Raw genomic sequence first — 72,089 nt, 5'->3', positions numbered from 1 at the left:
CAAGAAAATTTAATAACATTATTTCTGTTGGTTCGTTACTAAATTCTATCCCTAAAGTTGAGGCGTGTTTAGAGTTCCAAATGAATTGTTTATGTTTGCAAAACTCGATTGGGTTATTTTTGAATGCCCCTATTTTAAGTATTTTACATTTCTGTCTGTTTAATGTAAGTCCGGATATTTCTGCAAATTCTTCTATGATTTTTATTAATGTTTCGAACGATGTACGAGAACCGTCTAGTATGAAAGAAGCGTCATCAGCAAAAAGTGACTGTTTTAGTTCTACATTATTAATTTTTATTCCTTTTACTTCTGTGTTAAGTTCTATGTCTATCGACATTAATTCAATGCAGATAATAAAAAGGTACGGCGAAAAAAGGACATCCTTGCCTCACCCCTCTTTTGATACAGAAAAACTCCGAAAAATGTCCATTATTTGTAACACGCGATGTTGCATCTTTATAGAATAACTTAACCCACTGTAAAGTGTGTTCGCTAAAACCGAAATGGCGCAGGCATTTAAACATAAATTCATGATCAAGACTGTCGAATGCTTTATTAAAATCAGAAAAAAATATTAGGCCGGTTTCGTTAGATTCATCAATTCGTTCAATAATTTCTTGTAAAAGTCTTACATTTTCGCCAATGTACCTCCCTTTGATAAAGCCGGTTTGGTTTGTACTAATTATGTGATTTAAGAAAGGTTTTATGCGATTGGCAATGGCTTTTGTAGCTATTTTGTAATCCACATTAAGAAGTGAGACAGGCCTCCAGTTATCGATCAAAAGGGTGTCTTTTCCGGTCTTGGGTAGTAAAGTAATTATGCTTTGTTTTTGCAGTTCTGTTAGGTTATTTGTGTCTAAAGAGTAATTAAGAGAATTAACAACATATTCCATAATATCTGTCCAAAATATTTTATAAAATTCTGCAGAGATACCATCAGATCCTGGACTTTTATTGTTCTTCATGTCTAACAATGCTTTAGCGCATTCATGCTGTGATAGATACTTTTGTTCATTTTGCGTTTGTTCTGGACTTATCTCATTGCATATATTCGTAAAGAAACGTTCATAATTGTTTTTTTCTATATTGGTGTCCTTTTTATAAAGATCTTTATAAAAGTTTGCTGTGTGATTTAGTATGTCTTTTTGGTCTTGTATTATGCTATTATTTTTAGTTTTGAGTTGTTGTATACTTTTGGCTTCTGCTCGTTTTTTTTCCAGATTTGCAAAATATTTTGTGTTTTTTTCGGAGCCTTCAATCCGTTGTGCCTTAGCTCGTAGCAGTATTCCTTTTATATAATTTTCAATTAGATTATTTAATTCACTTTTTGAGTCGATCAGTTGTTTGCATTTATCTAAATCATTGCTATTTATTATTAGTTGTTGTTCTAGCTCTGTAATTTTCGATTTAAGTGTTTCTTCCTGTTCCTTTTTCTTCTTATTTATTTTGCTGGCATATTTAATTGTCTCGTCTCGAATGCTTCCTTTAATTATTTCCCACAAAGTATTTGGATTAGCTTCGCGATTGATGTTTGCGATTTCCGATATAGACGCCCGGATACAACTTTGATATTCTTGTTCCAATAAATATGAATTATTTATTTTAAAGTATCCTGGACCTCTGCAATATACATGTAGATTTAATTTAATTGATATTATTGAGTGGTCCGATTTGAACCCTGTGGAAATGTTGCAATCTGCGAGACAATTTACAATGTCCTGAGATATTAAAAAATAATCTAAGCGACAAAATATAGGCGGTCGAGTGTTTGAATGCCATGTGTAAACTTTTTTATGTGGATTTTTTAAACGCCATATATCACATAGGTCATTGTTTTCTATTATTTCTTTTATTTTTTCGTTACATTTTTTATTTGTATCTGATCGACCGTTTAGTTTATCTAACTTATAGTTAATAACAGTGTTAAAATCCCCACCAAGGATTAGTGAATGATCATTATATTTCTGTATATGTATATCCAAAGTGTTAAAAAAATCCGTATTATCCTTGTTTGGACCATAAATATTAAACAAAACAATTAGTTTCCCTTGTATTTCTATTTTCAATAATTGTAGCCTGCCTATTATAATTTCCTCATATTCTAAAATGTTATATTTAAAGTCTAAATCTTTCTTGATAAAAATGCCAATGCCTAGAGAGTTAGAACTATTTCCGCTCAAGAAAAGGTCTCCTCCCCATTGATTACCCCAAGGTGTGTTATCTACATCTGCGTTACAGTGTAGTTCTTGAAGAAAGCATATTTTAAATTTGTTTTCCTTAAGCCATTGAAACATAATGGTACGTTTTGCTGATGATGCTAACCCTTTTGTGTTATAACTACATATTTCGACTGTCATTTAAAAAAAAATGTATTCGTCGTTCTCATCTTTTCAACGACACTGTGTTATAAGTATTTGTAACTCGACCCTTAAAATAAAAGTTTTGGTTACATCCCGAAAAGCAACAGGTACACATGATAAATAAAACTGTTTACAATAACAAAAAGGGAAGGGTTTTGCCATAATAATATATATATACAAAAATTGTATAACAGACACATTCAATAAACATATGAACTAATACACTCGGACTAAACTAAATAAACTAATTAGAGCGAGTTTGTGTGTGCGCGTGCGTTTGTGCGTTTGTTTTTATTATTGATGCACTTGGCAAATACAGGTGACGAGGTGCGTGGAAAAAAAGTAATCCCGGTTCGGCAGTTGATGACGTCATTTCGTGCCATTAATTATAGCCTTGCCGTTGATTATAGATGAAATTTAATAAACGGGGCTTTAATCAACCGATTTCGCTGTAAAAGTGGGATAAAAAAGTAAAAATAATAAAGATTATACTACTAATAATACTACTACTACTACTACTACTACTAATAATAATAATAATACTGATAAAAATACTATTATTGTTATTAGTATAATGGTAGTAGTAATAGTAGAAGTAGCCTACAAATACACATGTACATCACTCTCTTTGGGCTGATCCAATTTGTTGTGATGCTATATTTTGTACACATCGATAACTATAATTAATACTGCCGACTTTCTGTGACATCATATCACACAGATAGTCCTCGTCCATATTGTAAATCATTACTTTCCTGTTAATGCTATAATTATAAAATAATGTTATTTAAATATGGTGCATATTGAAATATTATTTTTGTATTTTTTTCTGCGGGAGATAATGCACTGGCTTAAAATATTATTTGAATAGGATACATATGAGTTTTTTATGAAAGTATGGTTAAAAAAGTAATATTAGTAAACGCTTTATATGTGCGTTGATATATAACCTAATGAGCCGCGCCGTACATACATGAGTCCAATGCCTTATGCGGCCATAGAAGCTAAAGAATAGCCTGCGCTATCCAACAGTCTGGTCAGAAGCTAACATGCTCTCCCAAAACTCACGAAATGGTCTCATTAGCAGATGGGTACCTCCTGACTAGACTAATGATTTTTATTTTTTTAATCATAATGTCATAGACAGCATGTTGACATAAATTCATAAATTTTGGGATCATTTTCTTGGCTTCATAATATTTTGTTTTTTGTTGTTATTCACTTATTTGATATTCATCACGTTTTTTCGACTATCCCAAAACAAACATACAATGAAATATCTATTGCGCTTCTTGTGTTACATTGGAAACAAATTTGCTTGAAACTTTACTGTAGTGTTCATCTTTATCTTTACTTAAGATTGAAATAAGATTTTTTTCATATTACGCATAGCTACAGTTCTGAGAGGTCATAAACTTTATACATTGATTGCAAATCTAGACCTTATCTAAAGCTAAACTATAGCTGTTGGCGTCACTGTTTACAAAAACTAATTTCCCCGAAAAAAATATATATATTAAGATTTACTTTACCCGACATATAGCGTTTTGAACACGTGTAATGTGATATATTATTTGAAGCTCTTCGATACTGCTTAGTTATGTTCTACATATTGAACACAGCCAAAAAACTAACAATAACTATATTTATTCTTTTTTTACGTTGAATATGAATGCTTTAAGTAATCATGGAATTATGTTCGCACATAAAAAAACTATGGACACTAAATCTTAAAATATCGAAGCAAAAGCGAATATTTACTTTAAAGTCCTCACTTTCTCTGATTGCCCTCTATGAGTTGTTTATGAGTAATAATTTGATATGTTTCAAACAATATAGAGTCATGTTCTGTCCACGTAATTTGAACACATTAATCATACAGTATTCACGTTACAACCTAAAAAGAAAGATTGTTGACAATTGCGCTTTGCACGAAGTGTCGTCGTTTTATGTCGTTGCAAAAAAAGAATGCGGATTTAATGTCTTAAATACTACACTTGTCATAAACGATTTAACATAAATGAGAACAACATTTTAATATTTATACTATGCTTTTACTAAAATAAGTTATGGCCCTTGGGCTACGCGCTTGTTTTTGTCCTCATAGAAAAGACATCATTTGTCTGAAGTGTATTTCTTTTACAAATGTTCAATAATCATTATGATTCTTTATACCTCGAGAAACCGTTAATATGACCGCGCTAAGCCACTGGCATTATTATAATGCACATTTTGCAGTCCACTTACTACCGATACGCAACTTTCAAATTTTACCTATTACCCAGCAGCAAATAAAGCTGAAATTCAAATACGTAATCTTTCATATCAAGTTACTTGAACGTTGTTTCATGTATTAAATGTTGCTAAGCAACATATTGCGCAATACAAAGATAACGCCAAGGTAAACGCATAGGCTCAACATGTGTGTTGTTTATAGCAAAGAATAAATTATACATGTATATGAGCTAGGCGTTTCTAGTGTTACGTCGTAGTCATTTACAAATCACGACTGCAGCTAATGAGTCTGATATAAACATAAATAGTTTTGCTGTTTAAAAAACAAAAAATGATTGCACATATTATTTTTAGTTTTTCTATAAATCATTTTGTATCCCAATACTGAACACTCAACGTTACGTAAACGTTCGTTAAATCGGTACGCTTGATATTCATGAAACATCTAATACTGATGCAGACTTGTGAATCTTTCAATCTAAAGTATTGAACATGAAAAGAGTATATCAGCATATTTCATAACTAAAACAAGAGATGCAATTTGTCCTCCACCCTAACTAATTAATTTATTTGTTTCAGTCAATCGTTCTTACCCCGGTAGTTCAATCGGTATGTGTTTAAACATTGCTTGTGTTGTTATTCAAAAGATAAAAGTAGTTGTCTGATACGTATGTCTACACGGTATGATACTCGTTAGAAATTTGGTTTAATTTATCATTGGCCTGTATCCGGAAGCTACCATAAGGCCATAGCTGTCCCTTAATGTTATCTTTTGATTGCCTCGGCACGCACGTGCCTTACTAGAACTCGTTAGTTAATTTTACAAAATTGACATCAAAGCGATATCGTAAACTGTGTTTTAAAGCAGGTCGGATGCACATCATTTTATATTATAGTTACTTGTATTCGATAATTAAATCATTTATAAACTGGCAATCTGTATTTTTGTAATCAGCTATTATAACATGTATATTTTAATATGTTAATATTGATTTGAACCATACTCTGTGACTGAAACAATGCTCTGCATTTGTAACAGTTCCCTCAATTAATGTTACTTTACATGAATTGCAGCTTGAATCGATTGCAGCATAGCGTAAAATTTGCGTTAATGTGAAAGGCAATAAATCTTTTTTACGGACATGACCGACTTTCACAGCAGTCCATACTCATAATATGTATGTTAAGTCTTAACAGAGTCGTTTGAATCTAAAGAAGCCTTTCTATTTTATAATCAGATCTTACGGTTTAAACGGGTACATAAGACTCTGATAGTTTCTTATTTATATTAACTTTAGTCTTTATATCCAGTAGCCGGTAAATATATTATATGTAGCATCGAACGTTGTCTGCTCGCGTATCATAATAATGAAGTGTGATAACCTTGCAGAAAATGTCTCCACACGGAAGCAAGTCGGCCTCAACAATGCTCCGTACGGACAATCAGAATACGGTTCGACGTTTTGTTATAACCATGAAGCACCCGCAGTCTCCGTACGAATGTGCATTCACCTGCCAACATAAGTCATGAATATCATAAGTATACAATGCTTATAAACGCACAAAAAGCATTCCAATACCCGTCAAATAAAAACTGGTAATAAATCATGGATATTAACACATGGGACGCCCACGTTTTTATCCGCTTAAAGGGGCTGTCAACAAGATTGACGAAAAAAGAAAAGTTTTAAAATAACGTTTTTTTTTACAATTATTAGTTTATATTGATTAAAATATCAGGACTGGTATATTACATAACTTGAAAAAAGTTGTTAAGTTTTCATATTTTCAGTATATTCGGTAATACAATTTTACTGAGTATGTCTACCAGGTAACTACCACTTAATTATAAATAACGCAAGTAGATTGATCATCATCGTCACGTGGTAAAACAAGGAATGCAAATTGCGTGTGCGTAGAGAATTGTATATATTTTATATATAAACTGATCAATCTACTTGCGTTATTTACAGTGTGTATATCGTTATGTCACTTATTTTCATGATATACTTTCAATTTTACATCGCGATAATTTATCACCGAATATACAGAAAATATGAAAACTTAACAACTTTTACAAGTTATGTAATATACCAGTCGTGATATTTTAATCAATATAAACTAATACTTGTAACAAATACGCTATTTTAGAACTTTTCTTTTTCGTCAATCTGGTTGACAGCCCCTTTAAGCTGCGAACAAACGATTATGAAACTTGCGATAATTCCACGTTTAAGTTAAACGTGTACACGTGTGAAACAGTCATACACTCTTTTTAGATGAAGTCTTTGCATTAAGAACACGTTACGCAATAATGAAAATTGCATATCATAGTGCTTATTGTCGCGTGACTTTGTTGCATAAATATAGGTAGACTACAAGAACAATTAAAATGCTCAATACATAAAGAACATTACTATCAAAATGGAGTTTAATACATCAATAATTATAGGTTTAGTTAATGCAATTGTTTCTAATAAAGGCACCAGTCCTGTGTGTAACATTTTGCAGAAGTTTTTGTTTTTACTACGATTCATAGTTTAATAAAATGTCCGCACCTGTTAAATGAAACGAGTTTTTGAAACACTCGTTTCTAACGACCAATAATATATAAAAGGTTGAATGAGATCACAGTTTGAATGTTTAAAAAGGTCCTTATCAACGACGACATTTCTCAAAGGTTGTTCACTTTTCGATTACATTTAGATACAATTCATTCTCATAAACAAATGCTAATGACAATGCAAGCTTAAATCAATCCTTTAAATGACTAGACAAACATGTTCTGTTCAATCATAACTCACAAAAAAAGAGTTTAATATATAATACATTACAAAGTAACCAAACACGTTATCACATCAATATTATACAATATGATATTAATAATTCAATACACGAAATATTCTTATTACATCATGTGTTTCGTTATTTTCTAGAAAAGATATGACAAAGAAGTTAAGCCAATGTGAAAACAACACTGTATGGATATTGAGGTAAACCAAATGGCATGGCTGTTTATATAACATTCACTTGTCACATTATATTGATATTACATTTAGACAAATGACATAGTTTTATGTGCACGTATATCATTATCGCGTTGTTTGTGTTCTCATTAACATAGTTCACATTATGTGACTCAATTAGATGTCGACTTTAAGCTATCGTCATTGGGTTGTAAGAAGGGTTAGAACGGCGTAATACAAACAGATTTGTATGATATCAATATGCATGTTGCTATTCTAAACAGGCTCGTTGCATTGCCAACAATACCAATAAAAACGAAACACGACGTTGTCTCTATGAAACACACCGCCACTATCAGATTGATCAGACATGTAGCAATGTTTGTCTAAATTCTTCTCCATACAAATTGTACTGTACTTGGCCAGGCCCCAACCTTCCAGGAAATCCGCTTATTTTACCGAGAAAAAAAAACACACTCAAATATTTGGCCCAGCCCCAACCTTTCATGAGATTCGCTCGATTTTCTGAGAAAACAGTCAAGCAAACAAGCAATAATCATATAGGTATGGTTCCACTGGATATTTTTACACTCTTGTATTTACGCAGCGAAAATGTTAGACACATACCAGAACAATGTGCGCAGTAATAGATGCGGATTTATTCCAGCGGCTCCATCAGCTGCCGCCAGCTAAATGAATCATCATCACCAGTTTCCAAAATGTTACTGTATTACTTTTATACACTTTAGTTTCGTTTATTTGTCTTTACTGCTGCTTGAAAGATAAAGTTAGCAATACCTGCTGGCCTTTTTTATTTTATTTTTAAGATTGATACATTTACATTTCGTAGATTATGCACTATTCCCAATATAAGAATTTGCTACAACAATTTTTTCCACGCACTGCGATGAGTTATCCTGAACTACGTTGTAAGGGATGTAAAAACGAAATATACCTTTAAAAAAGATATACGACGCTTATTTTGGTTCGTGTACGTCAAAGTTGATCAGTAAGATCCATCAGATCAAAGATCGCGGATGTTATTTTTATTAAAATAATAATTATTATTATTGTCTCGGTATTTTTTCGAAAAAACCTGTCAAAGACAAACGACGACTACGAAGACGACGACGATGACGATGTTGATCACGATTAATAGGAAGAAGAAGAACATGATGATGAGGAGGGGGAGGAGGTGGAGGAGGAGGAGGAGTAGAAGGATGGCGATGATGATGATGATGACGAGCGCAATTGAACATACGCTAAAATACAATTCAATACGTTGATATAATTTCATAAATTATTTCCATAAGAAACATAGAAAATAAGTGGCATCCATACGATATTTACGCTTGTGAAGTTTCGATGTATATTTAAACATGGTATAATATTATTAAGAGCATTTCAATTATAAATGACTGAAAAGTCACCAACCGGTGTCTTTGCACTCATATTGTCATTAATCTATTTATGTAAAGCGTTTAAAGTTCACGTATCATTTAAATGAGTTGTGATATATCTATATCCGATTTTAGTAAGGTTTGTGTTGTTGTAAGTTTCTTTATGTTCTCATATTCAGCAGACGTTTTAACCCGGATGGAGAGTATTGTTCACGAACCTCAAATTGATCGTCATATGTTTTGGTCATGACTAATAATTTAATCACTCCTTAAATTTCCACTTAGTTTCTTCGTTACTTGTTATCAACGTGTTGAATGTGCGGGAACAAAAACAGTCACGTGACCACAAATGCAACGACCACGGCGGCTATTTTGCAGACAAAAGGTCATTCGAAAGTATGTTTTTTTATATTTTCTCCGTTTTAGCAGAACACGTGTTACAATGCCTTGGTGTACCGTACGCAGTGCAAATTCTACTTTTCATTGATGTATTGCTCACATTTTTAGGTATAATACTTTCTGAGAACATTCAAAGATACATATCGAACTCGACGATGCAGACGAACACACATTTTTTATTAATACCTGTGTTTGTTGTTAAAGCGATTAAAACTGAAGGTTTTTTTTACTGTCAGTATGCGTATTTTTTCAAATACGACCAAATATAAGTCTCAATATTATTATTTTATTCTTTACAACGACCGACGACATTCGTTTTGAAATTGGCAAACGACCACACTCGAGTTACAGGCGAACGACCACACACTGTATGCTTGACACATGTATGCATGCAATGAAATGTATATTTCAGATGGATCACTCAAACCCACAGATATGCCGCTATTGTGGCAACGTTCTTAAAAGCAAGTAGTCTCTGAGCCAGCATGAGATGAGTCACACAGGTACTGGGAAGGGATATACCCGCTGCGATAAAGTGTACTTCAGCAAGGCGAATCTGAACAGGCACAGGTGCAATAATTTTGTAAATAATGTATTGAATTATGTTTGAACGAAAGTGTAATTAATACAAAAATATGCTGTTTAGTTCTTCTTTTTAATGTCTATTCCCTGATTAAATTTTACAAATTAGAGGTACAAAATCGACACAGCAAAGATGGGTGGTTATCCTAACAAAAATATTGTATTTAATAACTAGTATATCATGCAAAAATACTTACTTGCTTATGTTTGTATTGGGACCAACATCGGCTTAATTCGCAGCTTGTAGTGATGATAGTTTACTCCATATGATTAATACTATTTGACCCATTATAAAATATTTTGACTAAAATAAGAAAATTGAGAATGTTCGTATATAATTAAACGATATTAAATGGTAATGATAATAATAATTTTAGATGTCATGTACATGGCGAAGAGAAGGCATTCATGTGTACCAAGTGCAGTAAGCCATTTCCTTCAAATGCTGACCTGCTGAAGCACATGCGGCGGGAAAATGGGCAGACAATTGCGTGTGATATATGTGGTGCACGTTTTGCTGAGAAAGCCAATTTGAAGGCACACAAAGATATGCACAACGGAGAACATAACTTGAAATGCTTGAAGTGGGATAAAGAGTTCCGGAATCGGAGTAGACTGTCTCGTCACATGAAAGTACCCAGCAGTAATAAAGCGTCGCAAAGAGTACAGTTCGCCAATCATGCATTTGTATTGTGCTGACCGTGCGGCCGTTTCATTAAACATCGTACGACAAATTTAGAATACGATTCATATTTCAAAGAAGCAATAATGCAAAACAGCAATGTAAAAAATACGAATTACTATTATACTTATTTATTTCATCATTTTTCCACCATTGTTTATATTTTGAGTGGATATTGATGAACAGCTTGTACAATTTCAGTTTTCATATTTGAGTCGCAAATCAAAATTAATTTACGATCTTTGATGAAACTGCCCCTGAATGATTATGTGTAGTTACACACATTTTCTAAATGGTCCTTTTACCCTTCCAAACGCAGTTTGTGTGGTATATTGGAATCCCCCTTTCAGTCGGCTGTCTGTTACGCTACACAGGTGTACTTTTGACGCAAATATGTCTCTTAGTTGTTTTGTTGTATTGGCATAAAACTTATTACAATATGATGTTAATTGAATTTATACTATGGAGAAATGCAAGACGTTAAATTGTGTCAGAGTTATTTGCTGCGTCAAAAGTACATGCGAACTTAACAACAAACAATTCTGTGCATCAAACTGAAACTTCATAGCTCTGTTGTTCATACTTTGCAGAAGTGCAAGACGTTAGTTTTGTGGATGCCCCTCTATTTTATAGGGATAAATTGGCGGCTTATACAGTTTTAAAAATATTAAAATTATTGCTCAAAATGTAGATCTCTTGTTGATAGTCACATAGTAGCATATATATTTTAATCATTATACAAAGTTGTCCATTGGATATTTTAGCGACTGCGGCAACAATGTAGAAGCTTATAGTAATATTATGTACATGACAACACATCCAAGAGTACTGAAGATACCGGACTTGTAAATATACGTATTGTATACTTGATGTGATTCAATCGGATTCCATAAGCGTGAGTTTTAATCAAACAGAGGACGTGTTGGTTAAACAATATTTTAGCTGTTATATTTCTTAACGATTCCATCAACATAGTATTGCTTTTTGTTGTATATACCTTACAATAATTGTATTTTATAAATGTATTTATAGAGGGGGTAACCGTCGATATGTCCATTTATTCAGAGTAATGCTTCATGAAACTAGGTGACCAATCCGAATATCTACGTCTAACACCTAATCATTGTGTGTGATCAATGTGAGTCGGAACACAATTTTGGCATCAACATTGTTTTTCACCTGCTTGAAAGGAGCTATTTCGGGGTTTTTTTTATCTTCATTTACGAGCTGTTTGCTGTTTTTCTAGTGCCATAGTATTTGTAATAAATTGGTGCTTGTGATAAATAATTTATAAAAACCTTGTTCTTTAGTTTATGTTTCGCTTGTTAATGTTTTTATGCGTTTACGATAACGATGTTGTAGATTCATTAAAATAGTTTATACAATTTGTTATGCTCATAAATGACTCACATGATACAAAATATATAATATAAACAATTCTAGTCACAAAGGTAAACATAATTTGATTGATGGTTTGCTTTTGTATTATATAAATGCATGCTTTATGTTCCATATGGCGAAGTAATTAATGTGATTATTTATGACTATTTACACTCAGTGCATTTATTTTTATGTTCTGTGATAATGTGTTCAGGAAAACATAATTATACATTTTAGACTGACAGTTTTATGTTTGCAAATATCCGCACTGTGATCTTTGTCTTTGGTTATTTTTGTAATAAATTGTTGATCTGAAAAATGTTTGTGATAAATAAAATAAATGTACAGTTTTGTGATAGAAAGGATACAGATATCAATTTTCACTCGTTTCACCATAAGCATTCAACACCATTGTAAATAACTGCATATTTCATAAGACTTCCATCTCATTTATAAAATTTAATATGCATATATTTACAATTATAACAAATTAAACAATTAGTTGCGTATCTACAAACGCCACTGACGCATGTGATACGTATACAATATGTAGAAAAAAAATGTACATTCTGTTGGTAAATGTTCGTATACGTATTTACCTTTTAATTAATATGTCATTAGCTGGTATATAATCTATATTATTTACATTCGAATTCATTGTTTTGCTGTTCCAATATAGTACACAAAACACAATGAAAGTTAGATGAGTCCGTTGAGCCCATTTTAGAAGTTACCAGCATTTTGGATTCATTTCTTCTAGCTTTTTCCCACCCAACATCAAGGGCGCCTTTTTGTAGAGAGTTTCTGTCCGTACTAATGGTCCCGCCTTTCTTCTTACTCCATTTTCGATGATCAAAGAAATGGTCCATGTAAGATTATCAGTTTTTGCAGATATTATAATAAAATATATATTTTTTTTTATTTGGTAAGTATTTAAGTATTTGTAACTTAAAAAAAATATTTTTCAAAGTTATAACATTGCTAGCCTATTTCGAAGTTTAACAATCCACGTGGTTTCCATTTGATATTTGTTTTGTAATAACGATCGGAATTGAGCATATATGCACTAGTGGGATAAACAAAACGAAGTTTGTTTTAATAGCCTATAGTTAGTCCCACTAACTTTCTTGATCGTAATATCAGTAACGACTGCTCTGGATCTAGATACGCATGCCGCACATTTCTGGTCACACTCTGATGGTAAATCCTTGGACTTATCCAGCAGATGATATTTATGCGTTCGTCTCGTACGGTATATAAATGGTCTATAATTAAAAAAAATATTGTAATATGCATAGATATTTCTATGACTATATACCAAATTATACTAAAGTATGCAAAGGTTCTAAACAAAAATTAATTGAAAAAGGCGGGACTATTATGAATATTTTTGAACACATAAGCTTATATTTAGGGAATCTATTTCCACCGTCCCCTTCATTTAGCTTGAGCAAAATAAAGCATTATTTTAAGTGCTTGTATGTCAGATAAGTCAACGCTCAAGGCTTATTAACAATAGACCTAGGCAGCGGATAACACTTAAGAAAATTTATCGTGTTGAACAATTTGATACATTCGACCTCGTACATCAAGACAAAGATATATAATTTAAAGAATAGAGTAATAAATTTCGCGCGCGTGCGTGCATTAGTACGAGTGTTTAATAATTAAGTGCGGTCGTTCGCAAACGTTTTTCAAATGTGGTCGTTCGCCCATTTATTTTTCCCCTAATAATTATACTTCAGACAGACAATGTTAATAACCTTTTGAAAACTATTTAGATTTCGAAGCTGTTCTGTTGGTCTGTTTCGTATAGTTAAACATTGACAACTTGGTCTTTTAAAAGAGAAACGCACACATAAACAAGATGTGTGGTCGTCTGCATCGTCGAGTTCGATATTTGGCGTTAAGTGTTCTCAAAAAGTATTATACCTAAAAATATTAGCAATACATCAATGAAAAGCAGAATTCGCACTGCGCACGGTACACCAAAGCATTGCAACATGTGTTCTGCTAAAACGGAGAAAATATAAGAAAAAATACCTTCGATTGACGTTTTGTCCGGCAAAATAGCCGTGGTCGTTCGCATTTGTGGTCATGTGACAGTTTGTTCCAGCACATTGCTATTGTTCATTGGAAATTGCTCATTTTTAAGAAGTAGAACTGAAAAACTATATATGCTGTGCAAAATGAAAGTTTCATTTTCTCAAAGAACAAAGTTAAATCGTTTGCTGCAGACATTTTTTAAGTCTTGTCGCATTCGTTTTTGACCTATCACTTCTTGAAGAAACATAATTTAGCTTTATTTCCCAAACCTTGTATTTGAAGCCATATTTGATCTACACATTTTTTTAATGAGCCAAAACACCAACTTTAAATACCAATAGATCTACCAATGTCTTGTGATTAAGAGACGTTACAAATAAAATCTCTATTTATCAACCAATCTTTCATGTGCCGTGTTAAATTGGCCCGACTATAGAAAGTTCTGCCACAGCATTTATATGGCCCTGTTCCTTCACGTGTCCTCTAATGGCTATTTATACCGGACCTAGAGGAGAACGTTTGGCCGCAAGTCCGGCAGATATGATTGGCTTCTGCCATAATCTGGAATGAAATGCAGTTAATATCTTAAGACCCAAGTCAATTTATATTCTAATTTACCTTGCCCCTAATTTGTTTGCTACACTTATCAAATTGAAATATTTCCCGATCCAGATCCATTACATTATAATTCAGATTGACTCATACGTACATTGTATATCAAATCGTTAAATGCAATTTCATCAAAAAGGCAAGAGGTCTGAAGTCTGGTGAGACGCCAAAGTATTTGGCGTCTCGCCAGGCTTCAGTCTTTTTGCACACATAATAAAAGCGATACAATTATTTTGAATCGATCCATTCCGCTAGATTCCGTCCGTAAATTTAATAAATTGCAGCACTGACGGTCCAAACTAAAAAAAAATGCAGTGCCTTTACATTAGATATGTATCGCTACATGTACCAGAACATGCCAATGCGATGGTGTTTTAGACTTATTGGGCGTAGAAAACGGTATTCCTCGACATGTGCGTGCTCAATATCAGATTGTTGAAGAAGTTGTCCGTGTATTAGGGCCATGTGCGTGCTCTATATAAATCGTCAAAACCAATCAAAACTTAATTTTACCTTGCAAATAACGCCATGAGCAATCGATTTATCCATTTTTGTCAACCAAAATGCGTCCACATGAACAAACGGTACTTAAACAGTGCTTATTAGTGTGAAAACAGTGATATTATTGTTAGTCCGTGTTCAATTTCAATTGACGGTTCAGGAAATCGCGAAATAGTCCATGACTTCACATTCAGACCAATCAGAGGGAAAATGTCGATACTCGCTGAAACCGCTTCCTGCTGGCCCTATGATAGGCGTCATCCGATTAAAAACAAGTACCTGTAAGTAATAAGGAAGATGTAACAGTTTGAAAACTCGATTTCTCCATCGAATCGAGGCATCGGCGGCCATTTTTTCTCAATTCTGACCACTTGATTCCCCCGCATTGGACCGACCGACCGACAGACAGACCGACAGACCGACAAAGTGACTCCTATATAGCCACAAATAACCAATGGTAATGTGGGTATAATAAATAAAAAGATAATACATACATGACTAAATAAATACAATCTTAATACACTCAATATTCACTATGGTGTCACAGGATATGGTTTGTAAACTGATAGACCACTCTGGAAACGATTTATTGCCTTTCTTACGAAGGATAGATGAAAGACGAACCCTTTCGGTTACATTACACTAAATCATTTTGTATTCCTCCGTGGGCGAAAGTAGTGCCTTTTTAAAAATAGTTTTTTCTTTTCGGTTTTAAAAGCGATTGAGCGATCGCACGCATGCTTTTTGTGTTCTTTCCTGCATCCTATGTGTGTCCGCAATATTTTGGTGTATTTCATTTAGGATTTCGTCGAAAGATAAACATTTGAGGTGCGTTTATTGGAGTACGGGGCTTTTGTCGAAAATTTTGACTACATTCATTGAAAGAGGACACATTTATCTTTTAAATGATACCAGTCTTGTAAAATTTGATGAATAAGAAATACGATAATATGCTTTGAAAGTTGGCAGTTTATAATGGGACACTATGGGAAATGGAATTAGTGTAATACACTAATTCCATTTCCCATAGTGTCCCATTATAAACTGCCAACTTTCAAAGCATTTTATCGTATTTCTTATAATACGATAATTTCTTGTAATACAATCTTAAAACAGCTGTCCGTGGTTGCATTAACCTCAGAGCTGCAATAATAATGTTTTTAAAGTTATATCCTGTCTTAGTTGAATTTCTACACGAGGTTAGAGATTTTCTCTCCTGATAATATGTTTAGAGTTTAATTGGTCTTATAGTACTAACTCGGCATAATTTCCCTGTTATACTGGTTTGCAACCTCTATATGTGCATGTAATACTGGTTTGATAGCCCTATATAAGTACATGTAGTAAGTAAGTTTATTGTTAACAAAGGCCTCCGGCCCATAATACATCATGTTTACAAAATATATATATACAGATAATACAGGGAGTTGTCCCTTCCTATATATATATATATATATATATATATATATATATATATATATATATATATATATATATATATATATATATATATATATATATATATATATAGACAATATCATTGAATGGAGAAAACAAAACAAAAAACAAATACGAATAAACATACTTCCACTGCAATTATTACGTTCCATTTGAAGAACGTATTTAATGGTAAACATAAAAGGCTATTTTTTTAATAACAAACTCATTTCATTTCTTAACAGATCAAAGAAATTTGAAACAGTTTGCCTGCCATGATACCAATTATACAAATAGATTTGCCTAATGTCAGCATATTTAGAGCATTCAAAAAATACATGATATTCATCCTCTGTTTTTACAGATTCATTTTCTAATTGACAATGTGCACATATTCTAAGATTTCTTGGTATTCCTAATTGTCTACCTAACTCTATTTGAAACCTATGGCTTGAACAACGAAATCTCGCTAACGCTTGTCTGCAATGAAATGGCATTGTTATGTCTAAATATCGTTCCGTGTTTAATAAACTTTTAAATTGTCTGTAAGTATCGCATCTTGAAGAGTCATTTATATTTTCGTGCCAGGTTTGAGTTGCACAATCAGTAAGGCGTTGGTTAAAACGGAGCATGAATAAATCAATATTACCAACATCCTGTGAGAGCCAAATAAAGCCAAACCCGTATTTAAAAAAAAGCTCTTTTACATCCGTAGCCCAATTTCGCCTTCAAATATCATCTAATGACTTTAACATTTTATAACAGTTTTTTGGATATCTTCTATCAGGCATCTGGAGAAATTTACACCAGTATTTTATACATTTTGAGTGATAAATGACGTACATTGGTAAACGACCACATTCTCCTAAAGCTACACAGTTATTGACCGTAGTTTTTACGCCCAGAAAGTACTTGCAAGCTTCAATGTGTGCACGCTCTATTGAATCACTATACATGTATGTGAATCCCCAGATTTCTGATCCGAATGTGAGTATGGGTGTTACCATGGCATCAAATAATTTAAAGAACTCTGTACAGCAGAAATATCCGAACGGAATTTGGTATTCTTTAATGGCAAATAATGCTTTTCGCCCCTGAGCGGCTTATTTAGTTTTTGCAGCCGACCAGCATAACTTTGGGGTACATAGGATGCCCATATATTTATAGACGGACGTTATATTTATTGGACAATTATTGAAATAACATTTTTCATAGTGACGTAATGGACCACCATTTCTAAATACCATAACCTCAGGGTTTTTTTTAAGATTTAAATTCATGCTTGTTGAGGTACAAAATTCTGCAATAGAATTTATCTGCAACTGAAGATTTACAGCAGTATCTGCACAATTTGCAATATCATCAGCAAAAAGTATACAAAATATGTCAGGGATATCGTTTGTTACAAATATTCCAGTATCGCACTTTTGTCGAATAAATGAACACAGATCGTTTATATATAAAATAAAAATAATCGGCGAGCACAAGTCGCCCTGTCTAGTGCCGATATTACAAGTAAACGGGCTCGAAATAGCACCGGGGCTCGTGCGTACATAACTTTTAAGTTTAGAATACATTGAGGTCAATACTTTAAGTACGTTGCCCTGGATTCCTTTACGCATAAAGCATGTGAACAGTTTATGATGCACCAAGGAATCGAACGCCTTTTAAAAAAACACATATAACACATAGAATCTACCCCCCAGGCTTAGAAATATATTTTTGCACCAAGCTCTGTAAAATAAACATATTATCGGTAACCGAATATCCTGCTCTAAACCCAGCTTGCGCCTCATCAATTAAATCTAATTCATTTGCAAACCTGGTTAATCTATTATTAATGATGCCTGCAAATATCTTGTACATAACGTCAACTAAAGATATACCTCGATAATTTGAAGGATCACTTCGCGAACCCGATTTATATAAAGGTACGATAATTATGTCGGTCAATAGCGATACATCGCTAATGTTATACTTGTTATGTACAAACCGACTTGAAATAAAATTTGTATTTGTATTTGTATTAATACTTTCACTCCAAGCATCAGGAAAGCTGCCGGAAGATAAAATCTTATTAAAAAGTACATTTAAAATAGGAGTTATAACGTGTTTAGTATTTATGTAAAATTCCGCCCCGATCCCGTCTTTACCTTGAGATTTTCCACGTTTAAGCTTACTGATACTTGTTTTTATTTCGTCGTCTGTAATTGGCGAATTTAATATATAATCGGCCTGGTCGTTATTATACGCATTTGCATGTACATCAAAATTTAGTAGTGGATTTTCTCATTCTTTAAATAGCAAAGATTTAAAGTATTTAACCCACTCATTGGGATTGATAGGTGCATTTGTTGTTTCTGAAAATCTATTTTTTTAATAACCGACCAAAAATACTGCGGATCTTTACGGGAGTCAATTAAAACTTTACGTTTTTTATTTTGGTATAGAATTTTTTTTGCATGACAAGTTTTTGAAAGACCGACGTGCATTTTTGTACAAATGAAAATCGACCGGTTCATTGGACCAACGAAAACGCCTGAGCAACGAATATTTTTCTCGCTTGGCCTTACTACACGCGCTATCCCACCAGAGCGGATTATTTTGGTATTTATGAAAATTGCGCCTTCTTGTGTGCATATCCTCCGCAGCGTTTTTGTAAATAGAGATATACGTTTGCACAGCATCGTTGACATTTCCATTTATGCAATTTAAAATATAATCGCGGCATCTTTGTAAATTTTTTCGTCAATATTTGTTTAAATGAGTCAAAATGTTTTTCATTCCATTTATAAGTGTCATAGTTTTGAGTATCGTTTGGTGAAGAATCGGCATCATGCTGTTCGTGCTTTAGGGAACCTGTAAACTGTAATTGGCAGTATACAGGAAAATGATCAGAAATATCATATGGTTCTACATTAAAGCTGGAAACAAATGGAAATAATTCTGTAGATACAATATGATAATCTACTACACTGTGGCCCATGTTATACTGGTTTGAAATCCCTATATGTACATGTTATACTGGTTTGCAACCTCTCTGAACATGTTATACTGGTTTGCAACCCCTATATGAACATGCAATACTGGTTTGCAACCCCTATATGTACATGGTATACTGGTTTGAAAGCCCTATATGTACATATTATACTGGTTTGCAACCTCTCTGAACATGTTATACTGGTTCGCAACCCCTATATGGACATGTAATACTGGTCTGCAACCCCTATATGTATATGCTATACTGGTTTGCAACCCCTATATTAACATGTAATACTGGTTTGCAACCCCTATATGAACATGTAATACTGGTTTGCAACCCCTATATGAACATGTAATACTGGTTTGCAACCCCTATATGAACATGTAATACTGGTTTGCAACCCCTATATGTATATGCTATACTGGTTTGCAACCCCTATATTAACATGTAATACTGGTTTGCAACCCCTATATGAACATTTTATACTGGTTTGCAACCCCTATATGAACATGTAATACTGGTTTGCAACCCCTATATGTACATGTAATACTGGTTTTCAGGAGAAGCGTGATGACAGCAATTCTCGAGATGAGTTTCTGTTTGGCACGGCAGGCGAGCTGAGACTTGATGGTATCAGGAAGGCTGTCATAGTAGACGTTGATAGAGAGGAACTGGCCCACCCCAGTGTAGGTCATAGGTTACTATTCAATTAGCCAATGACTACAAATTGTCTCTGTGTGTATTTCAAAGTTTACAAGGTCCTTTCGGGCCAGAGGCCGCATTGTGTGAAGACGCTGATAGTGTCTGAGCACTCCTACCTAATTTGCTTACTACACTCAGTTGGGACAAATTTAGCTGCAATTTCCCAGCTATTGTTTGTATTTAAAGTTATTCAATTTGTATGCCCCCGAAGGTGGGCATATAGTGATTGCACCGTCCATCTGTCTGTCTGTCTGTCATATTTTTTTTTAATGCTCATAACTTCTATGTCGCTTCAGATGTAACCTTCATATTTGGTATGCATGTGTATATAGACAAGGCCTTTCCATACGCACATACATTTTTCCCCTTTCACCTTGACCTTCAACTTGGGGTCCGTGTTTAGGCTCGAAATATGCGTTTAGGTTTCAAAAATGCTCATAACTTCTATGTCGCTTCAGATGTAACCTTCATATTTGGTATGCATGTGTAAAGGGACAAGGCCTTTCCATACACACACACATTTTTACCCCTTTTACCTTGACCTTCATCTTAGGTTCGCATTTAAGTTTCATAGTATGCGTTTAGGTTTCGAAAAAACGTTGTTCGGGGGCATATGTCATTCTATGGTGACAGCTCTTGTTGTATGGTCTTTTGCTGTAGTCGAAACCAGCGTGCCTGGAGCAAACCCACCTGTCCGGTATTATGTCTACAAATTGATTTATTTGGCATTAAACAATTCTTTTGGGCTACAACTTCTTCTTCATGATTAGCCATAAAATAACCAAAAGAAGTAGAATTTTGGCAAACGTGAGTCAACTTTGTTTTGGTTGTGGGTGTTCAAAATGATTGGGAAAAATTGTGAAAGTAAAAATAGTGACTGTGTGCTGGTATTTTGTCACATACTGTAGTAATTATTTAGCATAATGAGGCCAGGTAAAGAGAATTCAGTTGATAATGGACAGGGGAGTAGCATTGAAGATGGTGTTTTTGTTTTTTATGATGGTGAAGAAGATGATAGCATTGATGGTTAAGTTTTGTGTTTAGGTCCACTTTATTCCTAAAGAATCAAAGCTATTTCTTTTATACTTGCAACACTTACTAACTATAATAATGGGACTGTGCAAAGGTATGTAAATCTGACTGGCATTTTGACAGAATTATGGGCCCTTTATACTTAGATAATTGAACATTTGGTTAAGTTGTGTGTGTTGGTCCATTTTACTCCTAAAGTATCATAGCTATAATTGCTTTCAAACTTGAAACACTCGCTAACTATCATAAAGGGACTGTACATGAAAAGTTGCATAACTCTTGTTGGCATTTTAATGGCATTATGGTCCTTTTTATGAGTAAATAGTCGCCGCTTCGTCTGTCCGTCCGTGTGTCCGTCCTTGCACAATTTTTGTCCGGGCTATTTCTCAGCAACGTATGACCGGAATTCAATGAAACTTTATGGGAAGCTTCACTACCAAGAGAAGATGTGCATATTATCAGCGGGTTCTGGTCGGATCATTTTTCACAGAGTTATTGCCCTTTGAAATTTTCTAAAAAAGTTATTGTTCCCCCAACTGTGCCCTCAAGACGTTTCCTTTTATCTGAATATATAGTGCAATATTGTGACAAAAAAACACTTTGGGGAGCATCACCCATCTCCGACGGTTTCTTGTTTGACTTAGTCACTTTGAATATTTTGTAAAAATTTGTGTTTAGATCCACTTTACTTCGAAAGAATCAAGGCTATTGCTTTCAAACTTCAAAAGCAGTTTTTATTATCATGAGGGTACTGTACCTGGCAAATTGAATTTGACCTTGACCTTTGAATGACCTTGACTCTCAAGGTCAAATTAATAAATTTTGCTTAAATTGCCATAACTTCTTTATTTATTATCAGATTTGATTTATACTTTGACAAAACAACACTTACCTGACATACCACAATGGACTCCACCCAAACCATCCCTCACGCTCCTACCCAGAATCATCACACCCCCCCCCAAAAAAAATTACAAAAAAACTATCCTTTTTTTTCTTATTTTTGATGACCTGCCCCTCTACATTATACCCCCCTCTCCAACCCTACCCACCCACCCCCATTTTTTTAAACATGGTTAAAAAAACTACATATATTTATTTATTTATTTTTGAAGGACCATCCCACCCAAGCTATTGCTATCAAACTTGAATTAAATCTTATTACTTTGTTTTATGTCTACAAATTTTCAATATTTTGTGGAAAATATATCTGAACACAGAATCGTCTATAAAGTATAACTTCTTTAAAGCATAAGCTATCAATATGCTTTAATTCTGGTCCTCTTCCACTTAGAATATGACTATATTACTTTGACCTTATTGAATATGAATAATTTCCCCATGATGGCTTACGTTATACTGTCAAGCACTCGAATAGTATAGCGCTGTTTTCTGACAGCTCTTGTTTTTATGATTAAAGTAAATACTATTGATGCTCATCATCTCCAAGATTATTTGTAGAAAAGATTTAAAAACATATGTGTTATTATGCCCCCCTTCCATTAATAGGGGGTATATTGTTTTGCTGGATGTCGGTCGGTCTGTCGGTTGACAAGTTTTTTTCCGATTAATGACTCATCAACAAATTAACCGATTGGCTTGGTACTTCACATATGCATTGGCCTTGGACAGATGATGAGCCCTATTGAAATTGGGGTCACTAGGTCAAAGTTCACTGTCACAATTAGTGTGAAAAGTGTTTCTGATCAATAACTTGTAAACGAATTGACCGATTGGATTGATACTTCATGTGTACATTACCTTGGACAGTAGATAACCCAAATTGAAAATGGGGTTACTTGGTAAAAGATCACGGTCCCTGGGGCAATAAGTGTGGAAATTATGAAACATTATGGTGTTGTTATTGTAGCTATTCCTGAATCCTTCGCATAGAAATGAAACATTATGATGTTTTTATTGTAGTGATTCTGGAATCCTTCGTGTTATCATGCTGGACAAACATGATACAAAATTAAGTACTGCTTTTACAATTAGCAGCTTCGATACCTCTCTAGCTTTTTCACATTAACACACGTGCTTAAAGCCCTGTTTTCCTAGAGTGAGTGCTTTAAGCCCTGTTTTCCTTGAGTGAGTGCTTTTAGCCCTGTTTTCCTAGAGTGAGTGCTTTAAGCCCTGTTTTCCTAGAAAGTGCTTTAAGCCCTGTTTTCCTAGAAAGTGCTTTAAGCCCTGTTTTCCTAGAAAGTGCTTTAAGCCCTGTTTTCCTAGAAAGTGCTTTAAGCCCTGTTTAACTATAAAGTGCTTTAAGCCCTGTTTTCCTATAAAGTGCTTTAAGCCCTGTTTTCCTAGAAAGTGCTTTAAGCCCTGTTTTCCTAGAAAGTGCTTTAAGCCCTGTTTTCCTAGAAAGTGCTTTAAGCCATGTTTTTCTAGAAAGTGCTTTAAGCCCTGTTTTTCCAGAGTGAGGCTCATATTAATTTCAACACAATTTCAATCCATGTTTGTCACATGTAACAGTCATACGAATCGGCATGGTAAGATTTCAAATCTATCTCTAACATCTTGTTGAAACGAGTTCATGTTACATGCCCCTGCAAAGACCTTGTTGAACCTGTTCCCACTCAGAAGCATTAACAAATAACATTTTCCTGACCTTACTTCACACTTCGTTTTAATTACTTGACAGCTCTACTCGGATCCTGAGGAGAAGCTCGACAAATGGATTCACCGACTCACTCAACTACAGCGGAAGAAACTGGAAGGGGAGGCGCTATCTTGACTAGACTTTGCAGGGAGGCTGTCAGTGAGCCATTGATATCCCAGTTACCTGCCGACAACATATGTATCCAGGTGGTATGGACCCTTTGGTATGGACTTTTTAGGTGACACTGTTAATGCGCAATTTGTGACACTTTATCCGTTCCTTAATTAGCGCGAAGCGCGACACGTATTACTATCCAGATGGTATGGACCCTTTGGTATGGACTTTTTTAGGTGACACTATCAATGCGCATTTTGTGAGATGAAGCAGATTTTTTAAAACCTACACAGTTCTGTTCCATTAATGAAAATTGCACACGGATGCCAGTAAAAAAAGGAAACCAATGTTAATAAAATGAACTATGGAATATTTGGGGGTTACAACACGACATCATAGATAATGGTTATTCGGCAGTTATAACACGAAATCATAGATAATGGTTATACCAGTATCTTTTTCTATTTTGTTTAAAATAATCGGCCAATGTATTAATATTTACAGTAGAAAAAAATCGTTCCATGTAACTTCATAGAGTGCCTTTTACACTGAAATTCCCGACGCCCTTTGATGCTTTGCATCAATACTTATCATTTTTTTATGAAGAATTTTTTAATCGGAATAAGTGCAATCGAGGAGAATGTATTGAGTCATCAAAACTATTGAAAAAATAATTTAATTTACGAATAAAACATTGCAGTAGATGTTACGTTCATAAAAATATTGGTGACGGGTGGGAGAGTAGAGGATCAAAACGTTAATGTCAATAAATTAATGGAAATACATAAAATGAAGCATTTAATTTCAGGAGGAACATATTCAATATTTTTCATGTGGTTTGAATCAGAATTAAATACAATGCTCGTGATACCAATAAATTTATTATAAGAAGTATGTTGTTATTCATTCTTTGTTAAAATCACAGACACTTCCTTAGCGACAACTGAGATATACATTGAAGTTCTTTTTTCATCTTTGTAATCATAAGTGGAGTGTGTATGAATCCTGTATAAAATTATGAGAGATTGTACATCAGTGGCATTACCTCTTTGATGTTTTTTTTTTCAAAATCCCACCGCTGTAGACAAATAAAAGTAAATTACATTGGTGTCTGCATGTTTCGTGGCCGTTCGATTGGCCTTCGTTCAAAAGACGAACTACATGCCCCGTGACTGTAAGTAATATGAAGTACGTTCAAAGAGCGAACATCTGCAGTGCCTTCAGTGCTTTGATTTTTAACTTGTTTACGGATACTTCTAGATATTGTTTATTTAAACGGTGATAACGAATAATAAAAAATGTACTTGTATAACAAATATAAATAATTATAATATTAATTACAAATATAACGTTCCATTTCGCGGTGCTGTATCCCGATTTGACCGTTAATCGGGAAATTAGGCTCGATTGGTCGTTGTCGGCTCGGGTTCTACTTAAATGTACCCCGGGCACTCTTAATTATCCTTAAATGTACCCCGGGTACGAAAAGTATACTGAAACGTATCCGGGAATTCTAAGACTAAACATGTCGTTGTCGGCTTTTTTTTCAAATTAAAATGGTCATATTTATTTCAATATTTTGTAAAATGACCTCTATATGATCGAAGCTCATATTTAAAAAAAGATGTTTAGGCAGGTGTTGTTTGATTAGAATTCTGTTACGTATTCCGTAGCGTGTTTACGTCATAGCATTTTGGGCGGGAATAAAACTCAGGTATAGTCTAAATTGGACAGGTACGTGTTGGTATATTTTTCGTACCCGGTGTAAATTTAAGTATACTGAAGAGTTCCCGGGGTACATGTAAATAGAACCCGAGCCGACAATGACCAATCGAGAGTGAATTAGTAGTTTAGAAATGTACGAAGATGATCAGAGTAGCAAGGATAGTTGAAACTTGAAGAAGATGAAAAAAACACGATTTTTCTTTTATACCTGATGTTAAAATAGGACATTTCTGCAGTAAAATAACAGCAGTGAAACTAAACAAATTGTATTTTCACCGGTGAAAAGAACACATTTTCGGAATTACTTTTTCTATTTTTAGATTATCATGTCAAGATTTTTATATTTTGTATGATCACGAGTAAATTAAAATCGGTACTCAACCGAATCCAACAAATATTCTTTTTATTTCATGCTTTTTTCACCGTTTATTTACATTGTTTAAGAGTTTAACTGGAGAATTTCGCTGAAATAATGACGTCATTTTGAGTATTTAAATGTATTGAGGCACGCCACGGGAGAAATGGTAACTTTTCAGCGAAAGGGAAACAGCTGTTAATTATTGTCTCTCAAAAGGGGCATTAAAGAAACAGAAAATGTGTTCATGTCAGTAATACAAAGATTGAAATATGTGCTCAAGAATGAATATCTTTAATATAATGAAAATGTGCTTATTTTGTAAACAATGTGAACTGAACATGTGCTTATGATGTATGTATAAACTGATATTCTGTTTTGTAGAATAAAAGTATGATTATTACATTGATGTATGTATATCTAGATGTATGCATATCTATAAATGTTTTTTGTTATAAACTGATATTCTGTTATGTACAATATTTTAAAAGGATGATTATAGTAATAAATATATTTAAGCTTCATATTGTAGTTATTTGTGTTCTTACACCCCTAGACTTTCACGAGGCGGTCCCAAATGCTTGGTTAAAACTTTGGCTACAGTTTCTAAAATTTGGCTACAAAAAATCCAATTGGCTAAAATGTTGGCTAAAGAAATTTTTGAGCCAGGGGAAGCCCTGAGTATAAGATCGTTTGTTATTTCACTCGTGATCATAGCAAAATAATATTTTCTCTCGTGGCTGCGCCACTCGTGCAAATATAATTATTTTCTATGATCACTCGTGAAATAACAATTAAAAGATCTTACACGGACATGAACAAATATCCTATATGTCATACGTTAACGTTTTCAAAACAAATCGATCGTTAAAGTAGTCTATATTCTGGACCCACAAACCTATATAGATTTATGTTTTAGATGTATGTCAAAAATAAAACATTCAGCATGAGATAATTATGTGACCGACCACTGAACAAACCGGCTTTGCTAGAACAAATATATAAGCCGCGTGTTTTGAAACGAATCAACAGAAAACGGTGGCAAACATTTGAAAAATGTGTGATTCAATCAATCGATAAAGTTCTATTAACACAACGCATGACTTACCTCAATGCGAAGATTTGGTTTCGAGCACAGAATGTCTAATCAAATCATTTGAATAATGACATGGGAAATGTATAATATCTCGGAATAATCTAAAATTTGACTAAGCGCCGATTATGACTATAATTATAAAAAGTTGATCTTACAGTTACAAAAACGCAAGATAAAGTAAAGGGAAGTAACAACGGCAACTATGGATTTCATTAAACTCATCCTCTCCAGGAGTGGTCGCCCTTTATACAAGTCTCAACTAAATGGGGGAAACAGTTCGATTATTCATTTTTTTCATTCGCTTGGCAACATTCCATCCTTATACGAATCAAATAAATCTACATACGGTAGCTAAGGATTTCGTTTTAAGCACCCGCTCCAGAATTTCTTTACCTTAATACAATTATTTCCAAAATATGGAAAAGGTAGAATGAAATAGAAATATTTTTTATTCGTCTAGCAGCCCTCTGTCGGATATATATTATTTATTGACAAATGTTTGCCTGTGTTTAAAGTCAGAATACGAAAATGATCAAGTAGGTGAGGGTCGAAGCGTGCGCTTGATCTGTGAAGAAAGCATGTGACTAATTGAACACGGATACGCCATAATGGGGAAAGAAATCCTTGCAAGGCAAATGAGCCGCTTTCTGTGGAAACTGTGCTTATTGCATGTGCGTGAAGTGTCTCGTCTAAGACCACACGTTTCGCCTGAACTGGATAAGTCTATAAGCACTATTTACATTTATTTATTAATATAATTAATTTAGCACAGACAAAAATGCCAAATCCGTGCACAAGCCCCCTTTTATAGATAACTGAAATGTAACAGCGCTTAAACAATCTCTTCCATCGAAGCGAAGTCGTCTTCATCCTCAAAGGCCATTCAAACAGTGGCAAACAGTTTGTCTTCAAAGAAAAATATTTTCGTTCGCAAGGGCAATTTTATCCTTATTTAAAGATTAAAAGGAAATTGCGTATTTCCAAACAAACACGCCATCTTAGTGTAAATTCGCTTGATAAACTTTTGAAGATATCGCAGTCTCGCATCGAACGTACCAGTCGACGGGACTATTTACGCGTTGGATAAATAATATCAAAGTATAACCGTATTTGGTGTAATCGTTTGATGTCCGGTTTACGTTATGCTGTAAAGCCGTCTTAGCACATTATTTTTGAGACCTAGGATGTTGTCCTGTTACTTGCCCGATTATGTGCTTGTGTGGGCCATAGGGCGGGATTAATCGTTTGAAAACCACTCACAATCTTGTTTGGATACTGCGAGATTCCGCTGTTTCCTGGGAGATTTCATCACGTGACGAGCACGCGCGCAGGTGTCTTCAAAGAGCGACGCGAATGCAATCACGGCATTTCTCTCGCGCATGTTTTCTTATATACATTTAAACATAATATCAATATAAGTAAATATAAATTATAACGAAATATTGTATGACAAATAATATGACATTGCTATTCAGCCCAAACAGAATTGCGGATGTCTAAAACCAGGAGAGCGGTACCTTTTCATCGTGCATTATATTTTTCACTATGCCTATATCATATAACTGCATATAAATATGTAAATGTGTGACTGTTTCCAATGTTTGTTTGTTTTTGTTAATATTTAATTGAGTATAAATACTCAATTCAGTGTGTACATAAACACACAACACTCTCACGAATGATTTATTATTATCTGTATTACTATATTTTTTTCACGCATGTATGAATGTTTTATATTGATCACGATGAGCTGTAAAATGCTTAAATTAATAATAAAATATAAGTTTTGTTCTGTTCTGTTCTAAAACCGTTGTCTTTTGTTCTGTTCTGTTCTAAAACCGTTGCCTTAACCGGATATCGGTTAAGAAGAGACTTCCTTTTAACACGCGCATGCATTAAACCCCGTTTTCTCAGAGCGCGGTTTACATGTTTTAATAATAAACAGCAACAGAAATTGTTTCTTTTCTGCGTTGAGTTCCACACAAGTGTTCGCCTCGTCGTCCTTTGTCAACTATTGCGTGTGTTTCGAAGTGTACGCGGTCCTTCCACGCCCTAGGGTGCATTATGCGAGGACCAGGAGCGTGTCCCACTAATCCTACCGTACTAGACCCCAGAAAGATATGAGCCGGGCTTTGTAAAAAGAGCGTTTAATGTATGTGCGTAAAGTGTCGTCCCAGATTAGCCTGTGCAGTCCGCACAGGCTAATCAGGGACGAAACTTTCCGCCTGATTTGGATTTTTGCAAAAAAGAGAGACTTTCTGTAAACGAAAAATACCATAAAAGTGGAAAGTGTCGTCCCTGATAAGCACACGCGTATCTGGAACGACACTTTACACACTTTCATTAAACCCCTTTTTCACAAGCATTGTCCATTTTTAATTTTTATGTGGTCTTGTGCTACGGGTAAAAGCTGGAGTACCCGGATGAAAACTCATCTGTTCAGTACGGTTACCACCAACCAAGCTGACATGAGCAGAGAGCATGGATCGAACCCGGAACTCCGAACATAATTGCCATGTACAAGCTAACAAACAACGGGTAGCATTTATTAATTACACGTTATTCACAAGGCCATTAACAGCCGACGGTTAAAAATACTTATAGCGTTGTTTGTTTGTGTTTTTTATTTGCTACGAAAAGCTTTTGTCATGCAAAAGTTTTTTCCCCATTTATTTGCGAACTGCTTATTCGTGTCTTTCGGAAATAGTTTTGCGCATTTTGCCGATGAATGTGTTTAGTAGATATAAACATTATATTTAAGGCGTCTGATTATTTCTCAAACGAACCAACGAACAAAGATGTGCGTTTAAGAACATTTATAGCACACGCTCATTTAGTCGAAATGCCGTAAAAATAAGTCCAGATAACATCACATAATTATATATTCCGTCTTGATAAACAAAAGGAAAAATAAACGCATTCATTTTCAATCAAAATCCGTGATCTTTTGGGCCTTATTTCTTCCGAGTACGCTTTGAAGGTGATGAAATGATATTCGAAGATTCAAGAGCGATTGAGGCGGTAAAATTGTAATAAATGATAATATCTCAAGTGGTTGGGGCGGAATTCGTCTTTGATGTTGTGCGAATTTGAGTCGGAACTTGCACTGTATCGGGCGTCGATGTAAAATACGCATGCTCGGAGGCAGTAAAATGATTCAATTCTATTCAATCTGATTTCGAGCTCAGTGCAACCATTTACAAATCAAATAATATATCACAGCTTCTTGTCAAGCACTTAAGCCTCGGAGTCACATTAACAAGAGCACATCTACATCAGCCAAGAAATACTGTAAAATCATTCTATTCGAGGGCAAGACATAATGTAAAATCATTGCTATTTGTGGGCATCAAATACTGTAAAATCATTGCTACTCGCCGGGCAAGAAATGCTGTAAAATAATTGCTTTTTGTGGGCAAGAAATACAGTAAAATTATTTCTATTCGCGGGCAAGAAATACTGTAAAATCATTGCTATTTGCGGCAGAAAAAACTGTAAAATCATTGCTATTCGCAGGGCATTAATTTTCGTTGATTACGTGCGATGACCATTCCACGAATTTAACACAAACACATCGGAAAACGATTGAGGCAAATTCCTCTTTTTCCAAAATCAGAATTCCACGAATTGGCGTGTCCTAAAGATCGATATTTGAATGAAAATATTCCGTTTGTTTAACCCATTTATGCCTAGCGTCTAGAAAAAAAGGCCTTTGCAAAACAGCGTAGACCCAGATGAGACGCCGCATGATGCGGCGTCTCATCAGGGTCTGCGCTGTTTGCTGAAAGGAATTTCTGTAAGAAAGATTCTAAATATAGAAATAAATATACTAAACATCCCTAAGTTTGGAAATAAATTGATCCAATTTAGAAGGATGGGAGAGTCCACTAGGCATAAATGGGTTAATAGGCCTTATTCAGAACTCAACTCATTCCTAGGTGTAAACACATTTTTATTTTTGAAGTACTTGTGTAATATGAATATTAATAAATCAAAAGATCTGATGTCACTTAAGCTTTAATTACAATATTTTGTTAGCCCTTTATGTACATTACCGGAAAACCCAGTTTTCACCGAGTTCCTAATAACAGCTATTACCAATCAACCGTTAAAGTAAATCCGCAAATGTGAAATAAATGGCGTATATTGTGAAATTTAGTTTTCAACAAAATGTTACAATATTCTCAATATTCTCTCATGCCATCCATAAATTTAATTAAATTTTGCTTTATCTTGGTTCACATGTATTCATAAATCAACATTTTTTTCGTAATGACGTTCATATACTTAACTACTTTGGGTTTATTGTGTTCTTAATATCTCAACAAAATACGTATTATTTACATTACTGAAGTCTGAGTTATTTTTCTGTAGCGTTTAATAAAATCAAGAAGTTTACATATATTTCGTTAAAATGCATATGAAGTTGCATAAAATGTTACAGAAATATAATTTACGGCTTTTATAAATGTACGCTTAATTCGTAAGTTCGAACTTATTAACATTAAAAAGCGTTGATTGAGTAAACCGGTAACCATTACCGGAACCAGCGATCTCTAAAACTCGTCGTGTTTCTTGATACTCCATGATCCAAACAGGGTCATCACGGGACAAACAAGATGGCGACGTCCATGCCGAGTATTTGTCGGCGTTATATTAACTTAATTTCTTGTATAAATTGTTAAAATGCCGCTCGATTTCCAGCCATTTCAGCAAGAAAATGCAGAGGAAATGGAATATAGCCCTAGTGGTTTCCGACGATATCCGGTAACACCCGTCACCGAAATTTCTTACACTCAGTCTCAACTGAGATAAAGCTTGTCAGTAACAAGTAATATGATATTTAAAATTATTATAAAATGTAATTTGTTAAAATACTAGTTGAAGACTCATTTAAAGCTTTCCGATATTGGCAGTAATATTATTGTGATTTATATTTTACAGCCTGTGCCTTTCGGATTGGTAAACATGACGCGATAAACCATGTACATGTGTAACTGGGAAAATGAAACATTATTAAACATTATTAATATACCTATAAATAACAATATTCAAGTTTTTATGATTGCATGATTAACTGCATTTTTAAATTTATATTGTAAAGTGCCAGTGAATAATATCACTGTATAATAAATTTAAAAACCAATCGTTGAGTTTATTGGAAAAGTTTAGCTTCTTTTGGAGGAAATTGCGTAGAGATTTTTGGTGGAAAATGATACATTTTACCATTTGGAAACAGTTTGAAAGAGGCTTTAATTGTGGGGGGGGGAATCACTGATTGGTGAATATGGAACTCAGATCATAAAACATGTTGGTAAATATTTAGAAAAAAAAGGGTTCAATAAAAAGTTAAGAGTTTATTAGTTGCATTTGTTAAACGAATAACTTTTATAACAACAACAAATGACTAAGTCATAACAGATGGCCTTACGGTAAAGCGCGACCATCGAAATCGTGTGATTTTGTGTGAGACAATTATACAAGCACTTTTAATATATAAAAAAAAATGAAACAATCAATTACAAATCAACCGAACACATTTCTAGATATCCGAAACATCCGAATCATCACCATCAACGTCAATGTCCGATTCCTCATCGTCACTGGTCGCCAATATCCGTGAGTCGTTCGTTTCATGATCGGTAATTTCCGCATCAGACTCACCCTCCGATTTGCCACTATTTGGACTTCGTTTTCCTTCGTGAGTTTTCGCGTGTTTGCTCAAATGATCACTTCGCATAAATCGTTTACCACAAGTTTTACAACCAAATCTTTTTTCACCGGTGTGTGTCCGTAAATGTCGCTGTAATTCGTCCGAGCGAGTGAAACTTTTCCCGCAAAATAACCAATTACAAACAAACGGTCTTTCCCCAGCATGCCAGCGCAAGTGCGCCTTCAAATGACTCGTTTTCCCGTAGACCTTTTCACACCCGGGAAAATGGCAAATGTGCACCTTTTTCTTCGACGGGTCGTTGTTCGCGGGGTTTTGACAGTTCGGACACCGGCACCGGCGACACCGTCGAGCCGGCGTCATAGGCTTTATGTTCTGCAAGAACGACGCGAGCTGTGCCTGATACTGCAAATCCGTGGGCGTTCCCGGACCATACATAAGCGGGTGCGGGATTTGAAATTTGACGTCAGTTTGCTGCGTAACGCTCCACCAGGGTGCATCCGCTTCCGTAGCCGGTGGCGGCGACAGTTGCTTTGGAGCTAAAGGGGACACCAACGGCGCTTGCGGGTGCAGCGGCGCTACGACGTGACGCTGTAGAGGGACGCCGCCGCATAGTTGGCGCGGCGAGAAGTACGGCTGTCCAGCCGCCATCATCGTGTGCTGCATCAGACGAGTTTGGTGGTATTCGTAGGAAAACTGCGGAATAGGGACATCACGTTGAAAGTCATGCGGTACGAACTTGAACTCTTCTTGGTGGCTAATCTGCATTTGCATCGTTGGGAAGGAATATTGCGGCGGCGGCGCATTCCGAGCGGCGTCCACGTTGGCGATCGAACGCGCTACATTCGGATCCCATCTTGAAAACGGGTGTGTCGGTGCCGGTTTGTGGATCTGTCGGTGACAATGCGCGTGATGCTGCGTCATTGACGGCGTAAACTGTGACGTCATCGTAAATTGTGGCGCCTGAAGGAGACAAATATTGACACTAAGTATTTAATATACAGTACTAGCTTTTTTTCACACACAAAAAACAGATATCGATTTGGTTGTTTTTAAAATGCATATATGCAAAAATAACATAATAGCGGACACCTTAAATATGTGCGTTTACATGTTGACCACATTTGGAACACACGCAACCATCTGGACTTTATGTTTATGACATAAAATAGCCATACGAATATGCACGCGTGCACAGTCCCTCGTTATTTGTAATTCGTCAAATTCTAGAGTGTTGACCCATTTTAATTGCCATGACATAACCAATTCAGACTTTATTGTTTTCCTACAGTTCTCCACCCTTTCACCTGCCCCTCGAGGTCAACATGTCACGATGAAAAATATACCATAATGGACATGTCGCTCAGGTGTTATAATACATCAAAACAGCTTTTAAGTGATTTACGTTGAAGTGGAAATCTGCTTTATGGCGATAAAATATAACTCCAAGTATCAGCAACTTTCTTAATATATTAAATAAAGGCTAAATCCTTTACACTTTCTTAAAAGGTGTGAAGTAATAACCCGTGTGTTATTTATTTATTTATTTATTAATCTTCACTTTCACTTAAATCATTTAGATATTTCACTAAACCATACGTTAAATTATTTCCGAAGTTTTATTCATTTTAGTTACACATGAAAAGTATCCGGTTACCAGTTGTTTAAAGATCGCATTTCATTTGAGGACAGTTGTAATTGCCAAACTTTTCTTTGCGAGCGAAATGACAAATCCATATTTTGAATTGAGTCTCTCTCACTTTTCTAATTTCTACATTCATCATTTTTATTCAACTAGAGATATGTATTATTTTTTGTAAACTTCAAAAGCACTAAAAATAATTTTTTAATAATAAATCTTTTAAAAATAAAGCTTGTGCTGTTTTGCAAGACATTAAATCGACACAAAATAAACGTTTTTCGAGCATTTGGTAGATTTATTTAGAAAAATAAATTTTTTGACTATGGCATTTTGACTCATTTTTTTTTTTAAATAATAATGTTGACCTCTTGAAACTCAACGCTAGGTATCGTTTGTATATGTTTTGAAAATCTACGGAAATCCATGCGTCAAACTATATAGGGAAATAAACAATTTGAGGCGACGACGAAAATCCTTGACTTAGTACATGCACACAAATCCATTTTATGTTTTAATTTTTTGCCAAAACAAGTTTTAATTTGAGACGCGCTTTTCAGTTTTGGATTACATGACTTAATTTCCTTCGTAAAGTATCGCCCTCAATAAGCCTGTGCAGTACCCATAGGCTTATCTGAGACGACACTTTCCGTCTACACTGGATTTTTTTGTTAAAAGAGGCTTCTTAAAACGAAAAATTCCATAAAAGCGGAAAATTTTGTTCCATATAAGCCTGTGCGGACTGCAAAGGCTAATCTGGGGCGACACGTTACGCACATGCATTAAGCCCCGTTTTCCCAGAGCGCGGGTCTTCATTAATGTGTTTTTACTCATGAACGCTGGGATGAATCGCAGAAATGATCCGCGTGAACATTCCCTACTGTGATGTCGTTCCAAATGTCGTTTGTAAGTCGGAAATTACAAGAGTTGTCATTAAAAGATGAAAGCATTCCAGTTCGCTTGAACATAATTATAGAGAGAACAAAATTATGCCAGCTTTGACCATTTAAATTATCTCGAACGGCCTTTATAAGGTCGCAATTTTCCTCTTAAAATTCCTGCGCTTTTCAACGTGTCCACTCCATTTTTCCAAAATGAGCGAAAGAACATCTTACGGTGCGAAGTTTCGATAGTCTCGAAAACACAAATGGTGCAATTATTTCACTGGCGAACAAACTTCAAAGTAGATCAAAGGGCAAACCGCCGAGCTAGTATTAAATAAGAGGTGAAATAAATTTCTTTCGCACTTTGAAGTTAAAAAATTTCAGATGGCGATGGTATGTTTGGCAAAAATGTAGAGGAAAATAATGACACTATGATGTTCGTTTTGGGAAAACGGGGTTTAATGCAGGTGCATTAAGTGTCGTCCCAGATAAGACTTTACAGTCCGCACATGCTTATCAGGGGACAATGCTGTTATGAATTTTTTAAAGTATGTCTTTTCTAAACGAAAATCCAGTTTAGGCGGAGATTGTTGTCAGTGATAAGCCTGTGTGGACTTCACAGGCTAATCTGGCACGACACTTTACGTATAAGCATTAAGCCCAAGTTTCCCAGACCGAGTCTCAATTAATATCCCTTATCTGAATGAACGTGCGATTTAAGATGTATGCGAATACTTCTATTATAAATAACGTATGCTAGAAATAATAGAAGTATTAACAAACAAGATTTGCTGCAAAAACGGTTTTCCCCACGCAGCGATTTTTTCTTTCTTTATAAAGTCCTTCAAGTCACTTTCCCAATTGAGGAAAAATACAAAATTCAAAATTGTCGTGTAAAATGTTACAAAACAGAATGAAAGTTGCATCAATTCAGTTCAGATAGGAGCAAAAGTTAACAAATAAAACGATCACTGAAAATCAACATTTCAAGCCAATGAGCATGTAAAAGAATATTTCGATAGGTTAATGCAATTTAGTACCAATCAATTAAAAGCACCCATAATTCCCAATATAAAGACGCAAATTTTCCCAATTACAGGCTGTTTCGCGCTATTTTTTCCTATATGTTTTCCCAGAACGAGGCTCAAATGAGCCGCGTTCTGAGAAAACTGGGCTTAATGCATGTGCGTAAAGTGTCGTCCCAGATTAACCTGTGCAGTTCGCACAGGCTAATCAGGGACGACACTTTCCGGTTTAATGGTATTTTTAGTTTCAAGGATGTCCCTCCTTGTCGAAAATCACGTTTAGGCGAAAAGTGTCGTCCCTGATTAGCCTGTGCGGACTGCACAGGCTAATCTGGGATGACACTTTGCGAACATGCATTATGCCCAGTTTTCTCAGAACACGACTCAAATGTGTATCAGACGAAGATGAGCGGAGTTCACAGAATTTTGGGACATCGCGTCATGACAGACGAATGGACGGACAAATGCGATGCCCTTTGACTCCAACTTCGGGGTGGGGTGCCATGCACTATTTATTCTATGTATAAACCTAATAAAGCAACTGCATTTGGCAAGAACTAAAAGTTTTGTTTCGTTTAATTTCGTTACGTAAATTTGATGCATCCATATATATTATGCATGTGCAATATCATTTTATTCCATTTGCTTCATAAACAGGTTTTTTTTTAATTCTTTCTGTACTTTCGGCAATTAGGTTGTAACGTTATAATGTCCTTAAAATATTTTTCTTTTAAATATTTTTCTTTTGAATTTCGTGGGTTTAATAATTTGCCTAAACAATTCTTGCTTGAAATCGCGCATTTAGAAATATTATAACATAAAGCTATATTTACTTAAAGCAAAGGTAGTAAATTTTTACTAAATATTTCACTAAATTATAATTACAAATAGTGTTATTAAATGAATTGTAAACTCCACTTCAACATTATTTTAATACACGTGCTTATTATGTCAATGCCATTCCCCTGCAATTATCGACTTCGAAATTGTTTTTTATATCTTTGCGTGCAGTAAATTTTCAAGGTTTTGAAGTACCCATAATAAAAAAACTGACATTTTTATAATAAGGTTCTTGTGGACAATATATTTAAATGTAAAGAATAACGCATTGAATTGTACTAGCAAGTAAATTGTTGTAAAATTAGTGAACTATGTGTATGTTGTTCATTTAATTAACGACACACAGAAATAGTATTATTATTAATATTATAATTATAAATCGTTATTATTATTATTATAATTATTACTTTATTATTATATAGTTTGGCGTCTGATGATGCAGATGCAGATTCAGCTGCTGATGATGATAAATTATGTAAAATAATGATGATGAAGAACGAAAACATAACAAACATGAAAACTGGAGGTGGTGATGATGATGATGATGATGATGATGATGATGATGATGATGATGATGATGATGATGATGGTGATGACGGAGAATTGGAAGAAGAAGATGATTACTTACCATAAAGTTGTGTTGCTGCGGATGGAGAACAGTCGTCATAGTAACACGAAAGTCTATCACTGTTTAATTAACAACCATTTAGCTGCATGGGAACTTCTACACGCAATCACTTTAATAAACTTGTAAAAATTTCGCGTTCTTTTTCGTTTACTCTTCTATGTTAATATCTAATGTCTCCGCTCAATAGTTTTAATTATCCGCAAGTCAGATTTACTTTGTATTTATAAACCTTTTTTATATATAATAAATTCTATTTAATAACTTTCAGCGCTCCGTAATTCGCGATAAATCGCACTAACGTATGCCTCACACTTCAAATCTTAACTTTTCATTTAAACCATCGGTATTAATTAGTAAAAAAATACTCATTTGATTTCCACATCCGTTCTCGCCCGTTTATATACTCGGTAGCATTTTCAGCTACAATTTACCTTCATAATTTGCCTTTGAAGCGACCGCCCACCAATCAAAACCGGCGATAAAGTCCCTTTGAAGTCCGCCGCGAACCAATTGAGTTGAATAGAGATTTGTTGTTAAAAGGAAATTAAGATCTTTGCACGATGTGCTGTGCGGAGATCTTTTAAGGTTAAGTGTTGAAATACATAATGGGCCGTCATTATACGAGGAATAGGCTCTGTCATATTTTGATGCGATGATATGCGGGAAAGATCAATTTCAGATAAGGGGGTTGGGACCGCATTTTGGGGGAGGGGCGGCGAGTATTCTAATTTCTAAAGGAGGGATACCTTAATAAAATATTTGAAGAGTGTGTTGTTTTTTAAAGATTTGAGTAGGAAAAGAAATTGTAATCGAGCTACATGATCTTAGATAACAAAAGTAAAATATATTTCAACATATCACATCGTTTTATGTTTTATTTTATGTAGATAAATATTATAGATTGATACCGTTAAAGATCTTGGGTGATTTCTTTTAAAAGTGACATTGACTGCAAAATATATTTTAAAAAATTAACACTATATGGCATAAACTTTAGGTATAAAAACTACATCGGTATCCTCGATGCACATAGGGAAAGTATTTACTTATGTCTTGCGATCGTTAATATATTAAATCTATTGATGCATATCCCCCTTCAATAGGTTACATACTAATACTGTAGATGAGACACAATCGGCGGTATTACGTGATTTTAGAAATTAACGATTTAAAGTTTTCAGTAAGAGCTCTCTAGGACAATACTTTTCAAAACACTTTTATATTCTCAAATTTGTGGAAATAATCGTTCAAACTTTTTTCACATTTTAAGTGCGCAAAATGCGATTGTCAAAAAAAGAAGAAATCTTGTATCGTATAAAATACGACTCTACAATATGCATATCTTAAATTAGTACGTAACGGTAAACAGTTTTATAAATATATATACATGTTTAAAATAGCTGTTTATTTTCAATATGCATGTCTTTAGAGTTGCAATTCTTGTCAATTGTTAATTCTAAATTTATATTGCTAAACATTATATGTGTATATGGCTGTATGGCATTGGCCACTGTTGACTACATTGTGTGTTATATGTTTGTGTACTCATGGGCTTCATATGTATTCTGAAATAAAGCAATAAAACCATTGTTAAAGTGTGCAAAATGCGATTAAGCAGAAAAAGACATCTCTTAAGTAAGTATCGCTTAGATCACAAAACATAAATTTAAAAAAAGAAAATGTGCATGAATTTCAGAAATAAATCAAAACTCAGTCATATTCTTCGAATTAGAATTATTTATCTCGCTAATGGATAACCTTTCATAAGATCAGAAAACTAAATTGAAAACCATTAATTTATGTTTAAAGTGATAACGCGTACATTAGAACGCACATCAAAGCGGCAACTTTTATCGCAACGATTGTCTCTTATCACCCCCAGATCGCTCCTTTAATAACGACAATCTCCCCTGTCCACTGTCGTTAAATATGAAATATGATCACCCAAACCCCCAGCGATTGTATACCCGTTCTAACATCATTAGACATTGTTTACCTGTCGTATTAATTAGATAATGTACATCAAAGACTTAGATGCCGACAACACTAAGCTCCGATTGGATAGTTTTATTTCGGTGTATTCTACGGCTTCCGGTGGATGGTTTCCCGCTCCTGGTTCCGAGGCCCGCATCAAGAATGTGTCGTATGTTGTCAGGGTGAAGCTCTACAAGGGGATTAGGTGTATGATGGACGACAGCTTTTCAAAGGTGACGTACAAGTGGCTAAATGGCACTTATGCAAGAAACCTCTCGTCGGTGGATAGTGGGGTGAAAACACTCCAGCCGATTTTATCTCAAATCAGAAAGCCCGCCCTTTGAAGGAAAGCGAATAGATAAAATGTTTGATGCATAGGCGCTCGATGTCAATGACAATGTTTTATTTTATTATTTTTTATTTTTTTTTTAGGTCCCCGATGTTTATTATAATGCATACACATACTAAATCAATAAAAACCTTCGGACAAAACGTCTTCTTAAAAAAAAGATAGTTCGACTTTGTACATAGAATATTGACAAGGTAAATCACTCGCCATTTTCTCAAGCAACGGAAGAGCATCATTATGGATAATTAAATCGCTGTCACCCCGCTCGCTTATTGAAATGCGCGCGCAGGCCGGAAACCTCGCTCTTTCTCTATCTACTTTCAGTTTCAACAGAAACATCCACAGACGATGTGATAAATCCCTGTAACTATTGTTTCACTCAATTAATGGGGTAATCATCAAAAGATATTGTGAATTGCATACACATGAATCATTCCTTACCAATTGTTTAACTTGATTTCATCTGCCATGGTGCCCCCCCCCCCCCAAAAAAAAATCAGCACGTCAAAAATCAAATCTGGCGCCCATAGTGTTTAATGGCTGTTATTGTATATAAAGAGCGAGGTTCCCGGCCTGCGCGCACATTTCAATAAGCGAGCGTGGTGACAGCGATGGCGACGTCCATGCTAAGAACGGTCTTTTTCGCCTTTTGTATACAATTTGTTACTTGTATTCATTGTATTAATTATTAAAATGCCGCTCACTTTCCAGCCATATCAGTAAAGAATTGATAAACGTTTATCTTGTATTAACATTCGCTCTTAATTTCGGCTTTGCTCGCTTCGAATTTGCTAAGCGGGAGCTGTACTATTTTGTGAGCCGCTGAGAAATTTCGCAGCGAATTAAGTCGAGATAAAACGCGACAATTAATACGATATAACTTTAATTACTTTCTTGCCGATGTGGCTGGAAAGTTTGCGTCATTTTAAAAAATAATACAAGTAATAAAGGGTATAAAACGGCGAAAAATACCTGTCTCGGCATGGACGTTGCCATCTTGTTTGTCACGTGATTGCCGCGCCCCTCCCCTCTGTTTATGCATCACCGTATATAATACTGTGATAAAAAACATGATCTGGTATAATTTTCATTTTAACATTTAACATAATATGTATGTCATTCAAAAGTGCTCTGTATGCATCGTTGAGTCAACGCTGAGATGTACTGCGATGCTAAAGAATGATCAGGTCTGACGTCATATTTGAGCCTCGCTTTTGGATAACAGGGCATATTGAATGTGCGTTAAGTATCGACCCAGATTAGCTTGTGCAATCCGCTCGGGCATATCAGTGATGACTCTTTCCGCTTTTAAAGATTTTTTTCGTTTAAAATATGTCCTCTTAGCGAAAAAAAAAGTTTTGGCTAAAAGTGTCTTCCCAGATTATAATGTCCGGACGGCACAGGTAAATCAGGGATGACACTTTACGCACGTCCATTATACCCGTTTTCCCAGATTAGGCTTTCCATTGTACGGCAACGCGCAACGCATTACTACAATTTCATTTGGGATAGTTTTTTACGGGAGGGCTTTTGTCCGCTCCTTTTTTTTTCATGGAATGGATTTTGTTCGGCCCCGTTTTTTCATGGGAGGGTTTTTGTCCGCCCCCCCCCCCCCCCCCTATGAAAATGACGGGAGGGTTTTTGTCCGGATACCGATTTTTGCATAATACATACGAAACATTTAAAAATAAAAACACTGTATTATATATTAGCAACACAGCATTATATTATAAAACAGAGAAGATCCGAAAACAAATCATTTGTGGTTTCGTTTTATTTTGCTTAGTAAAATCATGAATATTTGTCCTTACAAAATTTTCTTGTAATATCTTGAGTTTGAATAAAAACACACTTGAAAGAAACCGGTATTTTTGCGTTTATACACAATTTGGCGTCACATTGCATAATACATAGAGAAAATTTGTACACTGAAAAGGACCGGCGTTAACTTGGCAGTTTGGCTCATACATTTCGGAAGTTTCGATAGAAATCATGAGCATATTGGATTTGAATAACATAAAAAAACTGGATTTTCAACGATGCGCAGACCTTAAACATATAATTTCTTTAATTACGGTGATATCAGATTCGGAAACAATATTTCTTTTTGTACAACGTTTTCAGTAGCGACGCGATGTCGATAGTATGTAAGTATTCCGCACCCAGACTCGTTAATAAAGCGGAAACGATAGGCGATGAACGCATAGGTAGAGATATTTAAACCAAACCAAAATGTTTGATCCCGGTCTATAGTCTTTGTACGTCTGTACATAAATTTCGCCCATTTAAAGAACAATTTTAAGCCATAAAACGCCGGATTAAAAGGGGAAGAGACTTCAAAGCGAGTGCCGGCTAATTAAAGTTAATTAAACGTAACATATAAGCTAATAAAAGAATTTCACTCTTTCATCAGAATGTCTGTAAAGTATTTGAAAATTAATAATCGTTCGCTTTCGACGGTAATGGAGCATTGGCCGTGATGAATGATTGAAACAGAAGACGGGAGTTTAGGCGGTGCCCGTTGAGTAATCCCCGTGGTTCACGCCGGCCTTTGCCATAGTGCTCGCATCGACCAAACTACTTCCGGTGGTTACCTAGCTTGCCGAAATCACTGTTTTCACAAGACAATTCCATCAAGATCTATTGTTATTGCAATCAGTGCAATTTCCAGCCAAAAATATTTTGCCTATTTTACATTTGGTTCATATTAAAAAGAAAAGATAATAGCGAAAAACAATCATATTAAATGACAAAAAAGGTTGACTCGACCGTCATCACGCGGTTTATATTGGCGGCAGGAACAAATCTCGGAGCATCAGGGAACCAACTCGGATGATTTTGCGTCGACCGCGTGCTTTTTTTTTAGATGTTGCTTGCGCTCGATTGGTCATTGTCGGCTCAGTTGTACGTACATGTACCCCTGGTACTCTTAAGTATACTCACATGTACCCCGGGTACGGTAAATATACTTAAACGTACCCGGTCGATATTAAACTGTACCAGAGTTGCATTCCCGCCCAAAATCCCGATGTCGTAAAACTCGCTACCGTAAAATGATATTGTTTATCTTAACCAAACTTCTCTTTAAAAAAACTGTTTCAACATGCTTTTTGAGTATGAGTTTCGATAACATAGTGGCAATTTAACAGAAAATTGACACCAATCTGAACATAATTAATTATAAAAAAAAGCCGACAACGACCTATTTAACGTTAAAATTCCCGGGTACGTTTTAGTATACTTACCGTACCCGGTGTATATGCATAGGCGGATCCAAGAATTCAAGGGGGGGGGGCGGCGGACGCGGCGTACGCCCCCCCCCCCCCTCTAAAATCGCACAAGTAAAGTCAATTCATTGATGTTTCAACTTAACTAGTTCTAAATCACCTGTTTAAACTAATTTTTCTTCTTTTTCGTACACAACATTTCCCACTTATCACAGACACTCGCTAAATGCTTTAACTTTAGACTCTATTACGTATAAACAATGCACTTTTTTTGGTATTTTAAGAAGGTTCTTTGTTCGAGATTCGGTTGTCAAAGCCTTCAAAATCACTAAAATCGTGGAGCTCTCGTGGGGGTTTCGCCCCCTGGAGCCCCTAGCACCCACCAGGGGCCCTAGCTGCCCCCTGGACCGCCAGAAAATCTTTCAATATCCCCCGCCCCCTAACCAGAAATCCTGGATCCGCCCCTGATATGTAAGTATACTTAAGAGTACCCGGGGTACATGTAAGTACCGGTAGTACCCGAGCCGACAATGACCAATCGAGCGTTGCTTGCACGGCAATATAGAATCGTCTCATTAAGAGAAAAAAAAAGCACGTTAGCTACAAACACGGGCTACTTTCCGTTTAGGTAAAAGGTCCATTTAAATACACGTTTCATTTGTTGCATTTGGAATCAGTGGCAAAAGCTTTAAACCGTTTATAATTTCATTAGTTATGTGAACATGTCCTGGTAGTGCCATGGATAATGACGGGATTGAGATGAATTAATAAGTTCTTTCGAAATTCTGCAGGCACTTAGAAAAAATGTAGTAATAATTATAGTTTTTTTCAAGCATGTGTTAAAAGAACCAAGTGGCCAAGGAGCAATTTAGATTGCATATGAATGGCTGAATTACTAAGCACGATAGATCGATATCGCGTTTTGATCATACAGACCACGTGGTGGTGGGCTACAGACCACCTCATGGTGGGCTACATACCACCTGTTTGTGGGCTGGACAATTCCAGATCGCGATCAACACTTGTTCCACGGTTTAAACATTGAAATAAAAAACACTCACACACACAATGAAAATAACGCCTTGCAGAAATCGTCCATCATCTCTGTTTCTTACCATATATAGAGTAACGGCCATGACAAGGTTATAAGTCACTGATTTTAGCGATTGCGGATTGTGGATTGCCAGATATGATCAGTCGCATTTCGTCTTAAACTTCTAAAGACACAACTTTATCGTCTTAGTTTTGAGTTTTATCTATTTATAGTTCATCTAGCATACCCGCACATTGTCCGGCAGCAATCGAGCGGGAGCGGGCCCTCCCAGATCAAACGGCAACCTGTAATTATCGGTAATTAGCCCTCGTAAGATTATCTCCATGTATTGTCCAAGGTTCCTTCATCAGACTTACATCAAACATATTAAATTTCCCCACTGTGGGATCCGTCTGATATGTTTTGACATTGTCATTTATTCAAGATCGACTTGTTTACTTGTCTATGTTTACTAAGGACACGCGGCGTTTAGTCCGTTCACGAGAGCTACGTGCACTTGAGCGGCGCTTTTGGAAAACCGGTCTTAATGAATTTGCGATAAGTGTCGTTCCAGATTAGCCTGTGAAGTCCGCACGTGCTTATCAGGAATGACTCTTCCGCTTTAATGCTTTTTTTCGTTTAGTGGAAGTTTCTTCTAACAGAAAATCCAGTTTAGGCGGAAAGTGTTCTCCCTGATAAGCCTGTGTGGACGGTAGAAGCTAATCACTGACGGCACTATGCATAACGCCCCGTTTCCCCTAGAGCGCCGCTCATTAATTTTAATTTTATGCTTACTTTTGCAATATTAACTTATTGTTATATTACTCTATGTGTCACTCATTGTGAGTTCCGTTTTTAAATGAAACAAATCAATAACTGTCAATAAATTGAACATTAGTTTGTTTTCGGTGTTGTAATGTATTTTGTTGTAAGACAACATATACCGCAACGCTTCAAAAAACCAAATGAGCATACTATTAAACAACTTTGGCTAAACCCGATGGGTTTGAATTCCAAAAACGTTATTTTAACCGGTAAACAACGAATAATCTATTATAATATTTACACAATATCTCAATACTTGCATATACTTTAATTTAACAATATGAAATTAAATCAATATATAAGATATTATTCTGTATATGTCAATATACACACGTAAGTTAATTCTTTTATTATGCTTAGTTAACGGCAATGAGCCTTTGTTTTACACTGTATGCAAACGACTGGGTGAGGTAACGACGTAGCAATACTAACAACTGACAAACCATCTTAAAATTGTGATCCGAATTCAACGGTCACCTGTTGACAACGGTCACCTCCCTTTAATGACCGCTGAATTCAGGTTTGACTGTACACAATGTTTGATTGATTTTACAATTTCATGAGTTTGTTTTAAAAACGTTTACTAGTTTAACGAACTTTAGTGTGTATCCTCTCAATCACAAAATGCACCAATTGAAGTTTGGCAGTATTTTTCTTTCGGTTTTTGAAAACGCGACTTCCAAAATGTGCAGCCTTGTAAGTTTCAGGACCCCTACCTTAAGGGAGCAGAAGCCAATGTTAGATTGGGTGATAGATTGTGCAATGAATGAATGAGTGAGTGAGTGAGTTCGGGAGGGGCGAGTGAGTGAGGGAGAGAGTGAGGAAGTATGGAACTATTCTGTTACATAAATTACTGCATTAACTTTCAATCATTTAAGTTTGTGTAACGTTAATCTACTTACCCCTGGGATTTGGTCGTACTTATTTTCTTCCTATTAACCAACGGGGGAGTTTTGCAGGTTGGGGGACTTCAACAAAAGTCGAATATTATTTTTATCGAAACCCATGGGAGCGCGCCCAATAAATTGCAGCAGCCATTATCCTGCTGTCTTACGAGCTCCGCAATTTGCCGTAATACGTGGATCAAAGTCCCATAATTTATGTGAGTGAGTGAGTCAATGCGTGAGTGGGTGAGTGATTGAGTGTAAGTGAGTCAATGCGTGAGTGAGTGGGTTAGTGAGTGGATGAGAGAAAAAAATGAGTGGGTTAGTGAGTAGGTGAGTGAGAGAGAGTGAGTGAGTGGGTGGGTGGGTGAGTGAAAGAGAGAAAGTGTGTGAGTGGGTGGGTGAATGAGTGAATGAGTAGTTTAGTGTGAGAGAGAGAATGGAATGTGAGTGGGTTGGGTGGTGCGATGTGAGTGAGAAAGAGTGAATGATTGGGTGGGTGAGTGAGTGGGTGTGTGAGAGAGAGGGTGAGTGAGTGAGTAGGTGAGTGGGTCAGTGATTAGGTGAGTGAGTATGTGAGTGAGAGAGAGTGTGAGTAAGTGAGTGGGTGGGTGAATGAGTGAGAGAGAGAGCGAGAGAGAGAGAGCGAGAGAGAGAGAGAAAGAGAGAGAGTGAGTGAGTGAGTGAGAGAGTGAGCGAGTGAGTGAGTGAGTGAGTGAGTGAGTAAGTGAGTGAGTGAGTAAGTGAGTGAGTGAGTGGGTGAGTTAGTGAGTGAGAAGGTGAGTGAGAGAGAGTGAGTGGGTGGGTGGGTGAGTTAGTAGGTAGGTGAGTGAGAGAGAGTGAGTGAGTTGGTGGGTGGGTGGGTGTGTTAGTGAGTGAGTGGTGCGTGAGAAGGTGAGTGAGTGAGAGAGTGAGTGAGTGGTGGGTGGTTGAGTGGGTGGGTGAGTGAGTGGGTGAGAGAGTGAGTGAGTGAGTGGTTGAGTGAGTGGGTGGGTGAGAGGGTGAGTGAGTACGTGAGTGAGTGAGTCAATGCGTGAGTGATTGAGTGAGTACGTGAGTGAGTGGGTGAGAGAGAGAGAGAGAGTGAGTGAGTGAGTACGCGAGTAAGTGGGTAAGTGAATGCGTGAGTGAGCACAAGAGTGAGTGAGTTAGCGAGCGAATGAATGGGTAAGAGAGTGAATGCCAGAGTGAGTTAATGGCAGAGTGTGGAAATATTATGTTGATAAATTATTAAATTTACATTAGAAAACAAGATCGTTTCAAGACAATATACGCACCCCTGAGTTTGTTCTTGAATATGTTCTATCTATGTTTAATTCCCGAGGAAGTTGGGGGTAGAGACTTCAACAGTAGGTGTTTATATATTATTTTTGATTCCCATGGGAGCGCGCCCAATAAATTGCAGCAGTCATTATCCTGCTGACTTACGAGCCCCGCAATTTGCCGTAATCACGGGGATCATAGTCCCATAATTTATGATCCCACCCTCGCTTTTATTTGGGCAGAGCAACGCTAATATAATGGACAATTAAACCGTTAATATACCGCCACGACTCTCTAACGATTCAAACGCTTCTCCCCGTCTTTGCGGAGGCACCTGAAGGCTGTATAGATAAAAGAAACAATTTAAAACATCAAAAAGACGGCAAATGTTGTGAAGTTTGGTAAATTAAACATTGGTTTTAATCCCGGGCCTTTAAACTCGTACTATTCTAAGAGATCAAAATGATTAAAGGAAGTTTATTAAAATCTAGATTTAGCCACCCATTTATGTTCATCTCACAGCTCAACATTTTTTTAGTGCCACTTTATTTTTAAAGATGGTCAAATGCTTAAAGCTCTTTTTGCCTGTATGAACCGTGAAATGTATTTAAACGTTAATACGTGAACATTGCAAACCTTTTTTTCTTTTGGTGTAACCTATTTTCCTCCTTCAGCAACCAAGCAAATATCCGGTATGTTGCGATAAATGATTCAACGCAATATATGCAGTTCATCTACAGCTATAAATAATTTCCATATGCACTAACGAAATAACGAAACCAAAAATGTAACACTGATTACAAGGATATTCAATATTCAGGAGACGCCAGGATCTTTGGGCAACTTGGGGCCGTCCGGTAAGCCCAGCGGTCGTAGCACTTTGAGGCTCAAATTTGGTCATGAAACCAGCAGATTACCACCTGACCAACGGTCCGCATCAGGTAAAATTTGAATTCACGCACCTGCTGATGTTTTAACACACAAGTTAAGGTGCATTTCGTGTTTACCAAGTAGAGCGTTTTCAATGCGCGAAAACGATATTACAAGCTGAACTAACTTATGTTTAATGGCCAAGCAATCAGCGAAGTAAATCTATATAAATCCCGTTCAATTCTCGGGCTATACTCGAAAATCTCGCCGGAGCCGATACATGCTGGGAGGTTGAATTACAATGATTCCCCAATGATTTCCCATAGGGTCCAATTATAAATCTGCCTACTTTCAAAGCATTTTTATTGTATTTTATATACATCAAATTTTGCGGGACCGGTTTCATTGAAAGATAAATCTGTCCTCGTTTAATAAGTGCAGTCAAAAATATAATTACATGTATGGTCTTACAACTTCTAAGAAATTAAAATTCGCCCAAATACAAGATACCTCGGAAAACAGAGTTTCGGAAGTGACATTGACATATGCGAGAATCTCGTCGGGTTATGGCTCGCACGAGCAAAAGACGGTCATGCGCGAGCCAAGAACTAGTGCCGGTAATGTTAGATACACGAAGCTCGTCTTAAAAATGTCTCAAGGCATATACCATGACGAAACCATTTTCGAGCGTTTGAGCACCAATACACATGTAATTTTATTCACTTTCCAGGAAAAATCGGGAATTCCGATGTTGACGTTATTTAAATGTTTTATAAACATAAGTAAATTATAGGATATTTTTATTCAAAACGTTGTCGTATCATGCGTTTCGTTTGATCTTTCAGAGGTTTGTATAGCTCCACGTGTTCATTAAATTGACAAACGGGGTATGTCAGGTTAATTTTCAGCAATTGAATATTGCCCCTCCTGATCACCACTGTCCAACGCTTATTCCCCCCCCCCTCCCCCCTCCACCCCCACCCACCCCTAGTTCTCAATATTTCAGAAACGCTCACGACTTCAGTATCGGTAAAGGTCACAATATACTAAAAGATTTCCTTAACAAATTCAATGTAAAACCAACAGCTTTAACGAAAAAAAAAATCAAACTTTTGCGCGTAGACACCCTCATAACCATACCTTTTCCTCAAGAGCATTCCAAGCCGAATTGATTTAAATAATAAAAAAGATAGGTAATGTGGTATGTAAGAAAGAACTCGACGCAATTCAGCGGTCACTGTTTTAAGGCCATCTTTTTACAGGCTTTTCTCCAGTTGATGATGGTTTCCCGCCATCTGTCAAAGTCTCATGTAGTCTCCAACCTTAAAGCAAAACACTGAATTTGTAGTATACAGCAGTGTTTTCCCTACCACATGCACACAGAAATATTCAAAAAATAAAGGCATGGCAAGTGCCCATAGAGAGAATTTTGTCTTCAAATAAATGACGTTCTAATTTTTAGAGGGTATAGCATTGCACTCCAAAATTATTTAGTATATTGTAACCTAAACGTAACCGTGGTCTAGCATCCCGGACATATTAAGTCACCATTCTGACTCAACTTTTAAATATTTTAGATGAGTTTGATTATCCTGCTCATATATGTGCATATTCTTAAGTTGAGATTTGAGATTGTTCATGGACGACCGACATTCCCAATACTGATGAGTACTTGATACTCAAATCTCACCTTCTGAGTTGAGTAAAAAGAGAGAATGTTCGTGTTACTCGGTCCGTTCTCTTGCGGTGACTTACCGACTACGCAGCCAACACCGGTCGAAGGTTCGATCGCCCTCACACTTAAGCTAATATACTGGTAACTCGAATTTTGCAAGAGACGTAAAACCCAAACGCACGTCACTAAATGCGTCACACTGGGCTCTAAGACCAAAAGACGCTGTTTCAGTATACTATTTATTGCGTCTATAATCACTCTGGATCAGCAGACGATTAATTAATAGCATAAACCAGTTTAACGGAATATCCCGGAGAAAGTCGATGTATCACGAATGAAATATCTTACGGAGGATTTCAGAGATATTCGATATATATCTCCAATGTACATTAGACCCGGCGCCTCATTTACCTTCCTGCATCAACCCCGTCCCGCCCATACGTACACTCAAATGTTTGGCGGTTATGACCCCTATGTGAAAATGCACTCGTTCAGTTTAAGACAAGGGTCAAAATTGTCACAAAACCAGGTTTTCATTGTGAAAAAAAAATCTGATAAAGGGAGAAAACTCAAACTGAACTTTTGAAATGAACAAACAAAATTAACCCCCTTTGTAAGTTTGTTTTTAAAAAAAATATATTTTTAGTCGTGGCGACCTTGACATTGGAGATATTGACGTGATTCTTTCGTGCGACACACCGTCCCATGATGGTGAACAAATGTGCCAAATGATTTTAAAATCTCACAATGAATGACATAGTTATGGCCAGGACAAGCTCATTTATGGCCATTTTTGACCTTTGAACTCAAAGTATGACCTTGACCTTGGAGATATCGACGTAATTATTTCGCGCGACACACCGTCCAATGATGGTGAACAAATATGCCAAATTATTTTAAAATCTGACAATGAACGACATAGTTATGGCCCGGACAAGCTTGTTCCGCCAGCCCGCCAGCCCGCCAGCCAGCCAGCCAGCCCGCCAGCCAGCCAGCCAGCCAGCCCGCCCGCATTCGCCAATCTAATTACCAGTTTTTTCCTTCGGAAAACCTGGTTAAAAAATTATTTCAGCTCGACTACATCGCAAGCATATGTCGTCTTTAACGCTCTAGAGTCCATTTTCGAGGTAGAACCAGTACTAGGAGAATTAAAGGGGTTGATCTAAAGAACGCACGCAGAGTGGGGATCGAACCCGTGACCTCCCGGTCGCTAGGCGGACAACATATCCACTGCCCAACCTTCCCGCTCATAAGTAAGCTATCAAATGTCTGCGGGCTATGGTCCTCGATGACATTCCACTACCCCGCCTCCCTGACTATAACCGTGTTATTAAATGTCTGAAGGCTATGTTCCCTCGATGAAATCCCACCACCCCTGTCGCCCACCATTTACCGAACTATAAAAGTCCGCAAAGGCTGATATGGGACGACACTTTCCGCGCTGAATTAAAGAGACTTCACTTACCGGTACACAAAAAAAATCCAAAAAATTCCATAACATCAAAAAATTTCGTCCCTTATTAGACTGTGCGGACAGCAAAGGTTAATCTGGGACGACACTTTACGCACATGGATTAAGACCAGTTTTCCCAGAACGAGACTTTTTTAAAGTGTCTCGAGTGCGATTGTAATATAGGAAATAATCCCGGTGCACTCGTTTAAATTGAGCCACACACATACTTTTGTGTCAAAATGGTCACCTCTTATAATAACTAAATTAAATACCAAACAAATGAGCGATTAAACTACTTCCAAATCACTTCGACAAAGAAGCCCACAAGATACAGCCCTTTCGTTGTTCAAACGCATATTTACCAATCTACTTAACTTCAAATACATATTTAATTCGCGATATATTTGAACTTAAATTTTGAACACTTAAAGAACATCATCCCGTTTGATGTCGCTGACTCGTGTAAATACACATACACGAATACCCGAGATTTGTCTTTGATCTTCGCCGCAATCGCTTTGATCTCCCCGCCAGGTGGGCGGTCATTTCAGATATATTAATTAGATTAATGAGTCACATAGCACCCTTCGTCCACCAGGTGGGTACGACACGACAACGAAGGCACGTGAAGCTTCAATCCGTCTCATAACAGCCATACATGAGCCTCGTTTTGGGAAAACTGGGCTTAATGCATGTGCGTAGTGTCGTCCCAAATTAGCCTATGTAGGCCGAAAAGGCTAATCAGGGAGGACACTTTCCGCTTGTTCGGAGTCTTTCACGGGGGTCTCTTCTAAAACAAAATCCAGTGTATACGGAAAGTATAGTCACTTGTTAGCCTGTGCGGACTGCACAGGCTGATCTGGGATTATACTAACACATGCATTATGCTGTTTTCCCCCAAAAAAGAGACCGTAGAGAGTGGCGTGACCCGGGTAGACCGGCGTGACTCGGGTAGACTCGGGTAGACTGGGGTGACTCGGGTAGACTCGGGTAGACTGGGGTGACTCGGGTAGACTCGGGTAGACTGGGGTGACTCGGAAAGACCAAGTGTGTACGTATTTCAAAGTTTATGAGTTTCTCGCGTCTGCATAATGTGAGGACACGGAGTGTGGCCCGGCACTCCTACCTAATAAACAATAAGATTCACAAAAGTTGTAACGAAATTTTAATTCAAGCAGCAATTTCCAGCGATATCGATGTGTTTTTTAAATAAAAGTTATTTTCAATTCTGCTGTGGTCTCGGTGAGTGTGTGTGTGGGGGGGGGTGAGGGGGGGGGGGGTGAGTACCCGGAGATAACCACACCTTTTCGGTATGGTTACAACAAACGAAACTTACATGCTTCCGGGAACGGGGATTGAACCCGGGTGAGAAGTACGTGTACCAACCACTGGACAGTCGCGGGTGAAATGGGTTCATAAATTTCGCCCCTTGATGCCATTTTACGTACCCCATTTTTCTGATCGTCAAACGGTTCCTTGAAGGCGCACACTAGCTGTTGCTGGAGCCATTTCACGCGAAAATCTTAACACTTAATCCCATTAAGTCATATATTATTTGATGGCATAGCACTAAAATATTTTCTTCAATCGAGTGTCTGTTGATTTCAACATTCTTTTCTGTGTCCACGCAAACCGATCTCTGTTACCTTGGATAACTTCCGGATTACTTCTGACCTTTTCTTCAAAATCGTTTGGCAATTTATTTGAGAATAGTACTTGACTAAAATGCTTCATCTCCTTGTAAAACTGTCTTAAAATCCGTATAAGTTTCATAAGAAAGGCATCTGGGCCTAATATCACGAGCATATTTAAGAAGTCAATATTCTGACTCAATATGGTCTTCAAAAAGCCTGTTTTAGTTTTATGTCCGACTCAATCCCTAAGCTCTAGGTAAAATTCTCCACAACATCCTTCATCGAACCTTTTGCTTTGTGACAAAAGGCCGTCCATTTTTGTTAGCAATGTTAACGCTAAGTACATACACATAACCGCGTGTTGCAGAAAGCTGTGATAGCGCGCACGAGGAAACCGTGCAACACGTGTGAAAGTGCAGTGTGCACGGATTGTTTAAAACATGTTTACGTGTTTAGTAAATATTAATGTGCCAATTCAGACTTGTATTGTTTATTGATTATCCGGATGTGAAAGCCTATAAGAATGAGCGCGCACTGAGAAAAAATGGTCTCTATGAATGTGCTCAAAGTGTCGCCCCAGATAAGCCTGTTCTAACGAACATCTATTGAGCCGTGCTATGAGTAAGGATTTTTAATGCATGTGCGTAAAGTGTCGTCCCAGATTAGCCTTTGTAATCCACACAGGCTAATCAGTGACGACCCTGTTCGCTATTATAATATTTTTTATTTTAAAAATTATGTCCTCTTAGCGGAAATTCAGTTTAGGCGGAAAGTGTCTCCCATGCGGACTGCACAGGCTAAACTGGGACGACACTTAACGCACATGCATTAAACCTCTTTTTCACAGAGCACGGCTCATATATAAAGAAACACATATAGGCTGCTAAACATGAATAAAATATATACCTGTACACTATATTATGACTACCAGGTATATGCTTAAAATCATTTGAAGAATATATCAAAGAGTTAACACATTTTAAAATTTGAGTTCTTTATTCAATGAAAGAGTGATAATAACTATAAAAAGGCACTTTAAAATAATAATTATGCTGTTCAAATACCCTAAACACTTTCTCACCAACAAATATCGTTGCAACATCATTAACATAATAACTTAAATAAAATAAACCAAGTATTGCTAACAGATCATACCTATCACAGCAAGTTTTGGCAATAATTACAGAGAATGTGTATTAAATTACTTTTTTTACTTTTCATTTTCACCATACCTAATAAAATTTGATGAATAATTCATATGAATGGTAAATGCGCATTTAAATATAAACATACATGTAGTAAAAAATATGTAAAACTCGTAACAAATACATCTTTACAGTTACAATCATACACAATTACACATATAGATAATATAGGTACTTACAAAATATTGTTAAAGGTTCTCTGGACACACTCTGTAACCCTTAATATGGGCCTTGCTCTGGGAAAACGGGGCTTAATGCATGTGTGTATAGTGTTGTCCCTGATTAGCTTGTGCAATCTGCGCAGGCTAATCAGGGACAACACTTTCCGCATAAACAGATTTTTTCGCTAAAAAAGACTTTCTGTACATAACAATTCCATGTAAGCACATGCATTAAACCCTGTTATCCCAGAGTAAGGCTTCAATACCGGTTTATCATGTATTGTCATTACTGCATATTGATACAGAAAAACGATATTGGACGGAGAGAAACATGAATTATAATAGAAATCATAAATAAAATACACAACATTTAACAGATAAACCTATCACAATTTTTATATAATATCCATTTATAGATTTAACAGTTTTGTACACAAACCTCTCTCAACGAATAACATGCCAATAAGATTGTCATATTAGTGTTATTATTACGTTTATTAACCAAAAAATCTTTGTCATACTGGTACTGTTATGGAAAACAGGCACAGGTAACTTAAATAATGACATAGAGGATATTTTATGGATTTGGTGGAATATTGATTTTAATTCAAGAGTGATCACTGAAAATATATTTTTTCTATGATCACGAGCGAATAAAAAATCAATGTTTCTCCCAATCCAACACATTTTCTTTTCATTTCAGTCTTACAAAAACATATTTATGTATTTTGCTGAAATAATGAAGTCATAATGCCATGAAAACGACATCATTTCACAGTGTAACAGTGAAAATAAAATCGATAATTTTTACTAATAATTTTTACCGTTTGAAACAGTGAATTGTAAGTTTGAAATCACTGATATTTCGTTTTAAACCACATGAAAGCATAAAATAAATAAACTATCACACAATCTCAACAGTATGGTGTTTTGTATTTGAAATACAATGTAACAAAGATATTAAAATCAAAAACATTGGGATCTGCCTGATAAAAAGGCATAATAAATTGTGAAATAAAAGCCCAGCATAAAAGAAGTTTATTGAATTTATTAACTGTTTGTTCTGTATTTTATGTACATAATTTTTAAGGAAGACCTGACATTGTTGATATTTTGGCTGTTCCTTTATGAACCAGACAGAAATAGGGAAAAAGCACAATGTCCATTGAACACTGCATGCAATGTTTTTTAGGAGCTGATAAGTATATCAAATCTTTCTAAATATGTACTGGCATTTTCAGCAGTGAAAACTTAATTAAAATAAACTCTTTGTATTCTATTGTTAAAAAACTATATTTTCTTTATTTACAAAAATACAAAAATGTAAAATACAATATTTATATTTATTTTTCAATAATATACATTTGTATCTTGTAATCTAACAAAAATAAGTACTAAATCCAAAAGTTCAATTAAAACGATGAGGATCTCTTTGCATAATGGCATATTCACATAATGTATTAAGAAAAGGGGAACTACTCCCCCAAATACTGTTTTATGGGTACATATTGAATTAACTCCCTTGGAAAGAAACCTCTCTTTTAGCTGACAACTGTTGGGCGTTGTGAGTCTATCCTTGCCGGAATGTTCTTAAACCTGGAAGTATAACAGTGTCGTTTGCATAAAATAACAATATATACAAACAACTGCAACAACGAATACATCACCATGTTTGAAAAAGATCCTGTTTGAACACATAAAAAGTTGAGATAAATTGTAAAAGCATTATAAGTGAATACAGAAACAATGTGGTGGCTATTGAATGTATAAGTGATTTAATGAGTCCAAGTCAGTCCCCACAAAAAGCACAATAGGGCCAAAGGTCATAAGGCGCTCATAAGAAACCCCAAGGAAGTTAAACTGTTCCAGGGTAGTAGTGACCAACCAGACCCAGTTTGTACTTGGCCAATATATTAGTGGGACAAATTTTCTCACAAATTTACAAGAAGATTGGAAATTATATGTGGCCTACAGATATTTCACAATATCTCACCACCTACAACAATGACCTAATATGATTGGCTTAAAGCGGTCACGTGCCCATGGTGTATTTTCCATACACCCTTAGTAATTTCCATACCTGAGTACCGTAATTACTCTATGTTTTCGGACACTCTAAGTTTTCGGACACCCCTTTTTTTAGCAAAAATAATTATTTTTCGTGACTCTTTAATTTTCGGACACACGAGTTTTCGTCCATAATTAATGTCTCTAAGTTTTTGGGACAGTTTATTTTACAGGGCTATTTTACCAAACTTCGGTCCTGTTTTCGATATCTAAGGACACTTCGATAATGGGGTTTTACAACCAGATTAACATCATAAAACATGGCAGGTGCATGCCTGAGGGCAACGGACCATTGCATTTGCGTTATTGGGTAAATAACCTTGTAAGCCGGTATTAAACAATGGTTTCGCCCGATAGCATAAGCGTAAGCATAATGACAATTTCCCAGGGGTAGTACCAATAAAAAGTTCAATTATCTACCGCAATGGTATTACCCATTCTCAGTAAAATAACTGTGACAAATACTAAACGCTTCAAAGTGCGATGCACCCTATTGCAAGTTTTAATAACAATGGAAGGTGTTAGACAACAACTATCTTTGAACTCAATGGTCAAAGTACAACCTTGTGGTAAGTTTCTGTAAAATAAATAAAGCATTTAAAATTATTAAAAATGTGTGCAAAAATATAGAACTGTAATTTATACTATATGGCACGGTATTTAACAAGCGCGTGCTATTACAGGTAGTCTTTGATACAATTGACGCTATTTTCGGCCACTTCAATTTTCGACTCTAAGTTTTCGGACATCTGTATTTTGTGAATATTTTTCGTATCTAAGTTTTCTGACACGAAATTAAAAAAAAAAAATTAAGTGTCCAAAAACATAACGGTAATCAAGTAGTCGGTTGAGACATAATGGTTACACAGTTAGTAACTGATGGTATATGGGATATACACCCTCAGTACTTTCATACCATACTTGAGTTCGCTCTTGTATGGTATGAAAGTACTGAGGGTGTATATCCCATACACCATCAGTTACCAACAGTGTAACAAATAATCTTTTTATCTAATTTGATCCAGTGACCTATTTGTTTACCCCATGTGACCCAGTTTTGAACTAAGCCAAGATATTGTTGCGACAAATGTTGTCACCAAGTTACATGATATTGGACATATGGCCTCTAGAGTATTCATAATATTTTTATTGTATTTGATCTAATGACCTAGTTTTTGACACCACAAGACCCATTATCATTATCATTAAAACAAATGTCCTGAACGAAAACAAACGACCAAGAATAGGCCTTCACAAAATCTCATCATGAGCATGTTTGCTATGGTGAGCTACACATTTTCAAAACAAAACTTGGTCCTAACTATAAATAGTGATATATTAAAACTTAGCAAAGATTGACTTTAGAAATGTTCATAGTCAGATGCATATTGTTCATTGGCTGACCAACACTCTCAAAACTCAGCTAAGTGTAAACTTAAATCTCATCTTCTGAGTTGAGCTCAACAATTGAGAATGTACATGACACTGGGCCAAGGAGACAGCAATGTAACAACCATTCTGATTGGTCAATACAAGCTCAAGAACTCTCATATTGACAGAGCTGCCCCTTGAAGCAAATGTACCTGGTCATCTTGAACACTTCTTTCTCCGCTGGTTTTTGCAGTCGAGCCTCACGCAATCTCTGAGTCTCTGTCTGTCTTACTGCGAAATTGGTTTTGCCCTCTGAGGGTCGCGCTGAGTGCTCAACATCTTGTCTGAAATACAAAATTGTTGTTGTTGTTGTTTTTTTTCGTTGGATTTTTTAAAATGTTTCCACATTGCCTTAAATGTGGCTAAAGAATGTGTATTACTAGTATTGTGTCTGTGTTTTTTAACACCTACAAAAAAGCAAAATGCAATTGTAAAAAATGTATTTAATCCTTTCAATAATTTTCAAGTTCAGTAGCGCTCACTTTATGCATCTGAACACATTTCATGGGTCGTTTTACTTATCAATGTAATGTTTTGAAGCGTCTGCTTGACCGGTACAAAATCAGCATGGTCATTCCGTTGAAGATACCATGTTTTATTACACATTTAAAACAAATATGTTGTCTATGACTGTAAATATTCTGATGATTAATAATTTTTGTGACCTAAAGACATTGGAATAAATACGGTACACACCCTCTTAAAAACGTAAAGACCACAATCTGCAATTGTTAATTAGGGAAGATAGTATTTATCCTATTACAGACTAAGGTACCGACTCCATGAAACCATATTTGGTTCTAAATGTGCCCCAAGATGGCAGAAAAATTTCACGCACGTTTCACCAAAATATTTCCTCCTCAAATCTGAATAATGTAAAGAGGTTGGTTGACCATGGACAAAGATTGAAGTTAAATTTCATGCACATCTCACCAAACATTACCTCCTGACATCCGAATGATGTACCGCAGTAGGTCGACCGAAGCTCGTAGTGTACTCAGACTGTGTGAGGTTGTCGGGCTGTCCCAGAATGCTCGTCATCTGCTGGTGGCGTGTGCGACCCACTTCCTGTTTGTCCTGCCAGGACTTCAGGTCGTTCTGCCACTCGCGCTCGTACGCGTATCCCAGCAGCTTATTCATTTTGGGCTTATCAGAGGCTGCCGAACCAGGCCTTGGGAACGATATAAAAATGGTTGTCATACAATTTAATTTATCTGAGATAATTTATCTGCATTTTTATATCTTAAATATCAGTTATCTTAACCCATTTATGCCTAGTGTCTAGAAAAAAGGCTTTGGCAAACAGTGCAGACCCAGATGAGACGCCGCATGATGCGGCGTCTCATCTGTGTCTGGGCTGTTTGCTTAAAGGATTATCTGTAAGAAATATTCTAAATATAGAAATAAACATACTAGCAATCACTTATTTTGGAAATAAATTGATCCAATTTAGAAGGATGGGAGAGTCCACTATGCACAAATGGGTTATTGAAGTAGCACAGTCTTAGCAGGGAGGACTCATTCTGGGCCATCCTTAAAAAATCTTTTGTTTGGCATAACCCGACCGACCCACTAAAATCCTGTGCAGGTTTTATTCTGTTTGCTGCTCATCAGGAAGTTTGGGTTTAAAATAAAGCCATTAAAACTAGAATCTATTAAGAAAGGTCCATTACTTAAATTTGTTTTCTGAGGGACTTCAAAATGCATAGTCTGAGCACTTTGTGGGGATCCTTATTAAATGTTAATGGATGTAAACACAATGGTAAGTGGTCCTTTTTTCAAATAACTTTTTGCAACAATTTTTCTTAAGAATTTCGACTAGTGCATAAAAGACAGTTTTTTATGCTGCTTATGGCAATGCAAAATACATTGAAATTATTTCATTTAATAAGCCTGTGTTCTTGTTCTAAATTCGATTAATACTACACAGTTATGCTTCACGCAACATGAAATTTTGTCACAGATTTCAGACATATTCAAGGATTTATTCTTCTTCCATAAAATATCTGCACAAACTGCAAGAAAAACTTCTTTTATGCACAAAGAAATATGCAAATGTATTTCAATAACTTGAGATATTTGCAAAAATAAAGTTCTTTACGGTGTGTGTCTGTAATATATAATAAAGAAGAGTATGTGCTGTAACCAAATAGCACAGCAGATACGAGGTTCTACAAGAAAAAAATGGAAGTTTAAAAGAAAAGGAGCTTGTCACTTTAATCTATCAAACTTCTCTTTACATATTACACAGGTACACTTAAACGACGTGTTATGAACATACAAAACCAAACATTACATTATAAGCAATATAAATTCATACAAACAAGCAAATTCGTTTAATTGATATCCCCCGCCAATATGCTTCTGGACACAAAAGTGTTATATAAATGACACTCAAAAAAGCATTTTTTCAAGATACAAAGAGCCATTACCCCGTTATTAACAGATGGTGTACAATGCCATTAGGCGTGCATCATCCTCTTATCCATATATATACTCATACCAAGTTTCAATGAAATCCACCTAAGCACTTCAAAGATATGGCTCCGGACACAAAAGTGCCGGCCGGACGGACGGAAAGACGGACGGATGGATGGACAACACCAAAATAATATCCCTCCGCCTATTGCGGGGATAACAAATACAGACATGTTATTTCAAAGAAATTAATACCATAACAACCGTGTCAACATGTCACAAAGTATGCCTGTTTAAAAATTTGCTTAACATTGATCTGCAAAATATGTATGAATTCTTGTACAAATGTTGGCACAGAAAGTGATAGATACATCAAGCAAAATTGAAATTTTATGGGGGTTTTTGCTGTTAACATATTAATCTAATTTAATTAAAAATAATTTATTTCGAGTAAGGTCAGCAAGTAAGCGACCTGCACACAAAACATCAGCATAATACTCCGATCCAAACTAAAGTAATTGAGTAGAAACTGTTTTCCTGTTTTTAATAATATACCTAATACACATTTTAAGGAAAGGTTTTCATTCTTATCATGTACAAGAAAATTACTTTGTCAGAGAACATTCAATTCATTAAAATCATAAAATGTCAAAATAAATGGACAAACAAAAAATCACATCAACTCAAGCACATGAAATTTACCCTTCTTCTTTTCTAAAACAAGTTTGAAATATTGACTATTGATTATTCATAAAGGTCCTAAACCCTTTGCATTCTGGGAAATTTGTCGTCTGCTAAAATGTCGTCTGCTGAATTTCTAAAATTAGCATTTTCTTCGATTTTTTTTCAAATAATACTATCAGAATAGCAAACAGTTTGGATCCTGATGAGACGCCATGCTCTGTGGCCTCTCATCTGGATTCAAACTGTTTGCAAAGGCCTTAAAATTTCTGTTCCAGCACTGAAAGAGTTAAGCGAAAAAAAATTCAAAGCACTTTTAAATGACATTGGATCTAAAGAATGTTGTGCCGTGTATTTTACTGAAAAATGAATTAGATAATGCAAGGACAACATATACACAAATGTACATGCATATTGATGCAAGAAATCGCAAGATATCAGAAACAAAAACTATATGATAATTGTTTACAATTACATTTTTTATCATTTTGTTAAGGGTAATTTTATTTGTAAGAACCCTTTGTCGACTATGACAAAAATTGTGTTGGTTGAGGCGATGGCAATTCCTAGGATATACAACAGTCTCGAATTCAACCCTCAAAATGTTGTTCTGTCTAAAGTTTTGCTTACATTGGTAGAAACTTCAGGGGTCGAGGGCCACGTCCAGGGTTTTCCTCCGCGGACTGGGGCTTTAACCTTGGACGACGAGGGGGCTTTCCACTGCGCACTCCGTAACCTAGTGATAAAAAAGGTTCAATATTAACAATAAAACAAATCGGACGTTTATACCATAATACAAACTTTAAATGTTGCAACAGTAAAACAATGTTGTTTGTATTTTGTATGTAAATATTTAAGTAATGTTATGTTAATATCTTATAATTAACATGTATTATTTTACAGTGTCCAAAGAACCATCAAACTAAACACAAAAAAAAGGTGTTTCTGGAGTCATGCTTAAAATCTAGGATTTAAATTCTTCTTTTTTGATATATTTTAGACAAGACTTAAATTTATCAGTCATATGAGAATTCGTAGATTTGTATGTCCCTTTTTTGAGGATGAGATTAATATAAAATTTAATACAACTACTTTGCAGAATGGACAATACTTTTTCCCTACACTGGATTTTTTTTAGAGGGGACGTCCTTCAAATGAAAAATTCAATAGAAGCAGAAAGTGTCGTCCCTGTGACAAATCTGGGACAACACTTAATGCACACGCAATGCCGGACTAAGCCAAGTAGAGGCCTACTACCTGGTTTCTTGACTTCCGGTAACTTGACTGTCTTGTCTGTGGCATGGTTCCCAGGTTCGCGCTCGAAGACGGACAGTTTGTCAAAGGCGATGGGCCCCCTCTGTGGACGCTCGTAGATGCTGGCTGGGTCAGGCTTGTAGGCCTCGTGTACCATGTACTCTGGTCGAAGGAAATCGTACTGTCTGAAATAGGCACAAGCAGAATAGGGTTTACATAACAAACGTTTACAAGGTGAGCTTAAACATAAATACCCGCAAGCAAACTAGGGTTTACATAAGAAACGTTTACAAGGTCAGCTTCAACATAAATACCCGCAAGCAAACTAGGGTTTACATAAGAAATGTTTACAAGGTCAGCTTCAACATAAATACCCACAAGCAAACTAGGGATTACATAAGAAACGTTTACAAGGTCAGCTTCAACATAAATACCCGCAAGCAAACTAGGGTTTACATAAGAAATGTTTACAAGGTCAGCTTCAACATAAATACCCGCAAGCAAACTAGGGTTTACATAAGAAACGTTTACAAGGTGAGCTTGAACATAAATACCCGCAAGCAAACTAGGGTTTACATAAGAAACGTTTACAAGGTCAGCTTCAACATAAATTTCACTTAATTAACATCACAAGCAAGCTAGAATTGTTATATTATATTTCAAGAGCAAGAAAATGTTACAATACCAGGGTCCAAAATTCAACATGTCCTGTGTATTTGTAACTCACCGTGTGTGTAATTTTCCATATTGGGTATGGGGTCAGGGCCATTTGAAATCGAGTAATTTTGACTTAAATTTGGAAATTTGGTGGTGTTTTTTTTGCTTACAAAAAATGCTTCTAAATTTGAAATAAAAGTGATTGTCACATTATGTTTTATTATAAGGTTTAATTCATAGAGCTCGATAGCGAGATGAATTGAATATTTCAATTTTTTAATTTTTCTTATATTATTTTTATTTTTTATTTTATTGTGCATCTTACTTATGCTGTCATTTGTGAAAAAATATATACTTGTCAGTTTGGGAATAGGGCTAAATTTTGGCCCAAAATATGACAGAAAAAACACATAACTCACATTTCGTTCTTTTTACGCTCAGACTCATCTTCCATTGCGTTGTCCTCAAGATAGAACCAGTCGTTCCTCGGGTAATTCACAGCTGGCTTTGGTTCGCTGGAGTTCTCCTTTATGGACAGCAGGTCTAAAAACATATAAAGATGGTCTTATATTTCCTATTTACATAAGTTTTACATTCGCCTAATCTGTGTTTACACAATAAAGTTACCATGTAAGAAAAAACAAGAGATGTGTTTGTCAGAAACACAATGCCCCCTATTGCCCAGCTTTGAAGCCATATTGACCTTTCACCACTCAAAATGTGCAGCTACATGAGATACACATGCATGCCAAATATCAAGTTGCTATCTTCAAATTTGCAAAAGTAATGGCCAATGTTAAAGTTTCGGACGGACGCACAGACTTACAGACGGACTGACGGACAGTTCAACTGCTGTATGCTTCCCTACAGCCAGGGGGCATAAAAATTCTTTTTACAAAAAAGGTGCTCCATATTTATTTTTCAATTCCTCTTGACATATGGGTTTTCCCTTTAAATCTTGGAGGCAAAGCTGCCATGGCCCTTTGCTGACAAGTTTCGACAATATTATCTAACAAACCATCATAAATAACTAAACACCAAGAATGTAGTGAGTACATACTAGGACGCCCTCCCTGCTTTGCAAGTCGGATGTACTTGGTGTCTGTTTCCCGGAACAGGGAGCGAGGGGGTTCCTCAGGGGGTCCATCATCCTCTGACAATCCTGGAATCTGAGACATTGCCGGGTAACCGACAGCTTCCTCTGAGCGACGCCGAGCCGGGGCATGATAGAACCAACCTGAGTTTATGAAGTACAAATTAAGTCCATGGTTAAACTGAGGTGAGGGAGGGGTAAAGGGTTGAGGCATTTTATTTAAAAATAAATGATGTCCATCAAACTGACTAATACTAATTGTCCAGCGTCATGCAAAAATGGGTCTTACGCCATATGTGGTCAACGTAGCTCCAGACCAGCCTGCGCATCCACGCAATCTGGTGAGGAGCTATCGTGTTCGCTTACGAGACAAGGAAACCTTGAGTGACTTTCTAGCAGACAGGGTAGATCCAGACTAGACAGCGCGGATGCTGAGGCTGGTTTGGAACTACACTGGCCTCATATGGTATAAATAAGATTGTTACACATCAATGCTTTATTGACTTCAAAACACACACACACATTGCCTTTAATAATTAAAAGAAAACAATTTTACAATACTCAAAATATATTCATTTTTCATTAGACAAAGACCATTCAACTCATATTAAGGCGTATCAAAAAATATTGAATCCTATTTCAAAACAATACTATAGCGCTACTAGTTGGGCACTAGTTGACAAGATTGAGCTACCGTAATGACTAAAAAAACTTAGATACAAAACTTGTCCAAAAAGTAAGAGTCATTAATTTATGCGTGAAAATGTGAATGTGTGAAAAGATCATTATCTTGGCAAACAACAAGAATGTTTGAAAATTTAGAGTGTCTGAAAACTTAAGAGTTATTAAATTATTACAGTACTGTACTTACTATTTTTGCAGTTTCATCCAATTATTATTCAATTATAAGCCCATTTATCAAAATATTAAAATTAGCACTGAATTCTAATCATACGCCTCATTTATTTAACATAACAATATAGCTGAGTATGATTATTAACCTAAAAGTAAAACAGAAATGCAACAACAAAATGCTCAAAACACAGCAAACAGTGCAATACTCTGAAATATCAACCAGTACCATAGAACAAAGATTAAACTGTGAAATAAGTAAAGTTTTATAACTGAATGAATTCATTTTCTTTTTTAAATATTGATAATAAGAAATTATTGAATAACTACAATTAATATTAACTGACTTCTTTAACCAAAACTATTGATTCATGTTAGAATTCCCTAGAGCCATCTATATGTGAACATCTTAATTCTCTATATTTTAACACACATCTCTTGTTTCTGAAGAATAAATCAAGCCATATGGATATTTTAAAACTTAAATATAAAATTATGTGTTAAGTCAAACACATTTTTATAAACAAGAGCTCACATGAGACCCGAAGGTGATAAACAATTCTCAGAAGGTGGAGTACATAATATTATAAGTACTTATATTTAATTTCTATTTTCAAGTTGACTGAAATGTCAGGTAAACAAAAGTTTTGACCTAGTTTCCAGATTTGACTTAAAATGCGACTTCTAGAGTGTGAGTGTTAAAAGGCTTTTTCTTTAATTTGACCATTGACTTTAGCTTTTACCTCCCATGACCAAGTTTCCAAGCCTGCAGAAATATCATTAGGACAAATCTTCGGACCAAGTTTCATTGTAATTGGATAATAAATGGGACTTCCAGTTTCAAACTCAGCCAAGATATCATTTAGTTAAATGTTATGACCAAGTCTCATGAATATTGGGCAATAACTGTGGCCTCTACAGTGTTAACAAGATTATGGCTAACGACAGACTACCCGCAACGGACAAAGAATGATGGACAATCACAAAAGCTCAATATGAGCATGTTGTGCTCAGGTGAGCAAATAATTAAACTATTTGTATATTCTTTACATCTATTGACTTTAACACCATCTATGGTAGTACTTCTAATAGTTGTAAATACTTCCCAACAAGAGCACCGCATAACGGGTGCCAACGCTCGGCTGCGGGTGCAGTTTTGAATAAAAGAAAGCTTGTCAGAAGATTTTTTATAGAGGTAACAGTGACCTTGACCTTTGATCTAGTGACCCAAAAATGGGTGTGGCGTGTAGAACTCATCAAGTTGAAGCTACATATGTAGTTTCAAAGTTGTAGGTGGAAGCACTTTGATTTTAGAGCCAATGTTAAGGTTTTAGCATGAAGCCTATGGCGGACGACACGACGAGCTGGCTATGACAATACCACGGGTTTTCTCTGAAAACAGCCAAGCTCATAATAAACTTACTCCGGCGCAAGGACTAGCATATCAATTTCTTAGGACTAGGACTAGCATAGCTATTTCTTAGATTAGATTAAGGAAGACAGATTTACCAATATACCTTGCGGTGCTGAATACAGAAAGAGAACAGACACCTTGATAAGATGATAAATATCATGATTGTGAAATACATGTTATCAATGCTAAATTAATTTAATATTAACAAAATATTTTTTAATTTTGATGTGTTTTTCTGTCAATAAAAGTTTAGGTACGAATGCTTAGGAATTATATATGTATAAGTTTCCAAAAAGTTAAGCATTAAAATGACAATAAACAAAACACGTTCCTATGAAACTGGTATTTACTCAGCCAAATGAATCAATCGTCATAATGAAACACTGCCCTGATTTTGAAACAATAACAAATGTTACAAAACATAGGTGCATGTTAGAAATAAGTCTGTTGTAAATATAAAAGACCACTTGGACAAAAGCAAGAAACCTCTTGGAAAGTATAAATTATTTTGCATAATAAATGCAGCATTAAATGTGCTTTCTGAAATTCTTAAAATCTTTATAACAAACATTGAAATATTTACAATCTGCAAGTACACATTTTCTGTTCAACATGAATTTAGCAAATGTGGACTAAAATTTAACACTGAGCTTACTTTATGTTAATTCATATTAAATTTCTTTGGAACAGGAAAAAGCAAAAATCGTCAATGCATAATTTTGATACACAAAAAAGCTCATAATCCACTTATTCATTTAATTATTTGGGCTATGTTCATGCACTGGTATTCAGTTAGCCCATATAAATGGACTGCCAGAGCCTTTGATAATTTTTGCTATGGTGGCTCTGGCAGTCCATTTGCACCCCTTCATAAACATGGGTGCAGTTCAGCGCAGAGAATCCGTGCGCTTCACTAAACAGACGTCGTTCAAGACAAATTGAGGAAAATAATGAATAAACTTCATAAACATGTTAAATGTACCTGAATGGCAACCTACCGATGTCATCCTTTGCATGCACCCTTTAAAAACACGACGATGTTTCAACACACTTTCCTCGCTGACATGTTTTATGTTTAAATTTGAAACAGTGTATTCTGTATCGAATAACACATCGTTATCAACTTTGTAGGCTCCAACACATAACCCGACGTGCAAAATATTGGTGTACTGCGACCTAACCAATATTGGGTCAATTTTCCAATATGGCGGATACAGCGTACGAAAGCAAAACTAAGTCAATAAAAAGCAATTCTTTATTGTTTTAATGGAACCATCAGTATGAGTTTGTGGTTTAGACAGGTAAACGTTGATAAGATCTTGCAGTTTCAGTGTTCCTTAACCATTGCATTGTTGATTAAATTTTGCACCCTTGGGCAAGAGCTCGCGCATTGCAACTATCAACTAACCATTGGGTTATAAAGCTGAGAGTTGAATTATTGCAACTAGTATGCAGTAGTCAACATGGTTCATGAAAACAGTTAATGATAAGTATAGAAAAAGTCGAGCTGTATAGATCTTTTGTGAATAACAACAAACCTGGACAATCATTATCATCGTCCGACTCGTATCCTTGAAATAAATTTAAGCATGACATTAATAAAATAAACAGTTTTCCGAAATAGGTCACCCGAATTATTATCACAACAACATTTAACTTTAAGTCTAAAAACACATTTAAAGCCTTTATAAACAAGCAAATATGTGTGTTATTGCATTCTTACCTGCTTCGTTAACGTTCTGGTTTGATGTCATCTTGTCTTAAATCCTCTTTGGACTAATTATGTGTTTGTGTTGTGTTTCTTTTTTCACAAAGGTCGATATTTATGCGTAACTAACGAAACTTAGCTAAGGGTAGAACAACTAACTAGTGATTTTACCCTACAGTACTGAAAGAGGCTACACTATACTTTAGATGAATACTGATGTTTTAAATTCAATCCGGGATTACTTTTAAGATTAATTTCAATCCCGATACAAGTATTTACTTATGGCAAATTGCTAGCTATTATCACACACAAACTAGACATAAGTAACATCTGTGAACATCGGTCGTGTCAAGCAGGATAAACTGTTACGTCTTACCGCCGGTCGAGGCGTTCTGGATATGGTCGTCAGGGCAACAACAGGCGCTACAACCAATCGGGAAATTACAGACAGTTCAATAGGCGCAGATAGGCAGTCTGCGGGTTTTGGAACGTTCAAAACTGGAACACAAACATTTTAACTGATAATCATAAATCGAGAGAACATTGTTTAAAATTTTGTAATTATGATATATTAGGTATTGCAGAGACACACCTTCGCGATAATCAGGTTTTAGATATTGATGGCTATACATTTTATGATTTTAATAGGTGTAATTTGCATAAAAGAGCAAAAGCAGGCTCAGGTGGTGTTGCATTTTTAAATAAGAATGAGCTTTTAAAAGATTTTGACTGTAATATTATTGATTGTGAATTTGAAGGTATTTTGTGGATTTGATTGTCATGTAAAAATGACACATATGATGATATACTTGCTTATGTTTTTCTGAAGTCCAAACAATTGTTGTTGTTGTTTTTTTTTTTTTTTTCATAACATCGCATGTATGTGTCTGTGTATGTGTGAACTGTAGGATTGTGTCTATATAATGGAATGCATGGATTTTATTTACCTCTATTATATTATTCATTTGAATTGTTAAACAACTATATTATATACTAACAGAATAACATGAAAACTAATGATACACTTTGTAATGTATGGAGGTGAATAAACGCTATAAAAAAAAAAGATATACTTGCTTGTGATTGTTATTTACCACCACAAAATTCAAGTAGGCAAATTGATGTAAATGAATTATATGATACACTTCTTTGTCAAATTAAACATTATCAGAAAGAAAATGCTTTTATGTTTTTATGTGGTGACTTTAACAGTAGATGTTATGATAATGCAGATTTCATTCCAGGCATTGGCCAGTTACCAGAGAGAGATGTAGTAGAATTTTCTGCAAACCAAGTTGGGGATATTTTAATTAAGTTTTTAATAAATGTAAATTTTTGTATTTTAAATGGCAGGAATACCAAAAATAACAATTTTACATTTATAGGACCTCAAGGTGCATTTGTGGTGGATTATTGTTTAATTCCATATGAAAATGTACATTATTTACTGACTTTGAAGTTTTGAAGGTGTCTGGTATTTTAAATGCTACTAATATGTATACTCAGCTTAGTAGAATTACAATGCATTACTAAGATGGAACATATGCCTAGATGGTAAAGACCTGGATACTGTGCATTGTAATTCCCAGGTTAAAATAGAGTATAGTAACGTGTTTTATAATACGCAGAATGTAGGTCGTGAATTTTTGTCAAATCCCGAAGCTCAGCGGGAAGTGTTTGATGTTATAAATCACCTGGAAAGTACAATGGTTTCACAGGTTGGTCCAAATGAAGCCTATGATAAGTTTGTTAGTGTCATACACAATGAGATGTCTTCTAAGTTAGAGTAGAAAGTTGTAATGGTTTCCTTTCAAAGAAGAACTGGTAAGAAATTTAGAGTTAACAAACCATGTTGGTCTGAACACCTCACAGGCTTATGGAATGACTTATGTACATCCGAAAAAGCGTGACTTAAGTGTAAAGATGGTAATAGGCAAACCCTTTAACATGTTTATGTACAGAAAAGAAAGTTATTTGATAGCAGTGTTCAAAGAGCCAAGAGGCAATATGTCTATCAAGCCCAGTCTGAACTTGAGGCGGCATTATCCTCTAACTCGAGAATGTTTTGGAAAAGTATTGGAAATATTGGCATTGAAAGTGAACGGATAAAACGCATTCCGTTTGAAGTAAAAATGCCTTCTAAACCCTATGAACACTGCTACAAATGGCTTTGATAATTATAATGGCTGTTGTGGTGCTAATAATATTGATTATCCAGAAAATGAACAACTTGATAGTATGTTATCTATTGATGAGGTATGGAAATGTATTTTACATGCTAAATCTCGTAAAGCACCTGGATATGATGACATACCACGTGAACTACTCAAAAATGATTCTGCTTGAGCTTTGCTACATAGTCTTTTTTACAGATGTTTCTTAAGTGGTACTGTACCTTCAGCATGGTCCAATAGTATTATTACTCCGGTCCCCAAATCATCCACATCGGATCATAGAGACCCTTTGTCATACAGAGGCATATCATTGGTCCCATCAATGTATAAAATATTGTTTTAAATAATAGATTGATAAAGTGGACCGAGAGTAATAATACTATATGTGACGAACACAATGGTTTTATAAAGGGTAGAAGTACAATTGATCAAGTACAGTCCCTTACAAGTATTATTGAAACACGAAAGCTTAAGAAGTTACAAACATTTACTGCTTTTATAGATTTTAGAAAAGCGTATGATCTCATAGACCGTCAATCTCTGTGGAATAAGTTGCATCAGCAGGTGGGGATAAGGGGCAGAATGTTCCAGGCAATAAAATCATTATATAATGATGTTAGGTGCTGTGTACGCCTGAACGGGTTTGATACATCGTGGTTTGATGTAAAATGTGGACTAAAAAAGGCTTCCTATTATCTCTTATGCTGTATATGAATAATTTAGACGAAGGTGTATGTACTGGAGAAAAAAATATGCATTTTGCTTTGTGCTGACGATATAGTTCTGTTGGCCGAAAATGCCCAGGACCTGCAAACCATGTTAGATGGTTTAGCTATTTTGTGTAGTCAAAATAAAATGACTGTCAATTGTGAAAAATCTAATATTGTTCACTTCAGAGCCAACAGTATCTCTAAAACTGAACATATATTAAAATTAAATTCCGAGACGCTGGATAGTGTTCATAGCTACAAGTATCTTGAATGAATACTTAGATTATAATGAAATTGCTAAATCTCTTACAATGTGTGCTTCAAGGGAACTTGGTCTTGTTATATCCAAAAGTAAGGCATTTGGTGGTTTTCACTACTCTACATTTACAAAACTATATGATTCATTGGTATGACCCATACTCAACTACAGTGCCCCAATATGGGGAGATATATCATATTCATGCATAAATGCAGTGCATCATAGAGATATGCGATTTTTCTTGGGTGTTGGGAAGTATACTCCGAATGTTGCTGTAAGTGGAGAGATGGGTTGGAAACCACCAATTGTTAGACAATGGGTTTCAGTATTTAGACAGTATTTTAGAGTAATGAATATGACTGATAATATAATTAATATATCTATATATATATGTGGTCCAAAGCTTGCAATGTTAAAAAGTTTTTATATATTGAAGAAACGTCTATTAGAAATTAGTAGTGCTCATGTGTTAGAGAATAATATTGGAAATGCTAAACCTACTATATCAATGTTGGAAGTGAAATTGTTAGATATTGAAAAGAATAAGTGGAAGCTATTGTTGAAGAGGCACAATGCTTTAAGAGGAAACGGTGGTAATAAATTAAGAACTTACAGAAAATTTAAATCACAGTATTGTACAGAAAACTATCTTTTGTGTAATATGCCATTTCAATATAGATCAGCTTTAACAAAGTTTAGGTGTGGTGTTGCACCACTAAGAATAGAAACAGGTCGCTATGAAAAAATTGATGTGTCAAATAGAAAATGTTTTAATTGTCCTGATTATGTTGAAGATGAAAAGCATGTGTTGTTTGATTGTCCGTTATATAGTGATATAAGAAAAGACCTAGTCTATGCACCCGATAATATGTTTGCAAATAATGATAATGTCAGATGATGACAAATTGGTTAGAATGTTTATTGACGA

The 72,089-nt window shown here is 35.7% G+C and overlaps 2 protein-coding genes across 3 annotated transcripts; both read right to left on the bottom strand.

Moving 5' to 3' along the window:
* Positions 1 to 32,551: 32,551 nt before the first annotated feature.
* LOC127847909 (transcription factor Sp5-like) lies at positions 32,552 to 53,381 on the bottom strand. 2 transcript variants are annotated; one of them, XM_052380138.1, is made up of 2 exons: positions 52,780 to 53,381; positions 32,552 to 33,837 (listed from the first exon to the last, which is right to left on the bottom strand). In XM_052380138.1, exons 1-2 carry the CDS (start codon positions 52,894 to 52,896, stop codon positions 32,746 to 32,748), a joined length of 1,209 nt encoding a protein of 402 aa, XP_052236098.1. In that variant the 5' UTR covers positions 52,897 to 53,381; the 3' UTR covers positions 32,552 to 32,745. The 2 variants fall into 2 exon arrangements, with proteins under 2 accessions (XP_052236098.1, XP_052236099.1); XM_052380139.1 differs by lacking the exon at positions 52,780 to 53,381 and adding an exon at positions 37,891 to 38,269 and having other exon boundaries at positions 32,555 to 33,837.
* A 673-nt stretch (positions 53,382 to 54,054) lies between these two features.
* Positions 54,055 to 68,355, bottom strand: LOC127848245 (uncharacterized protein C7orf57-like). The gene is made up of 8 exons (XM_052380588.1): positions 68,034 to 68,355; positions 64,012 to 64,188; positions 63,371 to 63,494; positions 62,298 to 62,479; positions 61,671 to 61,776; positions 58,885 to 59,112; positions 58,094 to 58,225; positions 54,055 to 56,039 (listed from the first exon to the last, which is right to left on the bottom strand). The coding sequence occupies exons 1-8, from the start codon at positions 68,062 to 68,064 to the stop codon at positions 55,985 to 55,987; spliced, it is 1,035 nt and encodes a 344-aa protein (XP_052236548.1). The 5' UTR covers positions 68,065 to 68,355; the 3' UTR covers positions 54,055 to 55,984.
* Between the last annotated feature and the right edge of the window lie 3,734 nt (positions 68,356 to 72,089).

The sequence above is a fragment of the Dreissena polymorpha genome, chromosome 10, assembly GCF_020536995.1.
Source record: "Dreissena polymorpha isolate Duluth1 chromosome 10, UMN_Dpol_1.0, whole genome shotgun sequence".
NCBI lineage: Eukaryota > Metazoa > Mollusca > Bivalvia > Myida > Dreissenidae > Dreissena > Dreissena polymorpha.
The sequence above is the reverse complement of the archived record's forward strand: the minus strand, read 5'-3'. Positions and strand labels throughout refer to the sequence as shown.

Coding starts and splice junctions, on each gene's coding strand:
- LOC127847909 (XM_052380138.1), bottom strand. CDS start 52,896: ATGGGGTACGTAAAATGGCATCAAGGGGCGAAATTTATGAACCCATTT. Junction 33,838..52,779: donor ATCCCCGTTCCCGGAAGCAT/GTAAGTTTCGTT, acceptor TGTCTCCTTCAG/GCGCCACAATTTACGATGAC.
- LOC127848245 (XM_052380588.1), bottom strand. CDS start 68,064: ATGACATCAAACCAGAACGTTAACGAAGCAG. Junction 63,495..64,011: donor AAAGCAGGGAGGGCGTCCTA/GTATGTACTCAC, acceptor ATATGTTTTTAG/ACCTGCTGTCCATAAAGGAG. Junction 56,040..58,093: donor GAAGTGTTCAAGATGACCAG/GTACATTTGCTT, acceptor TTATACTTCCAG/GTTTAAGAACATTCCGGCAA.